Genomic DNA, 71,774 nt, shown 5'->3' on the forward strand with positions numbered 1-71,774 from the left:
CTTATGTGATACACTGACACTTTCAGGAAATGCTTTTCAGACGTGCATGAGCTATGACGCCCATTAATCAACACAAAGGGGGGAGAGAGAGAAAGGTGTCACGGTCGTAGTGAGGTAAGCCTGCAGAAAGTGTGGACTGTACGTCATTGCAGTTTGACATAAACTCTTTGTCAACAGTTGCAGCTGGTCAAAGGCTCGGCCATGCAACGGTTTGACACTAATGAGGCGGTAGACGGTAAAGCTAACGCCTAGACTGTGAAGTGTGCTTCAGTGTGCACGAACTACAAAAGCCAGCAGTGATTCACACTCCTGATTCACACTCCTAACAAAGTGACTCCCAGGAGAGCCAGGTGATCCTGACAGGTTAGAATACGAAGGACGTGAACAAACAGAAAGTATGGTCTGCTGGGAAAACTAACATCTGTTTAGCTGTCAATTGTTTTTGCCTTTTATTTAATGGATAATGGAACCTGCTGCGCAGTACAGTAACATTTATATAATCATAATCTGTTGCTAGACACAAACTTGCGTTAATACATTTGAATTTATTAATTTTTTTTTAATGGCTATAGATTCCAATCCTGAAATTTTATTAGTCATTGTACTAATTTTACAATGATTTATATCAACCAATCACTCTTAAAATAAACTTACCAGATTATTCATATTATATTCATATTACACTTCCATATTAAATGTCGTTTGCTTTAGAAATTAATGCAGTCGGAACGAAAGAACAATATTGTCCCGTCATGAGAGCGGTAGACGTCCCGGTAGTACTCCCAAGCCCAACATTGCTCCCAGGGGTGCCCACTACTAATCCCAGATGTGTCTCAGTTACACTCCTATCGTGTCCACTGGAGCAGCACCGTCACGCTTTGGTGGTCTTTCGATATTACTGCCTGGAAACTCAGTCATTCGTCCCTTGACAGGTACCTCTCGTTGGTAGGAGCTCACAGATAGATACTGCAGCTGACCAACCACTTACATCTGTTTTGGGCGATAGTGAACAGGTTTTGCACAGGACGACCAGTCCAGTCTTTGATGTTCGTAAATCTGCTCTTCCTTTAGCTACTGCGGCGTCGACCACCCTCCAAGGAACCATGAAAAGCATCCTTTAATAAGGTGTCGTGCAGGGTCACATGACCCAGGGCGGAAACAGAGACTGACTCATGTGCTGAAGTCCGTTAAGAGATGGATGTTAGATTGACCAAAGAGGATCCTCTTTGGTTTGACTGTTCATTATTAATTAATATGATTATCAATGTTAGTTGTGGTGTCTATGTTGACCGTGAGGTTGCCGTCTTTGTTCTCCTGTCGCTCCAACTCTTCCTTCTCCTGTTCTTGTCTATCCATCCTATCTTTCTCCGGTGATAGTGGCGCATCCCCTGATGCATCCAAACAGAGGGGTCCGGTCACATCTGTATTGCTGCTTTCTGCAACAAGTTCGTCTACTGTCTGGCCCCCATCATCGACAGAGGTCACCTGGTTGTCACTTTCTTCAAGATCAACGTGGTTGTTGTACTCGACAAGCTCTCGCTTTGCACTGTGGCCGTTCTTAATGCCCCTCAGGCTCTGCTCTGTATCCTTCGCCCCCTCATCGACGACCTCACTCCCGTCTTCCTCTGACTTCTGTCGGACGCGCTTATGGCACAAGATGACGATCTTGTAGATCAGAATGAAGATGACCAGGATGTTTTTGCAAATGAAAAAGATCGTGCTGTGGTTAACAGTCTGGTAGACCACAACGGTGTACAGCCTCAGCGCTAGAAATGGACCGTCCTGGTGTGTAGAAAACATACTTGTAAGATTGGAATCGTCACTAATGTTCAGACAGACAGACAGACAGACAGACAGACAGACAGACAGACAGACAGACAGACAGACAGACAGACAGACAGACAGACAGACAGACAGACAGACAGACAGACAAACAAACAAACAAACAAACAACAATTTTAGAGAGGTTGTGGTGTTACCTGCATGAACAGGGACACGAAGGAGGCGGCCAGCTCCGTGTAAATGATGTTCAAGCGATAGACGGACAAGGTGTCATGGCGGTGTCCGGTCATCTGCAAGCCTCGAGCTCGCCTGGGGCGGTGCGCCGTGTAGAAGGTGAGGGAGAACTGCAGCACGCTCCACGACCACACGGCCAGCAGTGCATACGTCACGCTCATGTCCACACGGATCCTGTCCTCCTCGAACAGCGAGAACAGGTCCTGTGGACGGAGTACCGGACGGTTGCTGAACAGTAAACATCGCAGTAGAAGACAGACAGGCAGGCAGGCAGACAGCCAAACAAAAAGATGGTTTAAGTCAGTGGCTTAAGTTAGTGACTCACTATCATATCCGAGGCCATTCCAAGGAAGGCGAAGAGGAGCTGGGAGAGCTCTTCCCTGCCCACGTGACCTCGCGGCAAAATCCAGCGTCCCAGGATCATCAGGTACAGCAACAGCTCTTCCATCACCAGCACCCATGTATCCGAGCTAAGCCGCAGTGGGATGTCCAGCTGTCGACATCAGCAAAGGTCAGTTATAGGTGATGGTGGTAGTGACGACGACGATGATGATTGTAGCGATAGGGACCTGGTCATTTACAGTAGACAAGTTACAAAGGTGAACATAGATGCCAACAATTGTAGGACAGACGTTAATGGTAACGATAGGCAGACAGATGACAGATGCAGACCCCAGGGATCATGATGTCCTCCAAAGATGTAACGTTGGCACTAAGGTATGTCTTTGTCCTCTTGATCTCCAGCAACCAGATTCCGGGTAGCGTGGCACCCGAGTAGAAGAAGAAGCACAAGGAGAACCTGTGTTCACAAAGATGGGTCTCGCCTTTTGTTAAACAATTCAGCGAAAGTGCACAACATTCAGAGCTTTCTCTTAAAAATATTGTCATTCATTATTATTTAAAGCAGACACTACCACCGCCGCCATTTCTGATGTCGCTTCTTCTCTGCTTAGTGCCATCTCATATGTCAAATAAGTGCAAAGTTAAAGTTCTAAGGAGAGTCTCCCGAAAAGACCGCCATCAAACACAGTTTTCGAAAAGTGAAAAATCTTAAAAGAAAAAGACTACAGTTATGTCCCATTACAAACTATTATGTAAAACTTCTTCATCCACGCCATGTGATTCAGCAACCACTCACCACTTCCATTCTGTCCCTTTGCGTTTGACAATGGTGAAGATGGTCTCGATCAGGAAGGGCGCGATTGCGCATGTCAGGAACCACAGCGTCTTGCCCCAAGCCACGGTGACCCGCCATACGACCAGCAAGAAGTGCAGACAGAGAACCAGTCGCACCAGCAGCGCCTTCAGCTGCGCAGCCGTCACCTGCACCCTTGCTGACGTCATCGGTGACCTACCTAGAGTGACGTCATAGGTGGTGCCTGCTCACCTGAAATTAATGAAACGTGATCCTACGTGACAGTTTGAGGAAAGCATGAATATTCGCAAACTTCGTGGGTTATTGCCCTGACATTAAAATAGATGCAACATGTATGATGGTTGACGAGACTGAGCACGTGACACTGAGAGCTTGACCTGCATATTATCGTGACAGACCAGAAGATTTTATGTTCTTTGGAAAAATACGTTTAAACTTGCATAAAAGTTTTATGGACTGTGAGAAGTACATTAGGGAATTAAGGAATTATGTGTAAAAATGCAAATACGATGTAGGACTAAATCATAAAAATAGTAAATATTCATCTGTGTAACTTATTGTACATTGTAGTAATGGCTGCAGTCTGAAGATGATTCGTGACTCAAATGTTTTTCTGACATCTCTATCACGTACAATGATTGACAACTGTTCAATTGCTGCTGAAGGATGCAGCATCCAGGGAAGCAGATACCAACAATGAGGATATTTCGTTTATTATTTAGCGCATGCGCAGTACGTGATCCTCAGTGGCGGAAGCAGGATTTCAGTCTGTTAGCCACTGACTTGACTGAAACATACGAACATACATGGATGGGTAAAACAATATTACTCTTGTGTTATAAACTGTCACAACAGTAACTTTATATAAAAACAGGGAGGAGACGAGTCAGTATTACCTACTTTTCTTAATGTCTAAAAAATGAAAATTATTGTTGTAAGCGTGTAACGGATAAGTACTTAGTAGAGGGGGTTAGGAGGGAAGATCGACAACCGTGGTTGCTCTGATCTAGCGTAGTGGGCTGGAAGTTGTTTGCCCTTGAGCAAATGACGTAAACTGGGACGTCAAAATAAGGTGACGTAAAAGATAGAGGAAAATAACGTTAGAAATATAACGGAAAGCAGAGAGCAGACGGCGGAACAAAAGTGGAGCTGGTGGATTTTTCTCGGGACTTTCTCGCTACTGCTGCGACAGCGGGAAAAAGTATTACGGGAAGTAATACCGTGGGTAAACTACAGGTGGATGTACTTCACAGGTCGTGAGTCACTGTAGTCCGTGTTCGCACCGTGGGGGAGCTCTGTGGCTTGGGCATCCCGCAGTACAGTTTCTTGGCGGGGTCAAGAAACCAAACACTGGTATCAGCGAGAAAAGAACGGAAAAACTTGGTGCAAGACTGGGGCACCGACCTCTCTCTGTCGCCTGGAAGGGACAGTTCTTAACAGCCGGAGAGTAAGCGCCGGTGGAGGAAAGGTTTCCTCCCGGCCTTCAGCTAATCTAACATCATCCTGCCAAGCACCCAGGAGGCGGCCGCATGCGCAAGACCGAGACGTCTGCTTGTAAACTGTTGGTACTGTAAAAAACCATTTATTTTCAGTAATAAATAGACTTCGTGGAAAGAAGATCAGTGGGACTAATTAGAATAGAGGACTTGGGAGAGACTCAAAGACTTTAATATAAAAGGTTAATGTTTCATCAAGAACGAACATTTTATTCTTCATCAGTGACAATATTTTATGAGAGTCGATTTCATTGTTAACTTTAACAGTACGTGGGATGAATGATAATATATTGGTAATATATCTTGTGTGGCGAATGAAGGAGTGAATCTATGAGTGTTGATACTTTGCCTTTGTTTCATTTGACATTATATTTGAATTGAATAATTATTCGTGCCTCTAAGTAGGTACGCCCACCCTCAAGCGATCAGGATATTTTGGTTTGTGGAAAGAATGCGCGTGTCTGCGGACGGTCCGTGACAAAGCGACACAAAAAGAGAACTTCGTGCTGACATCAAACTCAACAGGATGCAGTCGACATTTTACATCAGGATCTCACATAAATGACCTGTGTTTATCCATCTCACAGCACCACGCATCTCAGACTGTAGGACAGGCAGAGGACAAAGGAAACAAGACTGCCTACTCCACAGCTGTTAAAGGTAATTGCTCGTTCTTCTGTCCGGAGACAAACAAGACGGAGGTTCTACTACGGCGACGTAAATGTCACGATGTTTGACATCCCTGCGCCCTGACGGAGCGTGACGCACCAACCGCTTGACACACGAGTGTCTCCTCGCAACACGTCAACAGACAAGTAAACGAGTCCACAACTTACACAGCAGTTATTAGGCTAGATGTACATGCACTCTGAACTTTCTGTCAGAAACAAATGTTTAGACGTGGAGCGCTGTCTGTGATGCTCACCCTATGACTTTACCTCTGTCTCCTGTTCTAGTAAGGCAAGTCGCGTTGATGTCAAGAGTCTCTGGTCTTTCATCATGCAAGGGAAAAAAGTTAATGTTTTCTAATTCTGTTCGTCAAATTCATTGCACGGAATAGTAATGAGAAATTCATAATGCGAGAAGGGATAAAAACCATATTTTATAAAATAAGCAGAAGAGGAATAAATACATACATTGCCCCAGGCGCAGGTATAGTTTAAAAAAAAAAAGACGGTTTAAGCAGACAGATGCAAAGGAAGTATAAAGCAACTGCACACACACACATCGAGGAAGCACCTAGCTACGGACAAGTAAAGAAAAGGCAACCGTACGTACCTGTCTATTATAATTTTTTAAAAAGTTTTGTGTAGTTTCGTGTTATCTGTTGGCGACATCGTCCTCTGCCATTTCATGTCTGAGTGACTCAGCGAGGTATGCGCCCTAGTACGAGCAAGGGTCCCATAACTTCTCCCGAGACAGCCTTCGATCACCTGTATTCTACCCCGGTGTTGCTGGCTGTCTTCCGGGTATTAAGTGAGCCAGCCAGCTGTTGCGATGGTTTGCCCGTCTCGCCAGACTGGACCTCAAGTCCTTCAGCTTATGACAAAGTTCATATGATCTGCTCGTGTTACTTTATGTGTGTACATGTATTATATATATCTTAAGGCCAGCATCTGGTGCATATATATTTTCAACATTTATACCTCCACAGCATGGATTTTCCATTTATTTTCTGCTAATGTAATTGTAAGTCAGGGAGCGATTAACTTATAGCGTAATTTAATTATGTCTAATTCTCATAATGACTGCCCTATTCTTGTGATATAAATATTGAAAAACAAGTAATACCCGTCACTCCTGAAATTGTACCTCATAAGACCATTAAAATACACAAATTAAAAAAAAATCTTTTGCACTTTGACGAGATACAGACGAGTGTATGATTTTTCTCTTAATTTTGTGCTTGTTTTAAGACTTTATGATGTCAGGAAAGCAGATATTGCCTCGGACACACACAAAAAAAAAAAAAACATTTTATAGCAACATACTGTAATTTAGATAAACAGTACATCAATTAACAAAATCCTTGATGAAGTTTCGAAGCGACGCTGGACGCTTTCTTCAAATCTCCAAAGCAAGCGGCCTGCCGAAGGGATACGAAGCTTGTTTCTTCTATAAAAAATATTTTGCGAGAAAAAAAATGTTTGCGGGACCCATAATTCATGATTAGTTTATAAACAATTCACTCAAGCTGGCGAGTGGCCATGGAAGTGATGTTGAAAAACTGAAAATTGACGCGAAACAATAGACCGCAACAGAAGCCAGACAGGTTTGCAGTGTTGGTCACACTAAACAGGAAGAACAGGCTGTTTCGGAAAAGTTTTGTGTTGTGCCCGCTGCTTAATCTTTCAACCAATGGAAGACTAGCGGAAATTGCTGTTTTCAGGAATGCAGGATTGTAGCTGTACTCAGCGGCCCCTTCTGCATTTCATTAGAATTTGGGGGACCTCATTCATTGCCGTTTCAGGAGGGTAGACTTGCCCCTCAGACTGCCACTTCTCCCTCGGGGAGAAAAGAAAGCACTACGAAGTTTGGAGTACCTCATTCATTGCCGTTTCAGGTGGGTAGACTTGCCCGTTAGACTGTCACTTTTCGCTCGGGGAAAAAAAAAGAAAGCCTTACGAAATTTTGCTTGACACTGGAGAAGACAGGCAAGTTTTCACTGTTGTGATTTCTTCCCCCCAATGTTTCCACAGACTGTGATTAGCATCTTGTCCATGAAACTCACTTTGGACCCTTCTTCGTTTCCACATTTCTTCACCTCTTATCCCCGCCCTCACCGCAAATTGTTGATTCGAATATTTGGCAGCAGACAGTTAACAGGAGGAACTTATCCAAAATTTAGCAAAATTTTGTAATTTAGGGGGTGTGTTGCCAAAAGCCCTCTGACACCCTCCCATATAAATTTATACTGTGATGTCTTCTCAACCCTTTTAACAATCAAGATCAAACGATTTAGGGAGATTTATAGTTCTTACCTTTGTCAGGTTATCTTTTTCCGTTCAGAGAACAGAGGCACGAGTAGGTTGCTCCGCTGTAGTTAGCTTTTGAAACCCCGGCGGCCTCTCTGCAAAAGGCGAGATACTGTCCTCGCACTTAGAGAACCCAGTCAGCACTATTCCAAATACAGTGATAAGTTAACCGTGTATGCCATGTGTCCCTAGTGCTGAATGTTATAATCTAGGTCCTTATTCACCAAATAAATGTCGCTAGACTAAGCGACAGGTAGGCACAGCAACAGCCCCGCAATGCAAGGCACTCATTTCCCTCCCTTTCTTTGTGGCGACTGAATTTCAGTGCGAGGAGTCATTTGAATCCGGAGTCAAGAGTCATGTTTTAGTGGGTAGTGCAGTAATAGACAATTCCGAGATATTATATTTAGTGTCTTGTTTCATATTTCTGATGCATAAGAGTATTTTTAACTCGTCAAAAGACGACACCTGTCAAAGCTAACGCTGACTTCCAAAAAGAAAAAGTGAACACGTGACATCCTAATATCTAGTATCCGGGTCATGAGTCAATAACGTCTGTTGCGAAACGTTCCATTCATCTTTAAAGAGAGAAAGACAGACGATTTGGAGACGCGGTCTATTTTAGGCGTTTTCACGCCTCGCCAAGGGACACAACCTCGATGTTTCAAAGACGTGATCATGAAGGTAGTCTCCCCTTTACGTTGCACAAGTGCTTGACTGCAGAGAAAGGTTGTTATTTCCTCTCTCTCTCTTTGAAGTCGTTGGATGAAGCCGACATAAAATATATATTTGAATGGTTTCTCGCTAACGAGGCAAAGCAAGCATCGAGAAAAAATATATTCCTGGAGCACAAGGAGAGAGGTTGTCAACTGACAAGATTTGATGGACGGGAGGCATCGTAGATGGTTTGTGTGTGTGTGAGACTAGCAGGTCATATGTGTCGTCAACAGATACACTGCCACACCTGCCAATTGTTATTTACATCCGGGCCTTACTCCATCACTAGCACCGCGAGATGAACTTGCGAGCAGTACGTACGTACGTAATCACACGTGCGCGCGCAGTCTTTGCTTAGACACGATGCCGTACGTATAGACAGCGAAAAGCTCTTACTGATCAAAACAATTCAAACGACAACAACAGCACAATATTGTTAATCATAAAATGCAATTGTCTATCTGTCAAAAGAAAAACCAAGCCCAGTACAGTGGCAGAGAGCACGGAACGCAGAAATTGAGAGTAATGTAAAGGACTTCGTGATACCAGCCCAAGGGTGTAGACTTGATTAACAGACATTACACACACACATGGACAGAGAAGCGGACGAGGACAGCCAGTCTGACATACAAAAGTTAAAGTTTTTGGCCGAATGACACTGAAGGAAGCTTACATATACTTATATTTTTCTAGCGATTAAGCCGCACAGAGAGAGAGAAGGTGGATGGGGAGAGTGTCACACTTTTTACCTCCCCTTTTGCACTTTAAAAACTCGTGATCCGAGCAGAACATGAGCTTTATTAGGGGATAAAAGGAGTATAGGTATTTCACCTTGTCCCTACTCGTCTTGAGGCCACACACACATATATATGTATATAAACTTGATCCCAACGAAGCGACAGACGGATAGCTGACAATAGAATCACAGCCAGGAGATTTTGCCACAGAAAGTAGTCCAGACGAAGGATAATAATCTGTGTCGACCAAAAGCCAAGGTTCACCATCATTTCTGATATAAGTTTAGAAAGGTATCATTTAGGACACCATTTTTTTTTATTATTCGTTCTTTGCTCTTCCGAACAAATTTCATACGCGCCATGTAATCTGAGAAGAGGCAGGATTCCTATCTTAAGAACAGCTAGGTAGTTTTATTTACATGCCAACAGGACGTCTAAACGAAGAAACCACAATGTTACACTACACCGCCTACCAGGGACTAGCGACCTCTTTCTCTTTCGGATCAGTACTCGTCTATAACAGACATTCCGAGCAAGTTGTTAGTCTGCACACTGCGCGCATGTGTTCGTGCGTCGGTGCGTGCGGCACCTTGTGTTTCATCGTGCAGCAATGTCCTTTGAAAGTTTTGTGAACTCAATAGTTAATCATATAGAAAAAGGACAATACACAATACCACCTTACTGTTGTCTTCTGGACTAGCGCATCTCGAATGAGGTCACACAGACATACTTTCTCTCTACGATATTGAGTTCCCATGGCTGTCAACGACTTTCGCGAGGCTCTGATTCCTCTTCGTGTGTCGGAGCAGACATTGCTGGTTGCCTGTTGCGCACTAGGAAGTAATTTCCACAAACACGGGTACATGGGTGTACGGGTACAAAGTCGGCTTAAGTTTTCAGACGGGAGGAGCGACCACATTCATCGGCTGACAGTTGGTGGCAAAGCTTGCACGGGGAAGGGGTTGCTCTTGTCACATCAGCCGAGAATATAGAGAAGATTAAGTCTTGTTCGCAGTGGATAAACAGAGTTCGCCAGAAGAGTCCTAGAACTGTCACTCATCAGATGTGATTCAAACTCTGCTGCAATGCTGTGGATTCTCGCCCTGGCTGCTGTCATCGCAGACACTAGTCTTTCGGTAAGATTTGACCACGAATTTGTATACTTATACTTGTATAGGGACACAAGTCCGGGATTCGACCTTTGACGAGACATTCCTTACGAGTTTGTAAGAGATGACAGATTTATTTCTCCCAATGTTTGTCGATTCTTGGTGGTTCGTTGTGATTGTATCTATGCAGGTAACCGGCCCCTATAACATATGCAGACTTAGTCTTCTTTAAAGTAAAATTTATAATTTAATAAGGTAACCATGATATTTATGCGATTGTAAATAACGGATAGTAAACTGTTACAAGTAAGCAGGTAAAATGAACACCTGCTGATAGTGAACATTTTGAGAAACTGTGACGTGTAAAATATCTGTTACTTATTTTGTCTCCATGTTTAAGTCAGAATTATTTAAAATGTTTTACTATTGTTATCTCTCTCTGGTGTCGTTTGACTGAGAAAAAGACACAGGAAGTGAGTCATAAATTAAACTCAACATTTAGGGATAGTACTTCAGCTTACCGCTCCGACATTACATGCTGTTCATATCACTACATGTAGCAGTTTATTTAGCACAAATGCAGGTCTCCCTCCATTCTCCCTCCTTTGTTCCATCATCTCCCCCTCCCCCTATCCGCTAGTTTTCTCTGTCGGGTTCATATTCACTTTTGAGCTTTCTGCTCTATTTGGACCGACGAGAAAGCACTTTCTCTATAAGTGCCGGTCCTCTGTGTTCACAGCACACAACTGACTGAGCGCAGCGAAAGTTTTAAACCTAACCCCCACCCAATGGATGAATAACAATACAGCCATTTTTTTTTTTTCTTTTTTAAAACTCTGCATGACTGGGTCTGTTTTGTCCCCTAAGTGAATCCAAGTTTTCTTTAAATAACGCACACATCGCAGTTACTAGATAGTCTGTTCCGGGTTTTGAAGAGTTATTTAATAACGTGTAAGAAATGTAAGAAATACACAAGTGTTGTTGTAAGTCCCGACCTTCTGATTTAACCCTCTCTCTCACTCATTTCCCCCACCTCTCTCCTCTTTCTCTCGTTCTGTCTTTTTCATTCGCTCATTCACTCTTTCGTTTGGTCCCTTGCTTTCTTGCATACATTTTCAGAATTTCTCCGACAAACTTTTTAAAAAAATGGTTGGGGTAAATGAAAAGAAAGATAATCTTAATCAAACATTCCACCCACACGAATTCAGATAAGAGTAAATCAGACTTGCTCGATGGAGAAATGTGCGAACGCTGGGGTTGTGATGACCTGAGTTGTTCAAGAAGATATGCACGTGTGTTTACCGTCAGTGAAGGAGGAACAAGACATTTTTCATGCAGGTGTAACCTTCATTCTCTGCCTTGTAAACAAGCGCGTGATCTTAATGGATTAAATGCATGTAAGATGCATGATGTTGTAGAGAAAACACACCAAGGCGTGAGGCGATAAAAAATACTTCACGGAACTTACAGCAAGTTGTGACGGAAAACACGTCAGGGCATATTAATGAGACATTAAATAATACTTGTTGTTACCGAGAAGATACACCGCCATGTCTTATTTTACACAACTAATGGCATTGTATATTTGTCCTTTCGCTAAAACACAGTATTTACAGCTGTAAAGCTACATTTAAATCAATCAATCAACACACAATACTGTTGAAATAGAAGCAGTAGTATTTGATATCATTATCTGGACTGATCGTCAATACTTTGCCCTTCATGTTTTAATTGTTCTAAAAGGTTCTCCCTTCATAAACTAACATGAAATTAGACGATGTTTACACCCCTATCTTCATGCAATCATCACTCTTGCCACCCGACTAGAAAAGACCAAGGAGCTATTCAAAATATACGTATTCAAAATCTGTTTGAAGGGTTCTGGAATTTTTAATTGGTTATTTACTGTTCATGTTCTGTGTGCTACTTGTCAAACGAGAAGCTCTGTAGTCCCGTCATTTTCTAGGGGAAAAGGGAGGGTGTGTATGTGGTGGGGGGCGTGTTCATCCGCTTGAAGGATAAAGATGCTTGCACATTCATTTCCTCCTGTCATTGCCACGGAACCGACGAAGATCAAAACACTAGCACACATGATTTTTCAACCAGAAAAAAAGGTGAGGAAAATGGAGGAAAGCAGTAATATGGATTATGGGTTATCCGTTCATTTTGTGTTAATGTGTGTTAATATGGATTATGGGTTATCCCTTCATTTTGTGTTAATGTGTTCACATTTCTGCGTCTGTCTGTCTGTATTTCACCTTTTTTGTTTGCTTATGCATTCATGAAAATAGCAAGTCAGTGAGGGTTTTTAAAGATGCTGAAGCATACGACACATAAGCTGACCTGCAAGGAAAAAACCGGTTTATTTGTTTATTTTGAAAAAATTATATTAACGTTTTTTCCTGATATTGGTTTTCCTGACGATATTCTTTAAGTATTTAAGTTGGGTTTTTTCCTAGAAGTGGTATTCACTGCAAAACTTTAGTGTAGTTTTTTGGCTTTAAGTTGGATAGGGGGATGCAAAGAAAAAACTCAGTCACACCAACCATAATAATATGATTTCTATAGCCACTTAAAACATCAAGGGGCACAAGGAACACGAGCAAGTTTTCGGGGAAAATCCCGGGGGAGAATAAACACACACCTCGTAGAGAGTGCAGTGGACGTCGGGTACACACAGGTCCAGTAGATGAGAACATGTGAAGAGGACATGGACTGTACATCAGAAACAGAAAGTTGAAATTGCAGAGAAATTGTGACAAGCAATCATGGCGTAGAAATGTGAAGTGCGGTCACGTGCTCGGGCTTCCCGCTATGGGAACATATATTATAATTATTAATCTGTCAAGTCAAGAAATTCTCGGTAAGATGGCCGGAAGTACAGGCGGCAGAGACCTTTAGTGGTCTAAAGAGAAAATGATTTGGCGCAGGCATAGAACAACAGAAATATCAAGTGTTACAAAAAGCACAAGCAACAGGAGACATCAAAGTTGACAATCAACCAATCAATCGATCGATCAATCAATCAACCAATCAATCAATCAATCCGTACCTTCAAATTAGAAGCAGTATTTAGCATCTTTATCTTAAATAATATTCAAGAGGTGTATCTTGCATTTCGCCATTTTACTGATTCAGCCTATAATCCTTCTTACTGTACCTTCATTACATACATTTGAGTTATGAATTACCTGATACAGAAGTGCTTCAAATGGTTTTCCTCTTTTACAGGTGAGTTTGCCCAAGGGTCTCGAATGTCAGCCAGGTTTGTTTTCTGAGATCTCATCTTTAGTGTTTGTAAAAATTAAAGCTGTTCTTCCTCCACAACACAGAAATACATGCACACAGTCACTCACGGTATAACTGACACAAACACAAACGGATGAATGAAACTAGTATATACTCTCACTTCTGACTAGAGAAGTACCGATAGTTTAGTTATTGTATTAATGTATCAATGATTATATATGCAATTTATGGTCTTCTCTTTTTGGTGCATCCACAATACACTGATCCTGAAAACTGTCTCACTACAGTTTGTGGTTACATTCCCTTCGCCAACTACTCTGTAAGCTTCTGAAGTCTTACTTTTAGTAAAGACATAGCTTGCAGAGATTCTGTTTGTAGTGGACAACTTAGTAGTTATGTAAAAAAAAAGCTGCTTGTGATTCATGTCAGAACAATAATTTGTCCAAAAATGTCTGGAGAGTTTTGTAAGTCAGTGCTGTTGGTCTGCAGGGTGGACGAACCTGGGTGTGAGCTGCTTTCGCGCATTTACTGCACAACTGCCTTGGGACACTGCAAGTCGAGTGTGCGAATGGTAAGTCTGCAGCAAGGAGAAGAAGGATGAAAGAGGACAGGTTACTCTGTCTAACTATTGTCCTTCTATAGACTTTGGGCTGCGTAACTACAATCATGAGCATTGGTATGAATGAGGACTCGCCGATCAAGGTTGCAAAGGATCAGCATTTATCCCTTATGGACATTTTTCTCACAAAGAAGAACACGTTTAACAAGCGGGAAAACCCTTCAATTTCATTGCATTTTTTGACACAAAATTTTCGGTGGACAAAACTCAGGACAACTCATTAATACTTTAGTATCACTTTTTTTTAAACTACAGCATCTACAACATATTGGTATAAGGTATCTTATGGTCAAGCAATATTATATATTTTCAGAGATTATTTATCCTTATTATTATCTGGAAATCACTTTTTTGTGAAGTAGTGTTTATTTCTTGGTTTATCGTTGAGTGCAACCAGTGAAGGAGATATTCACACAAACATGGAAGCTCATTCTCGTCACAGGTTCACGAGTCAGGGTAAAATGTGAGATGTTACGAGGTCACAGGTCAAGCTACATTCCAAGCCAAACTATGACTCCAAATGATAGGTCACAGCTCATACAAAATGCAAACCTAAGCCCCATAAAGAATGTGAACTCAGAGAGCTCCATGACGAACAACCGAACTTAAAACCACTAACCCTACCCGATAGCAAAATTATTACGGGGCTTTACTAACCTAAGTTTGTTGTTATGGCATTCTATCAGTAACATGTGATCAAATTTGTAGGATTGGCTAGGACCTTCTGTATAACAGTAATTAAAATCAAGATCCCAAAGGCCTTGCATTTTAAATAACAATGACCGGAATAAGATGCCAATGTCCACGGTCGCTTTATCATTACTTTTTAGAATCAAAATATCAGGCTTCGTCAGTAGTTTTAATATTAAACTATTACAGTGTCATGATGGCATGACTGTTAACTGGTGTGTCTCACAGGCACGGATCTCACCTGCTGAAAGTAAAAGAATTAGACGATGACCTTAATGTTACAAGTCTTCTGCCGCCAGACGACAAGCTGAAGGAGTTCTGGATAGGTAACTGACTTTAATGGTTTATTTTGTCCTTTATTCTGCTTATTTTTTATTTCCTTCCGTTACACATTCTTCTAATAGTGTTCCATCCTCCTATTTCCTTGATTTTTTGTTTTTTCTTTCCTTTTTTCTTTCTTTCCACTTTGTTTTTTTTCTTATTTTATGTAAAAATGAACTAACAATGTGGTGCACTCAAGCTCAGTCATCTATTCCAGCTTAAGCCACAGAAGTTGTAGGATCTCGATTTTGTGTGATTGGTTCTTAGCCCCTGTTTATATTCATCCCCCTTTCTTTCCTTCACCCGACTACATTCCCTGCTACATTTCCCCTCCCTCAGCTTTGTCAGGATCTCACCTGACAGCAGACACCGTGACCAACAGCTACGCCGACGAAAACCATGTCGCCGTTGCCGTCAGCAAGTGTGTACTGGCAAGAGCAGGGGACGGTCACGTGATCTGGGCACTGGCCCCATGCGAAAGAAAATCATCTTTTATCTGTACGAGACCTGCTGCACCAGAAGGTAGGTACGGGTACAAATGTACTCACATTAACCTATTTTTGAGTACAGTAGGTTTTTTTTATCTGTTGTGAATTCCCGTTAGTTCATGCCGCTCTGTGTTTGTGACTGTGAGGAGTAGGAGGTGTAGCTAAAGGTGTAGCAAAAGAGCAGGCATAATATAATCTCGGGGACAGCTATCTACTGGAGGCAATGTTACTTTTTACTTGGTTTTAGGGTGTTTCCACTGCACCAATGAGAAGTTCGTGTTGTCCCGCTTTGCTTGTGACGGAGAGGACGACTGCGGAGATGGATCTGATGAAATCGACTGTGGTGAGTGTTTTGTTTTGTTTTTAAATTAAAGACCTACCCAAGTCGAACATTTCTTTTTCAAACGGCAAGGTTTAGCTCATAACAAGATAGTAACCTTTAACTATATAAGCTTCTTAATTTACATATTATGATCTTATTATTCTGAAACACCCATTAACAATGAAGTCCTCCTTCCTCAGCTCACATGAGCTCAGTTGACGGTACTATTCCAAATATAACTTAAAATTATGTGTCAACCGACTCTTCTTTCGCATTTAAGATAACTGATTAACTAGCAAAAGATTTTCAGCAATAAACATCAATACAATGTGGATTATTACGCCGTTATTACAAACCAGAAAGGAAAGCATGAGTCAGCACGACACGATTTTATTTTCCACTACAGAGAAGCACTGCAGTTATCTCTTGCAAGAACCGGAAGGACCGATTTTCTCCCCTGGCTGGCCTGACGTCTACCCACGAAACGCACGGTGCTTCTGGAAGGTGCGACTACAGCTGGGCTCTAACGTGCGTTTACAGGTAAACCTAACGATGCAACTGCTACAACTTATACATACAAGTTAGCCAAAAAAGTTATTCATGAACACGCATGACACTGCGTACAGACATTACAATAAATAAATAAACAAATAAATAAGACGTGAATGTAAAAGGCAAGTAAACATGTCAGCCAACTTGTGATGCAGTTCACAGATTTCTCCACTGAACCGGATGTGGACGTGGTGACGGTGTATGTCGGCGGACCTACGATACAAACATCTCGTCAGGTGGCGCGCTTGTCGGGACAGCTGAACGACACAACTTTACCTACGTTCATCAGCGACAACCACTTCCTCCTCCTCACCTTCGACTCCGACATCACGCAAAGCAGTCGCGGCTTTAGCGCCGTCTTTACGACAGGTACAGTTGACTGCACGTCGTGTGTTTACAGGTAGACACGAGGGGTGGGCGGCGGGGACAGCTGGTCTTTACAGATAGACACCTGCGGACGCAGAAATATACCTGTGTTCATTGATCGAAAAGCTGTATACGAAAACCTAAGGGAACTTGAAAGTCAGTAATCGTAAACGAAAAAGGAGAATCTTAAGGTTCATTATGTATTTTACTCCACAGTCAAGGCAACGGGATTTTCTGCCCAAGGGAAACGCCTGACGGCTACTCCAGAGGTGGCGGATCTGTTTTCACCTTTCTACCCGAGTTACCTGGCCTGGCAGGACTACACCTGGGTCATCACGGCAGACAAGGAGGACAAAACGATAACTCTAGAGGTTTGTGCATTTTTATTTTCTTGGTAGTTGCTTACCTTTCTTTGGCCCAAACCTCTAAAGACATAAGCCAACTCTGGGCTAAATGACATTTTTAAAATATTATGTACTTATGACGGAGAATAGCCAGTGTGTCAGTCGGGGAGGAGGGTGAGCGATAGCGGGCAGCGTTTTATGTATGGAAAATCTTCGTGTACTTCGTGTACTTACTGGAATATAGGTAGTATCATATGATAGTATCATATGAGGAGTGGATATGAAGGATTAACACAGCTGTTCTAGATCGTTATATTTTGTATATATAACTTCAAGGCAAGAACTCACAGAAGAACACTGCATTTAGGTTCTAGAAACTGTCTTATTCCCTCACGCCTGGTGAGACTAAGACCGCCTTTTATGATAATAAAAATACAGTATTGTACTCTTGCATTAGTTTATGATGTGCTTCCATGCTCATTGTCCAGTCTGGTGCATTTTCAGATCGTGGATGTAAATCTGACAGGGCGCGACAAGGTGCTACTTCGAGATGGAGAAACGGCCTATGGTACCCTACTGACGGAAGTGACGTCCTCCACTCGTAACTTCCTGCCCTACGTTCTGACAACTGGTCGACACCTTTACATCACCATGCAGACTCGCGGTCCGGATGTAGGCAAGGGATTCCACTTCCGGTATTGGCAGGGTCAGTGTAAAAACTTTGTTAACTCACAGAAAACCTTCTGATTCAAAAAATAAGCCAGGTTAATGATGTGTTTAACAAAATTTAAAAAACTTTTTATGTGTTTAACGTTTTTTTTTCTTTGTTTCCCCTTTTAGGATGTTCAGTGAAATTGAATGCCATCAATGGTACAGTTCACTCTCCCGGATACCGGAAAGGAAAGGGGCATTACGGACTACGACAATCTTGCATCTTTGATGTTACAATACCACAGCTACAAACAGTAACAATTCAGCTTAATCATGTGGATCTTGATGACAACGACTACCTTCTGGTAATACATCTAAGTGTTTGTTGGTCTTGTGCTGTCTTACAGAAAGTCAACAGAGAGAGTGCGTGTGTTTATGCGCCTATGTTGGTTCGCGCAGTTTTGTGTAGCCCGTGTTCATTATCCGAACAAGTAATTTATAAAATACTTACGAGCCTCCCTCGATATTTTAGGCAGACACACAGGATAACCTGGACTCTTATTTCAGCTGTACGACAGTGACCATCTCCTGCTCAACGTCACAAGGTCGCCATCCCTTGTACCCTTTGACGTCAGCAGCGGCCGGTTCCGCGTGATCTTCGAATCAGACGACAGTTACACGAGCAATGGCTTTTCCCTCACTTTCTCTATCAGTACGTGAGCCCTTGGCACAGAACTGTGCATTCAGTGAAATGATTGACACTTTCCCAAATTTGCATAGATGTGTGTAAGCTGCAGTGAAAAGAAAATTGTTTTGTACTTCGGTAGACAGGAGACCAATGCGTACAGTACATTTATAGATGGGGTGTTCATACAGTACATTTATATATTGCTTGTGTAAATTAATGAATTGTTTTTCGCGCTTATCGTTCTTTGTGGTTTTGTTTAGGTTGTCCCAAGTTGCAGTTGGACTCCCATACACTGAGCAGCCCACAGCTGTATGTGTATCGTTTTGGCGCCAAGGTGGTTGTGTCCTGTGCTGATGGCTACTCCTTTCATGACTCGGACAGTCTTCATGCATCACAAGACACCCCATCAACCGGATCACTAGAGCTGGAGTGTTTAGAGGGAGGCGTCTGGAGCGTCACTGAACTACCTTCTTGTAAATGTAAGTATTATGAAAGATCTGATGATGATGAAAGGTGTTCTTCCCAGCAGTTATGTTTTCCAAAGGGTACTTGCTGAAGAGGTAAATATAAACTTAGAGCGATTTAGGTATTTGCTCTCAACCTTTGTGTTTCTGTCGCTGTTCTCATCAGTGTTTTATTAATCTGTTGTTGCTGTCTCGTAGTACAATGTCCCCCGGGTTCGTATCGAGAGAATGTGTCCCAACAGTGTGAGGAGTGCGACAAAGGCCAGTATCAGCCTTCAGCTGGCGCCACCTCTTGCCAGGAATGCCCCGCCGGAACTACCACTGAGGCATCGGGGAGCCGAGACGCCATGGAATGCAAACGTAAGCCTTACATCAACAGTCGCCTTTTGTATTGTGCATCATACGACGTGATAATATTGATAATAATAATAATGATGTTAAAGCCTCGGTTACCAGACAAATTTAATATATTTAAAAATAAATTCATTTATTGTCCTCTCAAGCAGTCGTTCAAAACTGATAACACAGAAGATATTTCCATCTCGTGTGCGGACGTTTTGCCGACGGACGTTTCGCCGCCGGACGTTTCGGAGCCGGACGTTTTGTCGACTGGACGTTTCGCCTCTGGACGTTTCGGAGTCGGACATTTTGCCGACCGGCGTTTCGATGCCGGACGTTTCGCCGCATTATGTCAGAGAGAGAGAGAGAGTTTACTTACTTCTCAAAGAATGAAAGTAACTACTAGATTACACAATAATTCTTTATTTCAAACAAATTTTACACACAGACTTCACAGACAGTTCACTTTGATTGTCACAGATTATGCGCAACAGCTTTGAGAAAAAACATTGATACAATGTGTGAGCTAACGGTTCACATGAGGAGGGATAGTGAGAGAGAGTTCACTGATACATTGATACAATGGCGAGAGAAATGTGTGAGCTAAGGGGCGTCACACACTTGACTTCGGCTAAAGGTCCCGCGTGAAATGCCGAAATGAAGTGCCCCGCGCCCAAACGTCCGGCGGCGAAACGTCCGTCGGCGAAAAGTCCGTGTACCTTTCCATCTAGCGATATGATTTAATAATACTTGCGTGTATTTCAGTAAAATGCCAGGCGGGATATTTTTACAACCGGTCAGCAGAGGGATGTTCTCCGTGCCCACAGGGCTATTACCAGGACACTTCGGGACATTTCTTTTGCATGCCCTGCCCTCCGCACACGTCCACCGCTCAGCCAGGCTCCAACTCCTCCCGCCTGTGTTTTGGTATGCCGGCTCTTTATTTTTTTACAAAGAAAAGACTTCAATTACTTTATAAGATTCTTCAACTGCTCTGTAAGCTGATGATGTTTCTATTTCTTCGCCATTAATACACACACTCGTATCTCTTTCCTTGACATCCGTTTCTTTACCTTCCTATTTTATTCCTCTAAAATAGAAACAGGCTTACATTATCACACATAAATTATAACACAAAGAACATGAAATAACGAGGAAGAACAAACAAACAAACAAACAAACAAAAAAAGAGACAGGACATTGATTGGATTACGAAAGAGATCCTATTTAAAAAAAACTATTTGCTGAGAACACAAATGTCAGACATTTCACTCACAAGAGAAAGTGCGATCATGAATTTGTCACAGACGATCGCGTGTATGACGGCGACCTGGAGAGCCAAGGACTGGTCATCGTGGACTACCACCACGACACCGTCGTCAAGACGCTGGCTCGCAAAAGCAACGCACCACACCGCCTCTTCTTCCTCAGCGACATCACATCTGCGAGAAGAAACAGGAGCCGAGACCCAGACCATAGTTCTACACACGCTCGGCATGAGAGATCAGTAACTGTGGATGCCGAGGACTTGATAGAAAGCGGGTGTGGCTCAGGAGAAAGTAAGCAATATCTTCAAATACCTGCTCCTTTCTTGGGGGGAAAAATAGTTTGGTCATTGTTTTGTAGAATTTTTGTTGTTGTTGTTGGTGTTGTTGTTGTTGATTTTAAACAACAATTAACTAGCTTTAGAGAAAAAGAGTGCTATAATGAGTCTGTTAATTAAAATGACGGCCATTGTTGATGTCTCGTGGAGGGCACTCATTGCCAGTCTTAACATTTTTTTTCTCTTTTTCAACAGTCTTGCACTGCGACGACATGCAGGCATCGATGTGTAACGATACACAAGATTGTTTGTTATCAGACAGCGGGAGTCCGTATTGCAAGTGCAAACCCATATACTGGGAAACCTCGGATCACCATTGCGTTCGTAAGCTCACGTTCTTCAAACATCTCTTGCTGTTTACATTTTTTGTCATAAATTTTTAATGCTCGAGTAAATCAGATTTGTCACGGAATGTTCACTGCATGTAGGTCTGTGACAGGATCAGATTAAATGTTGGACATGGTATTTATTCATTGTGTTTCATTACGAAGCTGAAGCTCATCGGAGAGTCGTTGTAAGTAGGTGTAAACTCACTGAAGTAATGTTTTAGTTTGTATAGCATTGTGAAGTAAAGTTACGAAAATTAAAACATGTCAGTCAATGAACAGCAAAAGAAGAAACACCTTATTCCTATCACACATCAAAGCTTTGTGTGTCTTGCTATTCTGTATCATGTGTCTTCAGCCTATGAAGATGGCCAGATGCTGTACCTGACTACACCTCTAGGTGTGCCTTTTAACAAAGATCTCAATAATAAGTCTGGAATCAGTTTTAAGACATTTCAACGGGAATGTCAAGACACAGTAAGTACAATTAAAAAAAAAAAAAGTACGACTATCCACGCAAGTTTTCAAATGTCTACCCATCTAAGTGTTCACCTCAACCCAATTTATTAGTTCCATCCCTTTAACCATTAAAAATGATTGTCTCATGTATGTTTGTACATGTGCACATGTTGTGTTTGAGTGAACTTTGTTTGGTTTATCGGTTTTAATAAAATTGATCTTGTTTGTGAAGCTCGGTTCTCCATATTCTGTGTCACGTGTGTCATAAACATGATTGCAATTTTTCGATGAATCTTCCGTTGTGAACTATGGCACCTTTTCGACTTTTTCTTCTTCCGGTTTGCAGTTTGTTGATATCTTTAAGATTGTCGAGGCCTACAAATATCTGGGAGTCCTGGAATTCAGGTACGAGCTTTTTCCATTGTTGTTGTGGAACAATATTTAACAACGTTCTTTGTCAATATTAACTCTTTGCATCTTCTGGAGTAAAAAAAAAACCAGTGCAATGTTATCAACAATATTATTCTGAATGTAAAATTAATAAACCTGTTTTTTCTTTCCTGATAAAGGTCCGCGAATGACAATGCTAAGACTGTGGTGGTCTTCGCCCTCCTGTGTTCTACAAACATCACGAATCAGATCGTGGTGAGGGTAGCGCAGATAGTGCTGAGTTTGGAGAACAACAAGACTGTGATAATCGGAAACCAAACGTTAGGCATTACGTCACATATCGGTATCTTCACCTCCCTGTCGGCCACGAACAGCAGCCATGATGGTGAGCTCATGGTTCCTGTGTCGCGAGGTGTTAATGGCAACAATTGTGGCAGTGTGAATCTGTATTGTATGCCAGCCATCCTTTTGTGCCTCCAGCTTGTCCTTTCGTGCTGTTGTTTGAATATATTTTATGCCAGCCATCTTTCTGTGCTGCCAGCTTGTCCTTTAGTTCTGTTGTCAAGTTTTACTTCATTTGTATGCAGTGTTTGTACTCTCCTTTTTTGTGTCCCTGTTTCTTTCGTTTCTTTTCTACTGCCTTTTTAATTATCTTTTCGTGTCCTCTCTTGCATTTCTTTTTTTTTTTTTGCTTCAATCCGCTTTTTAAAAAGTCATCTTACAACATTCATTTTAAGAAGTGTTATGGAATGTGATTCAACAGCGGTTGACTGGTGTAACGAAGCCCTCTCTCCGTCCTGTCCTCCCGGGGAGCAGTGCGTTGACACGGAACTCCGTTACTTCTGCGCACGTAAGTATTTTGAAAGAAGGGCTAGTCTCTGGAGATGACTTTATGGTTCAAGCCATGAAGTTAAAAAGTGTAGTTATTTTATTTGTAGAAATATTTGTTAGCACAACGTTCCTCCCAGCAGACGACAGTTAACTCCACTGCTTACGCCACGAGCTATCTATAACATAACCGCTAGCCTCCCGTTGAGCAACATTAATGGCCCTGATAGTCTACATTTGCACATTATTATTCTTATTCTTATTGCAGCCGTGTCTTCAGATCCTTACACCAGCAAAACTGGGGCGATCGCAGGCGGCGTCATCGGTGCATTCGTGGCTGTCGTACTCATCTCAGTCCTCGCAGTTTTCATAGTCAAAAAGAGGCATGTTAGATTTTTTTCCACTAGAAGGTACAGTATCTGAATGCAAACATTTCAAGTACCTAGTACACTGCCCTTTGGGTGATGCAGTGATCTGAAACTAAAAGACGGTTGCTGGCTTTGCTTACAGCCAACAGGCCGCCATATTGGTATTCGTGAGGTGATGCAGCCTCAGTACTTGGAATGCCGTAAACTTAACGCTGGTTGTTTGGTTTTTTTTTTTTCTTGAACAGTTTTAATTCCTTAATTTCAGAACTAAACAAGTAGGTATCAATCTTTTCTATGCTGTCATTATTCATCACGTGTAGTAAGACAGTGCGCGAATGTTCCCTTGTACAATTCCTGGTTTTTGCAATTTGCATTCCCACCGACAGCACACTTGAAAAAAATTATTACTTACCACAAACAGAAGAATTTCTGCAATTTTGTACATCCTCCACTTTTTTGGAATAAATTGCGGCTCTGAATTTTTTTTTCCTCGTAACTTTATCGAATATCCCAGGGCTCACGCTTTACAAATTAACCACAGTCCTGTCACAAGTAGATTAAGAAAATCGTTCTCTGAGCCCATAGATATTATTAATATAATAAATATCGTGCAAACTTGTAACAATAACAGAATTTCACTCTATTTCATCTGCAGACGAAAAAGCCAGGAAGAGCGACATGCTTTGCGGAGTGGTCCACGGGAACGACAATTTAATACCTACACGTCCACGGGAGTTCTAGAAATGTAAGTGAACGGGGTCGTCCTTGGCACTGACACTTGAACGAGTCTTTTATGTGTAATGTGCAGAAAAATCGGATCTTTGGGACTAAATCTTCTTTTCTTCAGTCTCCTTTTATTTTCTTCAAACACAAAACTAATGACGGAGTCAGTCTGACCACGAACTTGTATTACTGGACTGTGAGGAGACGATTTTTTCCAGTTAACTACTAAAACGAGGCAGGTGTGTACACAGCTTCCGGTTTAGTCACATTCATTGTTTAAGCTCGCCGAGACTAACAGCGGAGAACTTCAATGAAGCGTTGGTCTCGGCAGACAGACAGCAGTCCACATATACACGTCCGTGGTCTGACGATGACTTGGCAAAGTATGCAAGGCATGCATGCAAAATCGTAAAAACTTTAGTAAAATGATAATAACGTGATCATAATAGGTACGATCACAGTGATGATATTTTGGGACCATTTTCTAAAAAAATTTATGATGATCAATCATTAAGAAACAAAGTCGATGTTTAAACGCTATTCTCGTTTATAATTTGCAACGGTGTCATTAGAAGCTTGTTGCTTGTCACAGAGGAACTGAGAGAGGCGAAAGCAGAGAGGATCTATCGGCCGATGAGCTCAATCCATACGACGTGCTGTTAGAAGGATTCGCCGACGGAAGGAAGAATACAGATAAAGGAAAGACTGAAGAGAATTTGTACTACAACACGGGACCAGGTGCCCAACAGGACCGGCTGGGCGGCGAAGCCAGCGGATTGAGCGTCGGTGATTACGAGCAGCTCGACGCCAAGACACGTGCCTTCTACGGGGAGGACACCCCAGAACATACGTACACGGAGATGGGCGAGGGAGCCGAAGAAACGAGCTTTTACGAGTCGTTAAAGGAAGGCAGCAAGAAGCGGGAGTCGGAGCACGTGTATACTGGTTTAGGGCGACGTGAAGGAACATTTGCGGAAGACAAACCTTACGCCAACTTGCGTTCAGACAGCCAGCGCCCACCCGCGACATCAGCCAGCCACAAGGCCGGCAAAAACTGATCTCACGCAACATCATCAACAGCAAAGTCTTTGCTAGTGTTTCAAGGAAAAGAGCTCTTCTGGTGGTGTGAAAAGGAGATAATTTGTTTTGGTGACCCGCTCGTTAGTTCTGAGGGAAAGGTAGACAATGTAAAAGTGGGCGCTAATTGGATAGCTCACGATGTTCGTTGTGACGAGGAGGGCGAGGAAGAGTGCTTGTTTTGGAGAAGCAAATACAGGTCTAGCCACATCGATAACTGATGACAAAGACAATGAGGTGGATGGGCGGCACTCCTCCTTTGTACTGTGCTGGACATGAAAAGTTAATCATTGAGGTGATGAGGAATCATAAGCTTCAGTCAAAAAATAATTGGTTGTTCTTAGTAGTAGTAACCATCCAAGTCCTTTCAGAAAATGTATATTTTTGCAGTATTCAGACGCTAAGCTCTCTACCAAAAATTACAAAGAAAAATTATTTATTATCGGCTTTTTTGTCTGTTTACCGTTATTGGATGTATATACTTCCAAGAGATGCTCAATTCTTAGATACGTTAATCTGATACACCAGCATTTGGCACAAAAAGAGGTTGAGCTCTCACACAGACACCTACAAACCAACAATATCCCATAACAGAAGCAAAAACTTTTCAAGACCATTTCTTATTCAATAAAATGCTTTATTTTGCAGAAACTGTTGCTCTTTTGCACGGAGACTAAATGATGATAAGTGAAAAGATCACAGAGCGATGGTTATGAAGTTCATGACACTAGGTCTTAACGCATGAATTTAAAAACATTTCCACACGCAGAATAATTCGAAATTCTGTTATTAAAAGAGAAACCTGATAAAGTACTAGTTATTGTAATCTCTCAATTTCTCTTTCTCTCTCCTGCGCCCACCCCCAACACACACACACACACACATGCAGACCGAATAACAAACTTTTAAGAAAGTACATACATCTCAAGTGAAATTTAGGGATATTGCATACAACTACTGAATGTATTTAAGATGTCGTGTATTTCTCCGTACAAGCTACCTTCAGAGATTAACTACTGCCGAAATATGCAGTTTAATATTTTTTAATCAAATGGCAGTCTCAGATAGCCAACAACTTCTACGCTTCAACTCCTATTTATTCGAATGTATCGACTGCTAACGAAAAGCAGGACATAAATTGATTACGACACTGGTATAAAACTTGGGTAAGCAAGATCAGCATGTGTTCGCGTATCTGCCTACTTTTACTCTTGTGCTAGGGGAGGTAAGTAATAATTATTTTGGTTTCCAATGAAACAAAACTCTTCTTATACATTTAAAGTATGAAGAAATAGGGAAATTTTCAAAACGGATGACTAGACAATATGTTTATTCAACTTGGTCACAGTTCAGTCTGCTGTGGGTTTTAACCCACACGCCCTGGAAAGTAAGCACTACAAACAACGGTTTTAAGTTTTTCTGCAGTGTGGGTATCAACAATGGAAAAGAAAAGGTGTCAGTCCAGAGGACAATGCAGTTTATTCTGTGTGCAATTACAACAGTCGCACAGGATCACAAAGGTCCGTTGTTTAGGATTACCCGAAAACAACAGTTGGCCATTCAGCTTGGGTGCGCTAGCAGAAGAATAAAAAATATGGCAGGAATTAAAACCAAAATCGAATACATGACTGACATGTACATCAACAGTTCTCGACTTCAGACTGGCTCCGCAATAATGCCTTTGATCATGTCCTTCAGCTGTTGATAGCGAGTAGGGACTGCGTGCACTTTGGAGGCTTGGTAGTTCTGCTGAAGGGTGTTCAACCGACTGTAGATCTTCAGGCCTCGAGAGGTCAGTCGAGCGATCTCTCTTTTCTTGCGTTCGTTGTCCCGCCGGATGTCATCCTTATCAAGGCAGTGCAAGTCTGGGAAGCGAGAGCAGTTTCAGCATGACTAGTAGCAAACAGATTTCAGCTCTGTTTAAGGATATCAGCTAATAGGAGAAAACCTGGTAGACTTTACAGGCCAACCCGAGTTTAGCATGAATTTATACTATGAGTGACTGAAAACAGAACTGTTTTCATTGTTACCAAAATGCGCAGTGGATGCTTCATTAATTTTTCTTTTGAAAATAGTGTATGAAATTCCGATTTCTGGTTTCACTAAAGGCAGCAGACAATGCCAGAGCTGGGACCACATGGAAATGATGTATCTCTTAACAAGCAAATCTTTCTGTGTGACAAGGCGGGTGACGAAGTCTTGAGCTATCAAAAATCGAGGGAAGAACTGTCGAATCTGGCAAGCGGATCAGGTTTTAACTCTAATTGGTGAATACCTTTCAACAAATAAGGCACCACGATCTAACAATAATTATGGACTCGGGTTAGATTTTAAACTTAGGTGCACATATTGGACGGGTGCTTGTACTAACATAAATGTTTATAATGAGTTCTGAGAGACTTGTGCGCGCGTGCGCAAAGAGACAAAAGAAAGAGACCGACAGACAAATTCTTCCACTGCCTCACCTCCTGGTTGGTCCGAAAATCCAGCAGCATTTTTTATTTTCTTGAAAATGGATGAACCACCGCTGCGTTTCTCTTCCGAAGTCTTTCTATTCACAGCAGGGGCCCCTTCTCCTTCTCCCGCGAATTGCCGCGCCTTCTGCAGCAAGCCCGCCATGCCTCTCTTCGTCTCGTGCGCCTGGGTACACTCGCTCTCCGACAGTGATTTGGCCTGCAGCAGCGACACCCAGGTTCACATCAAATCCTGTTGCTGTCGGTCAGTACAGTCATTCCGGACCACGATTTTTTTTTTTTTTTTTTTTTTTTGAAAAATGTGAAAGGGCACTGGGGATTCGTCAAAGCTGATTGGTTAGTAGGCGTGACTGTGAACCAGAAAACCGTTGGTCCAGAGACTAGAAATCATAGTCGGTCTGAGATTACCATGCATCTGACTAGAAAACACCAGCTGCTCATACAGCAGATCGTAGACTAGGTATGTACACTTTAAAAACGGGTTAGGGTTAGCAACTTCAATTGGGCACTTTACTTTCTTTACCTGTAAATAAGGACTCAAAAAGTCTTGCTACATCTTAAGTGCAAAGTAGAGCCAGCATTTAAACATCAAACTGGTCCGTCGTGCTGTATGATCTTCACACCACAAAGCCAACTGGGAAGCGTGGAAAACGAAAACAGTAGTTTAAAAATTAACAGATCGCGTTGAGACCGAGGACAAATCTGCCCATTTAATCCTCCATGTCTCTAAACCTATTTTTTGTCTAAACTGTTATCCAAACATTATGGGAGACCAAACATTATTATGTAGGGTGCGTGCTAGTCAATAGTCGAGACACTTTGCGTGACAGACCTATATATTAAAATTACGTTTCTTAACGACAGGCCTCCCAGGATATTGACATATGTTTACAAACGACTTCGGCCTTCACTGAGGCGTGTTGATCAATCGAATCCTATATCAAGATATGGAGAGAACAGACAGCAGGCTTTTGTACGACAGACTGAAAACGGGCAACACAATCCAGGATCGATGCCAGGAACGAAACAAAGAAACGACAGATTCCTCCAGCTGTGGGCAGCACAAGAAAACCTACACCAGCAGCAGATTGTGCTGACCATGAAAACACGGGGGTCAAATGCCAGCCGTGATGCTGGATAAAGTGTATCAAATACCATCGCCTGCTAATTTTCAGGCAATGGCAAATTTCTCTCATACTAAAGTAACATAAATAAATAAAAGTAAGTTATGGTGGCACCTTTCTCAGAATGGTGTCGGAAGAGGTGTTCTTGATCATGGTTTTGAGATGGCCATAGCGGGAGACGGAGAAGGTGCCCTTGGATTCGATGTAAGTCTTCTCCAACTGTCGCAGAAGTTGCTGCATCTCTTCCAGACCATATTGCAGTCTCTCCACCTCCGCGCTCAGCGCCTGGTTTTCAGCGATGAGGTCGTCCTTGGACATGTCTGAAAGCAAGGAGCAACACAGTCACAAGACAAGGATGGGACTGAAAAAGTAGGAGGAATTACCGGCAGGCACAGGGAGCCTGATAAGGAGGAAAATAGGTAATAATACACACAGACGACAGGAAGACAGTGCACGCACAGAAGCAAAGGTAGAACCACAGAGAGGAAAAAAAAAACAAAAAACAAAAACAAAACATAAAGCGGAAAAATGCACACAGGTACAATAAATAATGTTGTTATTGTTATTGTTTAATAAACAGTATAGATAGACACAGAAAAAATACAGCGAGAACACTACAGAAAAATACAGAACCACAGAGAATCAAAATTAAATAAATAAATAAATAATACAGAATATACGAAAAGCGCAGAATGCACAGCCATTGAATACAAACAGGAGAAATACAGATAAAAACAATACGAAGACGGAACCAATACTGGAAAAAAATACAGAATACGTATAAATGCAGAATAAAGCGACCATAGCAAAAGAATAGAGACTGATCAAGTACAGAACAAAGAGACGGAGGGACTAACACACACAGGTAGGGTCAGCATGCGCGTACTGTTTGCTGACCTTTACTCGGATGATCCTCCGCCATATTACGTTGCCAAAAAAATTTCACACTTCTTTCCTGGACAAGTCACTCGTGTTCCGCAGTTTTTACGATGGGTTCAAACGTTTATGTCCCGCACCCCTCTTATCACCTTTGATACAAGCGATCGCGAACCACTTCAGAGGTTGATGAAGTGCAACTCGTCTTCTCAGCTCTGATATAAACGATCTACGGGCCGATCAGCGCGACATCTCCTGCGCGGACGCTGCGTCATTTTAGGACGATTTAAGGTGTCATGTATGACGTATTTTAATGACGTCAGCCATTTCAAAGACGTCATCTGGATGACGGAATTACTGACCCGAGACGTCACTTTTGGAATATTTCTCCTCCCCCTCCTAACGTCTGTTCGCTCCGCGGTGCAACAACAGACTGAAGTTAAAATCAGACAACACATTATTTTATATCTGAGAATTTCGATGAAAGAAATTAACTCCGATGCAATAAGCGTTTAAATAAATTACAGTTTAAAAAGGACCAGGCACCCAGAATGCTGAGTGTAAGCTACCTGTCTGTGCCGCACTACGCCAGCGACATGCCTATACACGTGCTGCACGAATGACGCCTTCGTCCTGGTGAAAGGTCGGCGGGGTCAGCTGCGGCTCTGTCTGGTTTGGAGGCAATCAGCTGAAACAATCAAACAGCACAAATAATTACTCGAGAGTATTAATTACAGCGAGTCTGTAACCTTGTGTCAACACAGCGGGTCACGATGCATCTGAGCGCATCAACCAGTCAGACAACCAGCGTTAGAAAAGTTCCAGTGCTAGTTACCTTGACAACAAGGCCATACGATGAACATTACATATATTGCAGCTGATGAGTATGCTTGCCTCAGAAACGATGCTAAGGAAAAACAAGCAGCTAAGAAGGAATCCTAGGGGATAAGGCGTTTCAACAGGAATTGGAAACTTCCGGTAACTGTCTTTGTCTGTGCTGAACCGAAACACGTGCAGACGAGATTTTTAAAAACTTATACAAGTCAGTAAAACAAGGGAGTATGAAACCTACAAAACCAGCATAGACATTTTACATACATGCAGTAAAACATTACGCATGTAGTCACATCAAATATGTCACAAACACAAAATTAGCATTAACTGGCAGGCGATGGTTTTGTGTGTGTGTGTGAATAAAGTTACAATGTTTTAGGTTACTTTTTTGTTTTTCAGTGTTGTCGTTGTTTTCGTTTATGTGTACTCTTTTGTCTAGACTCTAGATCCGCATGACACTTGCGATAAAATCACATCCAGCATCTCTCGCCACACTTTATTTAAGACAAGTTTCTTGTTGCTGGAAAATCAAACGTGACCCACTGTGACAACACTCATCAATATCTCACTACTTCGTTTTTCAGGAATTTTTCTCTCTCCACGCTAATCTTAAATCAACAGGCACAGCTTGTTGCGATGTCTCACTGGGGTGTGATTCCCCTTCCCCCTCTGTCTCCGGTCTTCGATTAACGGGATTCAGCAAGACTGTGGTGTCAGTTGCAGTTTCATAAAAAAAGCAACGTGAGGAAGTTGCGTTCATTTCTAGGTCGGAAAATCGTGGGGTTGTATTGTGTATGGAGTGTTTAGAGAGAGTGTGTGAATGGAGAGGGAAGTTGATATGTGTAATAGGTTCACAGTTTTAAAAATGGAAATAAGTAAAGATAACATGACTACTGTGAGGTTGGCCTACATATGCTATCCTAAAGGTCTTTTTTTTTAACTGCCTGGGAGTTGAGTATCTTCTCAACGAATACACACTGACCATACAACTTGCACATGACATCTATTTGTGGTAATGTATTTTCTTGAGGCCTGAGGCGCAGACACCTGTTCAATAAAAGCCTCAGACAAAACACTTCGAAAGTAAGGAGTCAGATGAAAGTAGGTTATTGTGTTATCTGCATCCCATGTTCCACTTACATTGTCTCAATCTATGTCCCAAGCTATATGTTATTCCGGTCGAGGGCCATAGTCCCTTTACATTGTCTGCAACTGTGAGCGCAGTCTGGCATTTACAGCCTCTGGAGTCTTAAAGATGTTATCAGATTAACCAAACAAGACTGAGATATATCGTTTGAGTTCGATGTTCAAATCACATTTCTGATTTCCTATCAGTGAAAAAAAAAAAAAGAATTGCGGTACACTTACATTAGTAAGGGAGATATGGATGACAGATAAAGAGTTTGTCTCTACAATGAACCCTTAAACTGTCTATGAATGATAATAGTTGTTTTAGTTTTCTAAATAATTTCATGAACAAAGCCTGGTAATGTACAAATTAACATATTCAGTACACATATGCTACTACAAAGTATGAAAGAAATAACGTAAATAATTTTAAAGAGGTTCTTTCTTTCCCGCACCTGCACATACTTCTTACAAACACACTTACACATACTCTATCCCACTCAAACACCCAGTTAATCTTTCAGTCTCTCTCTGACATACACACGCACGTGCACGTCCAGTATAAGTGGTATCGTAAAAACAGTGTCTAATTACAGTCAGCAGGCAAAAACAGGCACATCTGTGACTGAATGTGGAGGGTGTCAACACCTTCTGACCTCTTACCGGCGACAAGGTACACAAGCACCATCTCGCTCCATCAGCTTCCCTCGAGTCAGAGCCTTCCCTTCCGCTCCCTGCCCCCCAAATGTTACCGACAGGCGACATGAACCTCTATAGTTCGTGCCACCATTCTTCCATCTGAATAAAATCCAACACACCCACCCGTCCATCTCCACCACCCGACTTTCATCTGCCCAAACGCTCACCACACACCGAGTCTCCCGAGTTTACAAGGTAAGGTCGCCGAGACCTGCTATAGTTCCTACCATCTTCCACCTACCCCGAAGTGCTTGGCTGGCTGAAGCAACTGAAATGGAAAGTCACCAGAAGTCAGTCTGACGAGACAGCACAGAGAAGATATGGCTGCCACCGGGCGCTCAAACCGCCAACACCCCGAGAGCACACACCTCTCCCGCTAGCCCGCGAGCGCCGCGACACGCGAACTACACGGCCTGGAGCATTCCTACACAGAGCTGCGCGCGCATATTACACGTGCTTCCGCCTTGACTGGTGCTGAGCAGACGACATCGTGCACAGAAGTCATGTCTGAGCTATCGTGTAGCCTGGCCTCAGACTGAACCCCTGTTCTTGTGTTTGTCGTAATGTGTGTGTGTGCGCGAAATTCTATTTCATATGTATTCCATATGCGTTTTTTCGTAACTGTTACCTTATGTTTCTCTTAAGCTGAACTCTAGCCTTTGAAACGCGAAGGGTTATGCGCAGCAACATTATATAAGCACACCTTTATGATAACAAGTACTTTTAAGCGCGAACTTGCGCGCGATCAGGGTTACCCGCGGTCATACTTTCAGCCTTTGGAGATACAGTCGCGAAAAAGGTTGATAAACTCTGATTTAGCGCTCGTTTTGATTGCATTGTATACTGACTGCCCATTGACATGACCTGGGAAGTTAAAGATCACATGGTGTAAAAATTCCGTCAGTGCCCTCAAATGACCTACAGAGAAAGGGCGACGATTAAAGGGAGGCAACTGCTGTTAACGTGCGCTTCCTTCGTCGTTTTTCTTACTTCCCTTGCTTTCAAGTTGCTATTCCGAAATTTGCTAATCCGAGCGAAAATTACTGTAAATTTCGGATCATAAGCCGTGAATTTTCCCCCAGCTTTAAACCCTGTGGCTTGTTTGCGGATGTTTTTTTTTCAGATTCTGATAATTTTTCGATGGGCTCCATGTTAAAGTGAATTTGAAGTCAAAGACCGATACAAAAAAGCATTCAAATCAGTTGCTAAAGCACACACCATTATTATGCCGAAAACGAGACGAAATGCCTATGATGCAGCTTTCAAGTTGTCTACATTTTGCGGCTTATTAAAGTGAAAAAAGAAAAGTTTTTTTTTTAATTAGTGGGTGTGGCTTATATGTAGGTGCCCTCAACAGACCTAAATTTACGGTAGTTCTAATCTCTAATTCTCCGATCTACTGATGTCTGAGTATGGGTGTAAGTTTAAGTGATACTTAAGTTGATTAGTAGCAGAATGTGTGACGCACTTGACACGACATAAGAATCAATACTGACATAATAAAAATCATGACCATGAGCCATTTTCATCATTAATTTTGAGGGGATTATGTTTATATTCATTAATCCATTGGCGGTACCATGTTTACAACGGTTGTGCTGTTCTGTTGACGTTAGTCGGGGCAAACACTTACCTGAATGGGCGTAGCGGCTGACATGAATAAGATAAATTATCATTTTTTTACTTCTAGCTCCCGACCTAACTAGAAGAAATTGAAGTACTACATTATTATCAAACAAATGCATTAAAATCACAAAAGATAAAACTTAGGCTATGTACAAAGGTTGATGTCTGCATTGACAGAGATTAAATTTTTGACTAATGCATAAGCAGCATGTAGGCGATCCAATCGTTTGATATAAATGTTGTAGGAGTCCTGCTTTCAAATTGTACAGACTGGATTCTATTTGTTGGAGGCGCGAAAGAAGTCTGTTCCAAAGAACACTATCAGAATGTTTCAGATAAAGAAAGACAGATAAATAAAGGAAGCAAGGACAGCAAATAGCTAATAGTAAAAGAAAGAGTTGACTTCATTACGCAGTTGTAAAACAATTTTCTTTTGATTAAATAAATATATATCCCTTAAACAGAAAGCAAGTGTTTTACGTGTTACATAAGATGTGAAAACGAATGAAGGACAACAGCAGGATGTAACTGATACTTGTTTGTACAGTGAACTGTAAAGTGTTTTAAAACTTCACACTAATAGAAGGAAGACATGCATGGTTGTTGCAAAGAAAATTAATTTAAATAAAATGTGTTTGGTTGTGTTAGCGGCTGGTGCGTTCCTAAGAAAAACCACAAACAAAAGCATAAAAAATAATCCTCAAAACAACGAAACAAGCAGTAAAGATTTACTTAGAAACTCTAATCGTCCCTTATAGCAGAGCTCTGAAACTCGAACTGACATTGTCAAAATGATGTCGGATTTTTATCGTCCCTGACGAGAATAGTCAAGATTAGTGTGGCAACTGGTCGCAAAAAGCACGAGTCCGTGATCTTGAGATACTTATTAACGATGGCTTTGAGAGGGAACTAGGTACTACAGACTTTGCTACAGCTTTGACTTTCTGCTGATATGGGGTCCGGTGTGATAAACAGCAGTGTGCTTATCGGGATGTGAAAGTCAGAGTGAAAAGACAAGAAAACGAGAGTGGTATAAGGTGTCGGGTGATAGTGATGGCATGGAGAATCAGGACCACTCCTAAAATCTTCTAACCACTCCCATTTGGTCAGAGACTGAGTGCCAAAGATGTCAGCTTGCAACGAAAAAGAGAAGTAATAATTAGTAAAGTTGATCATTTGTCATTGTATTACCCATTTTAATAACATTCCTAATCAAGGCTTGACAAGGTACATCAGTGTTCGCGTGCACATGTGTTTATGTGTTTGTTGGGATGCGGGGGTGGACATGGGTGATTGGACACAAATCTGTGCTAATGTATTTTGATTCCGCTCGCTCTAATGTTAAATACTTTTGTATACTTTTTAATGTTATAAAGCTATTTTTATGTCATGCATATATATCTTTTTATTTTTCATACATTTTTCATGTAATGTGCATTTTCTGACCTACTAACGAACATATCCTGTGAAATAATACAGCTGTAAACAGGTTTTCTGAGGAATCTTAATGGTGCTTAACAACAAAACAGTTCTCTGGCACTGGGCGTTGCCACAGCTTCGCTGCAGTGTGAGAACGGGTGTTGATTGTAAGGTCACGTGACAGTATGGCTGTAAACATTGTCTGAAAAGGATCAGCGCCAACACTTTCATTGATAGCGTGTTCACGTGACACTGACGGCTAATCACGGCTAACGCCTCTCAAGCGATGCGATCAGCAGGGCCGACAACTTAATCATCTTCCACGGCTCCACGAAGCTGGCTGCGCTCCCTTTAACTGCTTAATTGCGACCGTCGAGCGGGCGTCGGTTCCCTCCCAAGTTGCATGGAGATAATGTGAATATACGAGGGGTGGAACATTCCGTGCTAGCCTGCTGAGCTCTTATATTTACTGCAAATTAATCCATCTCTCTCGTCCCTGTACCCAATCTCTCTTGCACGTGAAGGCTTTACAGATTAATCGGAGCATGAACGCGACTCGAGATCTGCACACAATCACAGACATTTTTTGTCCAAGACAAGTACAGGACCTAAAAACAGGTTGGAAGGAATTTCCAAACTGGACAAGATTGATAGCTGGCACTCCGCGGGGATTCCCAAAAAGGGCAAGGAAGGGAGAATAGCTTGGGGATGGGTCAAACATTTAGCAGTGCCACCACGACCATCAAGAAGTAGCTTAGAGATATTTGAGGATGGACTTTCGACAGGGGCGACGCAAGTGGGAAATAAATATTTCCTTCAGTCTTTGTTCATTTTAAGTGTCGTTTTTTCTTCGTTTAATGTCATACTGAGATGTATCTTTAATGCAGTTCACCAACTGTACCTGTTGTTCGCGTGTGTGTGTGTGTGTGTGAAATATGTAACAATATATATATACACACACACACAGTGGAGTAGGAAGATGCTCGGCTTTTGAAGGGTAGCAAACTCCATGGTGACTGTGAACGACGTTCCATTAGCACATTACGAAAAAAGAGGAGTAGGTACATGGGTACACGGTGGTAGCATCACAACATCTGCTGCGTTCAAAAGCAATTAACACTTAAGAGACAAAATTCATGGAAAAATGACTCATCGCAATCACAAGAAATAATGTAATACCCAGAATACGACAAACTTTATAGTCATATTAATCACATTTGTTTGCAAGTCAGTGTACAAAAAAAAAACTATGTCTTCTTTGATTCATGCCTATGTTTTGTAGTAAAGTAGTGTTTATGTTTCCTTTCTTAAATCAAGGGCTGTACAGCATGACTTTTGCTGCCACCCCTGGCTCCTATGCTATAATTCCTTTTGTGGTTTAAAACAGTTGTATTATAGTGTATTGTACACACACATTCTCTCTATCTCCTCTTCTTCTGCGCAGGTAAAAATATGGACCCAAATCTCGGACCTCTGGTGTCTGTCTACCTCCCACGTCACAACGTGATTCACTGGGCGTCAGTCCATCGTTACTTCCGGGACATCCAAGTCATCTCCATGCCTCTACGTCTCTAAAGCATGTCAGCATAGACCATCCGTCCTTCAGATAACAAATAATGTTTACAAAGAGAACAGTAAACATGTTTTACATTTCTGGTTCAAGTTGCGAAATTGCCTTGGACTTCCGGATACACGGCTCCACAAAAAGATTATACCCTCGACTGGAGGGATGTATAGATACAAATATAAATATGAGGAATGTGTGGGAGTGTGGACGACCAGGGCTATAGTTCCTCGATCTCAAGGTCAAGGAGGTGTTGTCCTGTTGTTACGGAGCTGTCTTCCTTTCACCTGTTTCCTCGCACGTCCATGGTCAAGATAACCGGATTTCTATTAATAGGCACTGAGGGGCTTTCTAACGGATTATTAAAGAATCACAGTTTTGCTTCCGATTGGCTGATATACAATTCTGGCAAGTTGTTTGTGTGAAAAACACTTCTATGCTTACATTACATAACAACAGATTACGGTAACGACTTTTCTTGTGAGTGCCTAGTGTATTATTTGTAAATTGTGATAAACAAGCTTCTCAAACTAACTCATTGTTGTAGGTTCCATTTACACATCATGTCAGGCAGTAGTAGCTACTCATAAATATCCTGTCATCATTTGCAGGCACAAATTTTTACTTTTTATTGTCATTTTTAAGCGCAAACGTACCCGTTACTATTTATCAGTGTACATATGCCCCACTGTTACCTTATGTCGGCGCAAAATTGCCTCCTGTGACCATTAGACGGTGTAAATGTGTCCAAAGCATTGTTAACTGTCTTTGCGTCGTTTTTACCTTTCCCTTTGAGCTTCCCATTGTCTGCACTTGTCTGTGTTTCCTTTCTTTTCTTTGGTGAAGCCTGAGTGACATTCGTGACATATTATGCATAATTTCAGTTGTACTTTGCTGCTATTCCTGCTGCTGTTGAGATGAAAAGGTTTCCGGACATTCAGAGCCCGTGGTTTGCTTGCTCCGTGTTTATCTGGAGCTAGAACCCACTAAAAGTTCTGTTGGTCAGAAAGAAAGACTGCGAGGAGGTGTACGAGAGGCAGAGAGAAGGGGGTTGGTTCCAGAAGGATGTCATTTAGATAAACAATGATAAGAAGTACTCCTGTAGAATCATCACCTACTGTTTGCCAACAGAATAGAAAGCGTTTGGTTTCCATTTTCGTGAGAAGTCAGACATTTAACAAATGTGTCAGGTGGTTATTGTAAGGTCGTGGGTGGCAGTTCTAAAATTGTAATACCGGGTCTAATTACAACTTTAAGTGGAAGGGATGGGGTAAGGGTTGGGGTAGATGAAGAGTCATGTCAGTATACGCTAGATCGAGTATAAATATCTACTTCTAAATAATGTTACAACAGTTTCTTTGTCATGTAGCTTTAATGCAAAATTCACTCTATTTCTCTGTGTGTGTGTATATAAATATAAATAAATAAAACTGTCATCAATTGTCTATTATGCAGCATATCCTCATAGCAATTAAAACCAGACAGACAACAAAATCTGCCTAAAATCGTGCTGTATCATTTAATAACAACTTAAATTCACAGCGGACAGAAATCCAATAAACAGACTAAAGTCCAGTAGCTCGATAGTCTTGTAGCCTCGTGTGCCGCCAAACACACACGAGAAGATCTCGTAAAGTCTCTAAGAGCAGACGTGGATTCACAGTCACGATCGCGTTGCCTCCATTTCAAAGCTTAACTGTGTAAGTCCTCAACAGCTCACTGGGACAAGTAAATAGGTCTGTTCTCCTTTCTTTATTCCTTAGCTCTGATATCGTGGAAGAAGTTTTTTTTATATCCTTAAACACAAAGCTATTGACCATCTCATGTCTCGAGCTAAAAGGGTCCCATCATGCCTTCTGTTTTGAAAAGCGTATGCCACTCGATGGACTTTCTTTTTCTGAGCACTGCTCTTTCCTTTGTTCACTCTCTCTTCCTCCCTTTCTCTCTCTCCCGCCCTGTGAGAGCGAGAAAGTGATTTTGGTCGGACATTTTGAGCTTTCCATCACTTCTTTGTGTGAGTGTGATAGAGAGTGTCAGTGATTTTGGTCGAACTTTCACTAAACACCTAACACTATATCACGGCAAGGCAGCCAGACTAGTAAGCAGGTGCCAGTGACACATTCAAAGAAATAACAGAGACGGACGTGAGCTGAATCCAGGACAGCCAAACCTCCCTGTATTGGTGACAGGCGCTAACCATTGCGCCACCGAGCCACCCGTTAGAAAGAATGAAAAAAGAGAAGGAAAATGTGTGACGTGTTTGAAGTAAACGTTCTACGTTCTCTCTCAGCAATATTTGTTTGTCCACCAAGAAGACGTCACTGAGTCCTCCAGCGTCTCCTGGATTCTACCCTCTTAAAGACTTGTTTACTCACGATATCGTTTTCTGCCTCTTCACATGTTTATTCTTTCTTTTATTGTTTGTTTACATTGGATGTGGAGGTAAAATGTGTGCGTATTGGGGTGGGTGGGAGTGGAGTTACATTTATTGCTCCAGCCAGCACATTTCAACAATCTTTTGAAAATTTTAAACTTTTTAAACAGCGGAAATACATTGCGATGTTTTGTCACCATGATCTTGCTTGAGCTGATAAGAAAATAAAATTCTGAACGGGACAGGAAGTGCTTATTGCGCATGCACTGACCTTACACGCTGACCTTGCCCTTGCCCCCGCTGAAGGCCGTCTGCCGCTCTCGTTGGCGGGGACATCCCTGAGTGGCGCCTGTCACAGTCGGCAAACCCTCGTCGGCTCTTTAGTCCTGCTATCAGATCAAAAGGACGGCATATATCTTCTCAGTTTCTCGCCCACCTTTCTCTCGCGCCCAACCCTTCCTGTTTACATGTCCGATTATTTCCTACTCCAGGCGTAGTACCAGCAGCAATGACTCGTCACCGTGGGCGGCTGTCTCCCCCTCTCAGACCTGTAACCCAAGAGTCCACTCCATCTTCAGTGGGAGTGGGATGCTAATTTTCGCTTAGAAACTGGTTGAACTGGAGTGCTAGTCGGCGGTAGATGTGTCGATGTAGAGGAAATGATGGAGCACAAAGTGTCTGATTATCAGTTGAAAGTAAATGTAAAACTCCCTCTTGGGCTTGTCACGTGGCCCTTTCCACAACATGCAACAGGTTAAAGTAAATTGGCTTGAAACCTGAAGAAAGAGCGGAGGTGGCCGTTTAGAAACATATGGTGTTTGCGAACCACTCGTTTTTCCAGGAGAAGGTTACAAAGGTCGAGATAAACATTCGCGACACCTCTAACTGTCTGGAAAGGCCTTGTAACTTTGAAGGAGGCGATACCCAGGGTGTACGCACGAACTAGACTTCAGCCATGCGATATTCTGGCAGGGGAAAAAAACACATGATAACTGCCAGAGTCTGATCTGCCCAGGCTGGTGAACACAGCTAAGGGAGAATGAAAATAAAAGAGGCACACCTTCTCAGCCTCCGCAGGTGCAGGCATCAATTTGATTATCAGCAGCTGTTTGTTTACAGAAGCGATAGTCGCAATGATTCGAAGATCCGAAAACGGGCTCGAATTTTCGACAGGCCCCCGGTACGACAGAGGTAATGCCAGACGTGCGGATCGGGAGAGCGCCGTCACATTACAAAAGCACGACAGGCCGATGATAATGTGGTCAATGATGCTGCACGTGTCGTGCCGGGTCACGCCAGACTTCTCGCACCTGCTGGCAGTTTCGCACAACAGTAGCTGTTCACAGCTCCAACTGAGCGATCTCGCGACGCGAACTTGCCGCGGACAGGTTTGGTAGCTGTTGTGTTTTTTTGTTTTGTTTTTATTTTTGGTTTTGTTGTTGTTGATTTTCTCGGGGGCCATAATCACGAAGTGAATGTAACGTTACTCGTCGAGGAGCAGCTCATACGGAAGGTTTAGTTGATGACCGGAAGCTACAGCGGGATTCTTTAACCACGGATTCGCAAAAACTTGAACTGATGGCAGTCTACCAAGACTTAGTCTTTTACGAAGTGGTTGGTGGTCAGGTCTCGGCAACTTTCCAACAACAGCAAGTCGAGGAAAAACTGCGCCGAAATTCCTTATGTCAACAATATAATTTTTCGAATCATAAGTTTGTTAATCTTATATACTTCATCGATTGATTTATTTGTTTATTCGTTTATGAAATTCTCGATTCCCACTTCTGGTACAAAAACCAGTTCACAAATAATCCTCCATAAACATTTTGTACTTCCACCTGCATGAGAGTTTATTTTGTCTATCTTCCTCTTCGTGTTGACAGCGATGCCGGAAGTCCGTTCGTAAAAAGCCTCGTCCTAGAAATTTGTTACCAGCAGTCTACGATATTTACATTCCTTCTTATAAAAAAGAAGCAGGCCGGGTTTCTCTCCATTACTTTAATAGACACCTGACCTCCTAACAAACATTTATTAGAAATTTAGCAGACTGCTACCAAGGACTTTCACCTGGTGTAAAGAGTACTGCGCGCCCAGCCCCTGAAAGGTCAGCAGGTAAGCGAAATCTTTCTGTCCATATATCTACGACCTTTGAGATGAACAATGAGGTGTGAGGTTAGCAGAACTGTCTTAATTTGGGAATCTGTTCTACATGTTATCCTCGCGGAATCAGCGCAGAACGCGAGCTCGTTGCATCCTCGTAATAGAAACGTACCTGTCATCACGAGACTTAAATAACACGGCACAGCTCCCAGCTGGTCCTACCGGAACTTGGGAAATGTCAGATGCTCCGATTTTTGGCATGGAAAGCATCCACCCCGCTGCAGATATCTTCCACCCGGGGCTGTGTTAACAGCACGAATCGCCGCGCGCACGAACAGCTTCGCTCCGATAATTATCTTCAAGATGTCGTCGTTGTTGTGCGTGCAAGTCGTCTCCGATGTTTCTCATCCTGCCTTGGCCTTGAGCATTCCAGCATGGCTCGGCTATCTTCATTATATCGTTACCTTCGTGGATATATTCATACAGAAAAATCTTCGGAATGTAGCTTATATTACCGACAGGAGCTGTGGATGTCCAAGGTGAAGAGGAAACTCTGTAACCGGTTCTTGTTGTCGAGAGCCATTTCCGTGAGTAGGGGCGATAGGGCCAGCCCCCAGAGAGAAAAGAATGTTAACGGGCTTGTGACACGAAACCTCGCGAGATTGAAACTGTAATGAAATATGATGAAAATCGCGGAATGCCCGCGAACCAATGTCTTTATAAACTTGGGAGGAGAAGTTACATTTCGAGATAAAATAAGCTTATTATTGTTTGTTTGTTTTATAAGGAGGAGCGAAAGGGGATTAGTGGTCATTAAGACCGTGATATAAGAAGAATGAAGTAAAAAAGAATTGAAAAAAAAGTTGAGAAGAATAAGCATTACATTTTAGGTTCTGATTTCTGTCTCGCCAGTGAGACTGTCTGGCTGTTGATCATTTTTTGTTTAGAATCGTCACTAAGACGGGCTGATTGTTGATGATTTACGCCTAGTCGGTAACTGAAGCTGTACCTTAGTCCAGCCCTGTAAACAGGTGCCACATAAATAAAATATTGTGTGTGCTGTTGGGGGCGACATTCGAACCCACCCTGGTATTTGATGTCTGCTACCAATCGCTCTCCTGCAGCGTCGATGAATCTCTCTTTACTGCATCTTGGTTATCGTCAATCTTTCCTCTCAGATGAGACATTGCATGGTATTGTATGGATTGCACATTGTTGTTGGGCGTCACCTAAACAGACTTAGTGGCATAATCTACCACGACTGCGTGTCATAACACTTCAGGATTTTGTCACCTGACTTGACTATCTGCTCTCAAGTTGTCATCCGACTCAACTGCGAGCCATCAAGTTTAGCTGGCTGAGTCATCTAACCTCAGCTGGAAGGATGATGTCATCTAGTTCTACTTTGTGCTATAAAGTGAGGGAGAGCACGATAGTGTCTTAAGCACCTACATTCATTCTCAAGACAGGATGGTCACGTGGTCAGGAAGAAGACTCTAAGAATGGATGTCAATAACAGCAACAGCAGCCACGATGTTTGTGTGAGTTACGACAAACTACATTTCGAAATTCTTGGCTGCTGTCCTCAAACCTTCGTGCAACGCGCGGCACACACACACAGTTGTTAACGAACCATCTCCCACTTCTTTGAAAAAAAAAATTTAAAAAGAAAACTTTCAACAAAGCCTTGAGTTGTAGGCTATGAAGTAGGAGCAGGTACTGCACGTACTCAGGGCGTTTTCGTGGACATTAAAGTAAAATTGTGGAAGCGTCAACGCCATTCTTGTACCTGACCGCTTTGATACAGTAAATATTGACCCAAGGATGCCCATTTCTTCTGTTATGTCTCTCTTTCTCCTTCTCTCGTCCCCTCTTCAGTTGCGTCCATTCACAATGGCACGCCAGAGGTCTGGCCACGCTGCCATGTTGACAGATAACTCTCACGTGGCTTAGCGAGGGCCTTCAAATATTGGCCGAGCTTAGTCACGGGATCAGCGTCTGATTCAGACGTGGTGCACGTCATCGTGTTTTTGCTGCTGTGACGACAGTGAAGTCCCCCGTCAGGTCCCACCAGCGACTGGCTGTCACGGCCACGCTCAAGTACCCGCCATTGGGTCTGAAGGAGCTCTTGGCCTGCTCTCGGCACCAGCTCAACTCTGACTTCCTGCCAGTGGGCCTGATGGATCACCAGCATTGCTCAACCGTTCCTGGTTTTTTGTTTGTTTTTTGCTTGTAATTTATTTGTTTTAGCTTATTTTGTTTGCTTTATGTTTTTTTTGTGTGTGTGTGTGTGAGAGAGAGAGTTAGTTAGGACACGTTTGTGCTTGTCTTTGATTATTGTCTTGCTTTGTTCTTTGTTACTTTTGTTTTATTTTTTTGTTTGTTTTTTGTTTTGTTTTTGTTTTTTGTTGTTGTTGCTTAGGGATTTATTTCGGGAGACGGTTGGTAGAGTGTGCCACTTTGATAAATATATTTTAATATATACAGACTATAACTGTCATATTTTTATAGATACGAGGAGAGCATATTTTTGCTTGTTTATGGATTTATTTTGGGAGTTCGGTAGGGTTTGATTTGAGGATCGCAAGCACAAAAAATACGGAAGTGGACGAGGCCTTTTGTCAGCTTTTTTAACGACATCAGCATTCTTAAAAATAAGAGTTAACTCCGCTTTGAACTATGTTGAAGTTCTGCGCCGGCTTTGCTTTCTAAATGTTGCGACTATTGTCCTCAGACGACCTATTTCTCGTCTTTAGAGGCCATCTGTTTACCTGACATTGTGCCTGCACCAACAATCCCACTCTAGCCTCACAAGCCTCCTTCTAGAGAGCCGTTCGCAGCAGTTCATGACTGGGATGTAAGTAAGGGACACATGGGTAACAGGTGCCTGTCAAGGAGGATTAACCAGCCATCAATCATGAACACTTCAAACGAGCTCAGACAAAAACCGCTCATATATTTTTTTTTGCTCGTTTGAAGCTTATCGTCTGAAGTGGTTCATAAACCATTCCTCTCAAGCAGCTACAATGGTACGCAACATTACCGCCAGCAAGTCCTTGACTGGGGATACAAATCAGCACGGAGGGATGTCTGAAAGGGACGTGTTCCACAGGAGAAGTGTGTGGTCAGTAGACAAATACGCTGTTAAACGTGGGTACGCCACAAACAGTGTCAGGGACCTGATCACCAGTCTGTCGTAGATGTGGCACAGCAGGTGTAGACACCCGAGTGTCGATGACAACTGACGCTGAACTCCTCCTCTGTCACAGATACTCAACTTGAGTAGAGTGTCTAGTAAATACCTCCGCTGCCCTCTTCACAGTACATCGCACTCCTCCAGTTTATGAGGCTGTGAAGACATCTTGCCAACCCGCAAGTGTTTTATCTCTATGGCTTATTTAATATCGTCAGCATATATTTTGTTGTGTATGCACATATCATACTTTTTTTTCAATGTTTAACGACTAAATCGAAAGATACTTTTCACATGTAGGAACATCGGAGTTCGTAAACCGGGTGAGTGACATAATAAATCATCCATCATAAAAGTAAAGTTACAGCAATTTTCATGTATCGTTGGTTAAATCAATTTAAACGAGCACCAAGTGTTTTGAAGCACATAAATATTTGTAACATTTATTTTCATTTTCAAGTGTGTCTCAATAGCATCATTACTCTGTAGCCTAGGTCATTCTCCCCTGGTACCTCAATGAGGATTTGCGAATGTGATTTGTTATGCAATAGCGTATTTGGTGATGTTCTTTATTAGTTATCAAAACACACACGCACGCACGCGCACATACGCACGACTTATTCGTCCAAAATAAAACGAGACCAGCATCACGGTGAAGGTCCCTACGTGTTTGGTTGCGTTTGGCGTGGACGTGCCCTCGTGGTGTTTATGTTCGTTACAGGGTGGTACGGAGGCCCACCCCTGAAGTGATAACAAAGCATCCAGAAGATCTGGGTACCACGTACTCCGTAGCAGCAAACTTTGTACTACTCAATGAATAGACCTAAAGTGAGTACACCTTTGCCTTAGCGAGGATGTTTTCACAGCTGATGCCCTACATCCTCTGTAATGAGGCCGTAACAACGATCTCTTCTCTTCTTTTGGTTGCGTTTAGGTGCGAAAAGGCGCTGCCCCGATAGCCCTGTATGAGTTCCCTTTCTTCAGTTACGTTCACAGATGTATGTTGGAGTGAACAGGGGCGAGCATGCTATTACAGTACTTAAGTCGTAGTCACCCAAATGTTGTTCAACCTGGTGCCACACAGTCCAAATCAAAAGGATGGACATTTTAATAAATTTATGTGAATCTACAGAGGTTTGAAGACATGTTTATAGAACTATTCGAGGCTTTTACATGTTTTTATTATATTAATATTATTTTTATATATAAATACGATGCGGCTTGTCTAAAGAGGGAGATCTCCCTCTCTCTCACATACACAGAGCATACATAGGGAGCTTGGAGAGGGAGAGAGGTTCTTTTCGTCCAAGAAAGCTTCAGGATTAGAATCCACTTATATATTAGATAGCCCTGAACTGATGAAGAGCTAAGAAAACAATCCTTGTCAGAGCACGTGCATGGACAGTCAGGCACGAAACTTGATCCTACAAGCGTGGAATACATTCGAGCCTCCAGCTTTGCACCTAGTGTACCCTTTTTCCCAGCCCCCCTTTACCCCGTACTCTTTATAACGGCCTCTGCCCATCACGCACAGTCGGGAAGATCCTCACGAGGAATTTGTTTTCAATGGTCAGATGAAAGGACCAGCATTCTTTGCTTTGACAGACTTTTCTTATCTGCTCGGATATTCTAGAACATACACTGACCGCCCTTAGACTGACACCGAAGTGAACTGTTTTGCCACGTTTCCGAACGGAGATGTGCTTCAAGGAGTTCCGAGCATGAAAGACGTTAAATTCACGTAAGGACGACGTAAGAAACACGTGACACGTTTAAGAAGCAAACACAGAAGACGTAAGAAATAGTAAATAAGACGTAAGGAAGACGTTAGAAGATTAATAAGCGTCCAACACGCGTGCAAGTATCGCTTTCCTTGTCACCATGCAACGTCTTTGCGCGGCAGTTAGAGGAACCTCGAGTCTGTCACCTTCCATGCCCTTCACATCTCTGCACCGTGACTCATGCGCTGTTCTTTTTTTTTTTTTTTTTTTCTTTTTTTTTTTTTTTTTAATTTTTCAACTACGTCAAACGTCACGCCATGAGAGTCGGGTATCAGATCTGACCCGTATCTTTGACATACCACTGATACACGGTAAGCTGGCGCAGTTTATATTCTTTCTTGGGAAACTATCTGTAATGGTGGAAAACAAATACAGACATCGTCTTTTAGAGTAGTTTTCTATAATTAGATGCATTCCTGGAGGCGAAATGACTGCACGTGCTGCACGAATAGTTTTCCCTGATTCTGTACCCATTTCGGGTCTGTTCGCTCAGCTGTTTGTGCAGTCATGAGTGGTGAAAATGGAGGAGCTACCATGGCCACCTTGGTTGTACCGAGTGCGAGCTATTGTTTTTAGAGAGTAGCTATCCAACAAACTTCGTGATTCCCAGCCGTGGAGGACGAGACCTCGCAAGTTGCACATGATAGGAACTTAAGGGTTTCAAAGTAAAAATATCAAGTACTTGCACCACTTGTGGCAGAGAAGTGGTTAACGAAGGCTTTAAAGACCCTTCTCAAATTTCATGTCTTTGTGTTCCAAAGGCATGTCACATGAATTTCAGTTCCCGTTGGTTTTCAAGCCGGCTGAGTCAAATGACTTTAAAAAAAAAGGCGACTCAAGGGGACCCTAAAAAGCTAGCTCGTTCCTGACCTCCTAACCCCAAATTCCACTTCAGTGCCAAACAGAAGTAAAACTGCAAGTCAGAGCACACTGGAGGGCTACACCATGGCACATTGGGTCCTCATGACACGGACTGAAGAGGCAGCACAGTGGCAATGCCTGCCACACGAGTCCATTGTGAAATAATAAAGTAAATGGGCTTTGTGCCCTAGTTATGGACTCTCCTGTCTTCATTGTGATTGACTAGGGGCTGTCCTTTTTGTGGCTATAGACAGCAGCTGAAGTGGAATTTCAAGGATTTTATACACAATCTACTGGGGCCATTTCAAGGCAATAAAGTGCAAGTTAAATAAGAATATAAAAAAAACTTAAAGAACTACATTAAATTTATAATAAAATCCAACTTCCATTAAAAATTTTATTTCTTTTTTCTCCTTTGAAGTTGTCACATATAAAGTTCATTAGATTCCTCAGCACAGCATTAGGAACATGCGAGTAAAAAAGTAGATATGTCAGTCCTGCAAAAGTTCATGTTTGCTTCCAAATAGAACAAAGTAGTTTTTTAAGTTATCTTTCTGTATCCTTCCGAATAAAATACACTACATGACAACCACACAACCACACCACAGGTGGACTGGTGTCTGCAGAGACCAACGCTTAACCTCTTGCAAAGTTCTTTGCTGTTAGTCTCGGCGAGCCTAAACAATGAACGTGAATAAACCGGAAGCTTTGTCTACACCAGCCTCGTTTTAGCACATGTAGTTAACTGGAAAATAAAAAGTCGTCTGCAAACAGTCCAGTAATAAAAGTTCGTGGATCGACACTACGGGACTAAGCAGGCAAGGGAGAGCAACACGTAGGAAGTAACCCGCAAAAAAGAGAGTGAAATGGTTGGTGATGAGAGCATTTAGAATCAAGTCCGGTGACGCTAGGTCAGGTTATCTGCTGGGATGCGAGCAGACGACACAAGCATCGGGAAACATTTACAGTTGAAGCAGATGATAAATGTGGGAAGCAGTAAGAAGGGCATTCTAGGGGAGTTCACTCCAGCACACTCCTGCTCTCCCAAGAGATATCTTCCGCCTTGTAGCTTTCGACTTTAAAAAAAAAAAATTATAAACAGGTTTAAACAGTTAATCCCAAAAGTGATGGAGGCTGCCAGTGAATGGAGGAGCGTGCGACACAAGCGACTGCAAGAAGATGACCCACCTCGTGTTGATAACCGAGACTTTCAAGCACTCAGCCCTCCCACTTTCTGCATTTAGGAGATTAAAACCTGACTACTAAGCATAACAGACTTCTGCCATCTTCAAAGGCAAGATTTCCATTACAGCATGGAAACTACGCGGGTGGGAAAGAGATTCAATTGCCAACGGACGCAGCAGCGAAGATTTAAACAAACGTCGGGAGGCTTCAGTCACGGTTGCGAGGGCCGGTACCAAACTCTTTCATGTGACAACTTATAAGTGTTGTGAACGCAAGCAGAGTCGGTTGAACGCGGGTCACACATACACACACATTTATTTACAATTTTAGTTATTTCCGGAAATGGAGTGGGTGGGTGGAATCTGTTCCGAAACCTCTGAGGCAGCACTTCACTCTTCCGGCCTAAGGGGTAGGTGGTTGAAGGAGAACCCTGTTTACTAAAGAAGTTTCAAAAAATTGTCTACATGGCCTAAGTGTCTATCAAATAAAATTTTAATTAATGAATTTGAACTGCATTTAGGGATGCACTTTCTGATGCAACAGTAAATTTCAATTTCCTAGTTAATGACAGAAAAATATCGCGCACTGCTTTCCAATTATTTTGGGTCTGTGTGTTGCGTGTAGGATAAAGAGAGAGTAGCAAAGAAAAAATAAACTAGTGCCACACTTGATTGATCATTTTTATAAGTTATGAATGTGCTCTAAGGACATCCTTTGTGCATTCGCGGTTCTTTGAGCTCAGATTTTCTTAGACAAAAACCTGCTTTGGCAGGCCTCTGCTGCTGGTTTCCTCTTTGAAAACTGTCGCCCTTGTTGACCAAATCCACGATTTTTAGACAATAATTATATATCAGCATAAGTATGTAGGTTTATCTTAACAAACGACAGCTTACGAATTTGTCGCACTTTCATGTCAAAGTAAGTTTCGTTCCTAACGTACGTCAGGAGGAACTTTGGTTTTTTAAGTGACACAGATGCCGTTGACGAAAGAAGTACAGCTCTCTTCAACACAGTAGGTGCTAAATAAAACATTCTTGACACACTTGGTCTGACAAGATGACAGAATTATTTCCAGTCGACTTGGGGAAATAAAAACCGGCAGACGAATGTTTTAAACCCACCGCCACCCCGCCACACCATCACCCATGGCAGGCGTCACCATGGAGATCAGTATCTTTTCTCGGCACCTCGCCGTCAGTGAGTGTATAAATCGTGAGTCCAGCCAGCAAGCAGGCATCCCACGCCCATAATGTTGAGTGCACTTTTCACTGATATTGTTTATTAGCAACAAAACTGTGTGTCCGACCCTGGAGTACAAGTTGTGTTCAGGTGACGAAGACCGCTACAGATGGTTTCTTCATATCTGCTCGTAAACTGTTGGTGTCTGTCTGTCCATCCCCCATCTTTCCTCCTTCCCCTTCTCCGTATACCGAGATACATGAAGGTAAATAACACAAACTCTGCACGTTCGAAAACAAACAGGTACAGGTTTATGCAAGAAAGAGTTGGCAGTCTGGTACTGACATGTCAGGCTTCACAGTCTAGTAAACACTTCAAGCTGATGGCATCCAAGCTTCTTGCCGTCTATTATCCTCTCTTCCTTACACATGTTCATCTTATAAGCCGTCGCGATGTTGGGTCTCAAATGAGATTAAAACCTTTTCGTTTAATTGAAAAAAATGGAATTTCATGATATTAAGTGTTGTCAAATCTGCCGACAAGTTTGCCATGGGTGTGTGCGCGTATGTGGTAGGATGACTGGATGGAGTGAAGGAGGCAAGATCGGGAATGGAGATAAAACAAAACAAACCATTGAGTTTTGTACCTGAATTGATATCCGGAAATAATTTATCTTTTCTTTTTTGAAACAAAACACTCTCAAGATGGAAAACAAGAATGTCCAGGTCATGAAGGTCGGTTACATAAGCTAACTCCTTGGAAATGGAGATCATCTTGGTGGCTCAGGCAAGATGGGACTACACTGACTGGCGAGGGTTATAATTTTGCACAGGTGGAGTATCACTTGTAAGAATGCCCACAAGGTGTTTCAGAGCTGGTCTCTCAGTCGTTAAAAAATGTAAACAGGTGACAGCGGAATAAAGTTCGATTATGTTTCAGCTATGGCTATTGATGGACTTCGTGATGGAGGAATTTAGAAACGTAAATTTAGACGCAAAAAGAAGAAGATAAAATATGTGCAACTTCAAATAATTTAGACCGACATCTATCAACTTCTCTGCTCTTGTTTTCCTCCTGACTTATGACCACAAGACAGATGCAGGTATGCATGGAATGTGTGTCAGGTAAAAGGACTGAATGAAAAGTAATTTCAACGTGATGGTGAAAGGAGGAGTTGGAAGACATGTTAATGATGGAACATAGTGTCGAGCATTCTACATTTCATCGTCTCATTTTCTCTCTCTCTAACCAAAGCCATCAAGCGGAGCTCGGTATGTAGCAGCGAAATGCCTCTCAGTCTGTTCCAGTCTGTTGTGTGTAAACCTGTTGTACACTGTTCTATGTAAGTCTGTTTGTAGACTGTCTAGTCTCGGCCTTCTGCAACTGTTGTATGTACATATGTTACAATCTGAGTTTTAACCTGTTTCAGTTTTCTCTAAAACATGATAAAAGACTGCTGTATGGTGTGTGTGTGAACTTGTTGCAGACTAGTTGCGGCGTGGCAAGACATAAAAATGTAAAAAGAAGACTTCAACATTTTTTTCTGTGTCCGTCATCTTTAGGACGCTGGATACGGCATCTTCCTCATGGCCGGATTTTTTTTTTTAAAGGGGGGGAGGAGTGGGGCGATTGGGATCTCACCCCTGCTTTTAAATAAGCCTATCAATCGACTGAGTTTGTAAAGCCCAAACAATTGAAGCAAAACATGCGCACACAGAGTTCGTGACAGGCTTTCCCCACACGTGTCATCACGCTAAAGTCTCGCACAGCCACGGAGCTAAGACCGCACCTTCCTCACTCCTCACGTGTCCACCCTCACCTGATTGACTGGTTCATTGAGCGACTCCATCACGCCCTGTCTAATTAACCGACTGGCAATAAAGCTTGTTGGCTTACCTACTAATTTAATCCGTGCTGCTTTTAGAACTCACACCTCACGTTTCTACTGCAAACAAAGAACATGCTAATCTGGCGGATGCCTTTCTCGAAAGAACCAACTGCAGTAAAGAGAGTTGTAGGCTTTGCGATTGAAGTGGAATGTTCTCAGAACTGACTTTTTCTGTTGCTGCCTTTGTTTTCTGGTTGCATTCTGTGGGCGACAAGATCCTCCACCCTTCTCTCAGCATAGAGGTGGGAGGCTGAGGGGTTGTCATGCTCCTAGACATGGGTTTTCCCTCGAGAGTTGTTGTTCATTCACTCGCCAAAACTAATTTTAGTTCCTGATGCAAGAGAAAGGCGTTCCCCACTCACCCACCTACTCCGGAATTTACTGCTTTTGTAGCCTGGAGGCATCAGGTGCATGTTGTTTGTAGACACAGTTGTTACTTGTCTGCGACAGATACAGGAGATAGCAGGCTGGGAAAATTCGGTGGATGAGAGACACCATTGAATCCACCAGATCCGTTCTAGGTAGCCGAGAGGAAATGTTAGATCACCGAACCATGTTCAGCCAAGCACATCCTTCAAATGCAAACGCTAAACGGATGAACATGAAGTTAGATGTTAGTTCTTGGAAACTCTCTTATCAACTCAGCACCAAGGGTCGTTCTTGGAAAAATGAGTCATTATTCATGCGTAATAATATTATTTACAATGGGCTTTTTTTCCCAAACCTTTTTGTTGAAAATCTTCAGGATTTGTTTGCTGGGGGCGAAGGGTAATTTCCAAAACTGTCGAATTTAGGTGTGGAAGGGTGGGAGCGGTATGGTGAACAACTTAAATGACAAACTGTGCGTAACAAGTCAAAAGGAACAAAAGGCAAGTCTACAGACTAGTGAAACAATACAACTACTACTACTATTGAAAGCATTCAGACCTCAGCAACTGTCCAGCCTCTCTGCACTTTAGATGACTGAAAGAAAGATACTTGGGACAGTTCAAGTTGTTTTTCCGCAATTTCTTTTTCAGCATTGGCGTCGATCCTGATGTTTTTCTCGCCGATCGCGACACAGGAGGTATCTTCTAGGCAAACCCGATCGCAAAACTTGTACTCAAATGAGTGTGTTTGATCACTATAACCTCTTCTCCCACCAAATTTAAGCGAAAAGTCTGGTTTGTTCGTTTCGCCAGATACAAGTCTCTGGACATCACGATTCTAAATGGCTTTTACAAAAGAGATCACAAAACTAGATGCTGGACAATGCCTGAGTGACATCAGAACCCGTAATTCATGTCAATTTATGTTTGCTTTTCCCCAAACAATTAATTAAAAGTTTAAAACACTTTTCATAAACAAACTTGCGAGCTACTTAGAGCTGACTTTTATGTTTGGCTGAGAGAAAAGACAAAGAACAGCCGAGGGCTGGTATTGTAGTACATTTCGGTGGCGAGGTGATTGCACATTGTCTTCATACACCTCCTGCGCCATTCACCCTCGCGGTCGCCGCAGAAAGCAGGGATGTAAACGCCACATGGCAATGGGGGGAATAGACCCCACATGAACTGCCTTCACAATTTTCCAGGACACGACCCCATGTGGGGCTAAACACTATTTCCAGACGCTTGAAGTCAGTGACGCAACACAAACCTATAACATTTCTGTTCGCGAATACAATAATGTCAAAAAACAGCTTTTGTCTACTTCTGCCAATTTTTTTAAGCGCATGATGACGAAAACATGCATGAAGGAATAGGCTCAGACAGCCCTACAGTAGCAAAACAAATAATAACAAAAAACAGTGCAGATAACTGGGATCTGTGCAACACGTCGTACCTGACCTGGAATTTGAGGAAAATTGGATAAATAAAACTATTTCCTCACTTAAAACATTAAGTTTATTTTAGCAACACTAGTATATTGGTAAGGTCGATGTAACTCACCCACAGATAAATTTTTTTTCGAAGTTAATCTGACTGTTATTGTGCTGCTATTGTTTGCTCAGTTCCAAGTAGCCTGCCAATGGGTGATACGGAGGGGAAGGGGTGACTGTGGGACAGTGTCACTGTTTCTGGACACCGACAAAAGGTTGTTGGGTGGGCGGGGAGGTGACAAAAACTGTCGTTATGTGATCGTACAACCCAGTGCAGTAGTTCATGCATGAACGCCCTCGCGACATCCGACTTCCTGTCCCCCCTTTGAATTACAAACGCAGGCAATCAGACAACTTTGGTTCAAGTACGGTAACACTATCTGTCGTCTCCAGCGCTGATTTCGAACTGGCAGGTAAAGAAAGCCAGTGTGTTTAATCTCCATGCTAGCATTCAGGCGTGCAAGTTCTCTTGCTCTGTGAGTTTTTTTTTAAGCATACACACTTTTTTTCAAGCTTAGAATGTAGTTTCTTTCATCTTTCTACCCTGTTTGCAGACTGTCTACAGGTATCGTTTCCAGACAACAACAGCGTAGCAGTCTCCATCCTACCTGGACTGTCCTCGATAAGGTCACATCACAGCGTCCACAAAGTCGCTCCCAACCACTTAAAGGCCAACCCGAGTCAAATGTTTTTCAAATTATTGGACAAGGTGGCAACTCTCGTCACAATTACAGTTTTAGTACAGAGTGTTATGTTTAAACACATCATAATTACAGTGTTAAAACAACAGTGTTTCAGATAAAATATCATCGAAACAACAGTGTTGTCACAGTGCTGGGTTAAGAAAAAGGTCAAGATCCCATTTCCTTGATGATAAAAGAACTCGACGGCGTATTCTAGCAACGCCTGATGTGGTACAAGCTCTCGCATTGGCTGCAGCTGACAATGATGCTGATTGTGAGAAATAATGTGAAAACGAATCGCAATTCCCCAAACACTGTTAATGAAAAAGTCACAACCGCGATAAAAAAAAATTATAATAACGGCGGTGCTATGCACTGCTAACCTCTTGAGTCCGTTCGTATTCGGTACTTCAGTAGGTATTTATGTTCCTGATGATATGGAACGGGAAACTGATGTTTGTGGACACATTCATGACCGGACATCGCACCAAACATCAAACATAAATACGATCTCATGTAATTTTGGAAGACATAAAAGCGGACATTGACTCATAGAGTGCATTTTGATTACATGCTGAGCGCACTCAAGGTACAGATGAACTTAAAGGTAAAAGAACTCCCGTAACTTTTGGTCTCCATCTCCTGCTTTACATAGATATCACGGTGTCGTAATACTCACATAGCAGGACTGAGTATTTACTCACCCAACAACATAACTCTCTCAACAAGGCTCAAAAACTCTTACCGACATGTACAGTCGAGCTGATCGCTTTACAAACAGAACTTCAGATAATCCGACACAGAATGAAGGAGACGACGGACCGATTGTATCTTGTATCTGACTGTCAGAACTCTAGGTCCTCTATAGTTTAGCTTCTGACAGATAATATGAAGCATATGAAGTATGGTCTCTCATAAGAGAGAACCACAGAGGAAATTGTAAAATTAGTTTTTGTCCCTTCTCGTATAGGAATAAAAAGAAACAGACAAGCAGACAGATTAGCTACACTACCAATCATTAACATTATGTGCCTCAACATTCCTATCTCTCCCGCAAAAAGAAAAGTTGAATTAAAGCAACACTAAAAACAATGTGGGAAGAGAAGTATGAAAATAAAAGCAAAGGAACTAGAAAACCGGCGTAGACTTTAAATGTAAACTGCCTAGACAAGAAAAAGTCAGAAAGTTCAAAAGAAATGTATCCTTACACGTAACTTAATAATTATTTCAATCTATCAAAAGAGCTATGGCACAGTTTTTAACTGTAAATGCGGTGGCAAACCATTCAAATTCTAGACTTACAGAAACAAAAACAATACTAAACACTATAAAACAATCAAAATCTTTTTTTATAAAAAAGCTTTGAGCTCAAACGGTAAAAGCTACAAGACAATGTACAATATAAAAGAGGATAATTAAACACATAGCAGTCAGATATTGTCTCCATATAACAATTGCAACTCGCAGCTCATAATCCAACAAGCCGGTTGCTAGAATACGAGAAAAAATACAATTACTTTAAATAATAAACAGTACAGACATAGTATCTACAACCAAACAGACCCCCTAGAATGTTTGGAGCAGAGCAACATAAGGGATTTGGCATCCCAGTGTAGGACACCACCACTGCGAACTTGGCACACTTTCTGGACGGAGCAACTGGAAGGAGGACAACAGCAACACAACAGTAACCAACAACTGCGGCGCCGCACAGCATTGTGGGAGGGTTTCTTCCACCCTGAACCTAGATCGCGATCTAAGATCGAACAGGGGATCGGAGCTGGGTTCAAGTTCAGAAAGAACAGGGGATCGATGATATCCCAACCCAAAAGCGACATTTTCTTTATTTGCAACTGACTTCTGCCACGCACGAGCATGCAGTCTTTTAATTTGTCCTTTCATGATGTTTAATGAAAATGCAATATTTCGGATAGCTTAATTAATGACTGCTTTTAAATTTGTTATAACGTCGTAGATAAAACGGGTAGCTTATCAGTGCGAACGTTGCTGAGTTTTTTTTTTTTTTTTGTATACTTGTTTTCTATTTTTTTATTTTGCTTGTTCTGGAGAGCTTGTGTCCGTATGTATGTGTGTTTATCTTTTTTTTTTTTCGACATCTCTGATTAAAGTAGCTTTGAGGTTTGGGTGGTTAGGGTCGAGGTTAGGGTCTTGGTGTTAGCTTTCGCCTTGACAGAAGGACTGAGCAAACAAAACAATGGAGGTGAAGGTTTGGCGACCGCGTTCGACTGTTCGCGCATGCGTAGAGCCAGGGCCGCCGAGAGCCAGCCCGGGCCCCGGGACAGACCTCTCCGGGCCCCTTGTACTTGTAATCGTAAATTATTTTCCCAGTATATAATGTATGTTTACAATTCGAATCTCAATATCTACACTCAAACTCAACTTCTGCATGTGTAATGCTTGGGTGTTCTGTCCTTAGACCTTTCTTTAAAAGAAAAAGAAAAGGAGAAGAAGAAAAAAAAATCCACTGACCAAGGCCGGGCCCCCTTGACAGCCGCGGGCCCGGGTATACCAGACCCCCCTGTCCCCCCCCCCCTCTCGTCAGGCCTGCGTAGAGCAGGCAGTCGCAAAAAAGTAGTGACCTGGAAGATGCGACCAGTTACAACTCCAATTTACACATGTCTGTAGACCGAACAAACCAGTGTTTACACGTGTCTGCAGCTGTCCTTCCCAGGTAAAGAGACTAGGAACAGGCACGGGGCACAACTTCCTCCGCAGTTAGGAATGTTGTCTTTTTTCGTCAGGCCTGGGGATGAATGGGAAATACCTGTCGGAATGTCAGCTTCCTGCCCCACCTGCTTTGACAGGAAACCAAACAAGTTACTGCGCACGCAAAAGGGAGAGGTAGGGGTAGGTGAAACTGTGATAGAGTGTCCGAGGACAAAGGGCAGCGGGTGGCACTGATACGGGTGCAGTAAAATTCCTACGCAAGCCTGGACTGCATCGCAGCGACTGCACTGCATCACGAGATTATCAGCACATCCTGCTTCTCTTGCCAGGAACAGTTTCTCCTTCTGCTCGTGATTTCACTGCCTGGGAGTAGTTGAGGGAATGGCATTTGCTTTTCCTCCTTTCCTTCGGACACGCGTCACTGGTGTCATGAGAAGGATGATAAATCTGACGATGTGTTCCGGGTGTCAGGCGTATCTGTAACCAAGCCCTCCTCTTCTGATTTTGTTTTTGTGACATTATATTTTGACTTGATTGTTGTCGTGTTGTTAAATGTCGAGACAGTCTCGCTACATCGGTTTTCCGTAAACAAAGATGGCGTGGAGCTTTTTGGCAGCCAGAATGTCTGCTTTCTTTTTGTGATATTTCGTAAGGAAGGAACCTTATCAAAACTATGCTTATGGGTTCATATCTTGTAGGTTTATTTACAACTCAGGTGACAGCTAATAAATTCTACGGGCTACGAGTACGCTTGACGTAATATCTAAATTAAAACTTGTTAGTGTCTCATAAACATGCAGCATGGAGGCCATGGTCTGCTGTATACAGTATTACATATCGGGGATGTTTTTTGATACAAAACACGTGATCGACAAGTCACCGTAAAAAGAGAAATCTTGTCATGTGTATATCTTTTCCCCAATGTTTGATTCTCTTCATTTTAATTTTTCTTTTAAAAATACTAGTAACCAATGATCTCGACACAAAAGACTAGAAGTTTGAAGGACTTTGTACATCTTGGATTAAAGGTGAGCGAAAAAATAGCTTATGTATTTGTCGTACTGGACCTTCAGATGTTTTTCAATAGCTGGATCTTGGGTGGACATTTTTACTGACTTTATTACCTGGTGATAGGCATGGGACCGAACCGAGTGTCCTACAACGTGACAACTGAGCTTTCGTCATGTTTCACCTTCAACTTGTGTTTCCGACATTCCGACTCATCGCAGGGACAAGGGCGCACCTTTTCTTTCATATCTTGTTCATGCACTCTTTTCTCTCCTTAGTCAATGTTAAACGTGGCATGAGGCACGCTCTCACTTCCTCTCTCATATATATATATAGACACACGCACGTGGGTATATATATTTATACACATGCACGTGCGGGGGCCGACATTATACAGATGCAATGTGAACAAAGGGATCTCTTTAATTGTTGCTGTATTGCTGTGTTGCTGTAGCCTTTTGAGCAGTTTTACTTCAATGAATATAATTCACATTTTAACATTTGCTTCCAGTGCAACGTATACTGTCGTCTACATGCCAAGATTAAACTTTTCATTCCTTCATCTTTATTATAGTCGATAGAAAACAGTCACAGGTCTGTGTCAGCCGTTTCCGTAAGGTTTGTCTACAGGGTCGCTGTCCTCCACCATGTCTCTGTACTGGTCAAGCACAATCAGGTGATTTCACACCTTGTTCTCGTCTGATCCTTCCCGGATCATCCCCGATTTAAAAATAGTTACTTGTGGCCCCATATTTCTTGTGCTACAGACGAGCCTACCCTGTATGTCCACCTACGCTAAGCTGAGTAAAAACACCCTGATGACAGTTTTATATTGGTACATCAGTACTTATTCAAATAAACAGGTGAATGCAAGTAATGCAGTTTTATGAGCTACGCATTTTTTATTTTATATTTTCATACTGTTGTGGAAGAAATACCTGAACTGTATGAGCACAAACACAGAAAGTAATGCCACGGAAGTGACGTCAGCGCGCGCGCGCACACACACACTACAGTGGGGGGAAGGGGGAGGCGAGTTACGTAGTGACATCACTCAAAACGTCGTGCTCCCGTAGTCGAACGTGATGTGTCAACTTCAGGTCTCTCTTAACCGGACAATTGTCGAAAATTTCACCAAATTGGCAAAGTTATGTATGAAAGTCACAGAAGAACCAATGGTTTTCTTTTTTTTTTTTTTTTTTTTTTTTTGAGGGGGGAAGCTAACCTTCGGGACACTGAAACGTTGGTCAATCAGGCTGAACTAAGTCCAACAGAATATTTGCCACTACTGTGGAACTTTGAAGCTTTGCCTCTTCTTCATATTGCAGTAAGTACGTCCTTTAGTGAAGGACGAAAGTACAAGTCTTTCAGTGTTTCCTTTTTTTTTTCAATCAAGAGTTGTCTGTGGGCGAGCAAATACCTTCCGTGTAAAGTAGGCGTTAGAATTAACGCATAATTATGTAGAAATAGTGCACGCGCCTTGCTATTTTCAAGCTAGACATCAGAGTAACACAAAATCATTGTACTGAGATCGCTTTCAAACTATCGCTTGCAATTTTGTGTTTTTGAGTTCACGCGGTTCTGTTCTTTCTGTCCGCCAAAACATATAAAAATGCGAAGTTAACGAAAGTGCATTAGGTCGGCTTAAACTTCTCTTGTTTGAAGCTGAGTGCTGACGAACCAGGATGAAACTGTCATCGGTGGTGTTATTGCGAGGTTTGATGTAGGTGTAAACACTCCGTGGGTTTGTCTACAGCTCAAGAAACACCCCGGTTGCGCAGGAGAAACGAGTCCACAAGCTAGGGGTTTTTTTCCTTTTGGTTGTTTTTTTCTTTCTTAGCCGGACAAATTTCCCGAAAAGGACGAGAGGTCAACAGGGGGAACAATCACATGAACTGTACGGGGATTTACAGAGACTGGAGCCAGTGTCATAGCACACTTCTCCTTTGAAACACTTTTAGGCCTTGTATCCGTTTAGATAATCAGTTTTATATATAAAACAGTTTTTTTTTAATCTTTTTAAAAATATTTTAGATAAGATAAAACTATTTCAGCCGGACTTTCGTTTCTGTCAATACAGCTTTTCGTATGCGCTTGTGCAATTTGAGAAATATGCTGTACAGCTAGCCCCTGGAGGAGGATAGTAGCAACCGTGACCTTATGAGGCTAGTCACCCCTCCTCCCCCGCCCTCCCCCGCCCCCACACACATAGAGTCGCATAGTAACCAACGCTTGTCTGCATAGATTTTTCTCTTTCTCTCCATCTCTTACACGCACACACATAAAACCCATCTCTTTAAGAAATATCTTGCATAATTAAGAGTACTGCTCCGCGCACTCCTCTTCATCCCCGCACTTAGTTCATGTTTGCCGTGGTGACATCTGTTTGCTTACCAAAGGAGGTCCTTGAAGAAGCAAAGTAAGACCAACCTCAAAGCAGCTGCCAGTTACAGAAACGGCGAAATATTAGGAGGTGGAAAGGCAGCTAAGGAAAACTATATCGAGGAGAAATGCATTGAGGCAGATGATAGGGTGATAACAAAAAAGGATTTCAGTTACTTTCAACCAATCAAGCAAGGGTATGATGCAAATGATCCCAATCCCGTCAACTCGATGCTGAGGAGCTGTTAGCAGAAGAGCAAGCCGTCTTCGGACCAGACACAGATGAAAAGATTTTTTTCAACTGTCTCATCTTGATAAAAACAATCTGCAACATTGTATAGAACTCTATCAGGACTTCATCGAATTCAGAATTTCATTTGACAGAGCCCGGCACACGGGGCTATGTAATGTGATGCAGAAATTTAAAATTAAAAAGAGTTTCGCTCAAACCATATCATACGAGACACTCTCCACGACCATCTCCCGATGGAAGGTCCTGTGCAACCTGTGATTTGCAGACGATTCGATCTGACGGCAGGCAGCAGAAGGTATTGCAGGAAATCGTAAACTGATTGCCGGACAACGCCTGTGCATACGCGATGGAAATCTTCATGGACAAGATGGTCATGGTCAACATGATGGATACGGCAGTGGGGAGACCTACATGAACGGAGCACCGTTGTTTACTTTGAAGTATCTGGATGTTACGCTTCCCAAAGATTTTCGCATAAAGATGACAACAGTGACCGCAGCTATGGCCATGCTGAACAGTACATCTGGCAGCAAAAGCAGAAGCTTGTTCACCCAGTACAGGCTGTACTAATTCCTCGTCGTTCCTGTCCTGCTGTGAAGCGATCTGTTTCCAGCATTTGGGGAGCACTGTCAACAAGGATGGTGGAGCGAACGATGACATCAAAAGCCGCATAGGCAAGGCCAATGATCCTATTCTCCTCAAGGAATAACAAGGATTAAACTAAGCTGTCCTGCTGAGCAGCTTTCAGACGTGAGGTCTGTTTACTGAGACGGATCCAAGCATTTGAAACCAAAGGTTTCATGAAAATGATCCGAATCTCTACAAAGCCAATGATTAAGTACAGCGTGCGGTAGCCACCCATATGGCACCCTTAAAACCCTGCTCGCAACATTAAAACGGTGCAAAGCGGTCTGGTTCGATCGTGACATCCGGCACAACACCCCGTCTAAAACCCTCCCCAGTGTTTCGTTGAAGCTGGACACTTCCAAGGTAGAGAAAAAAAAAACTAAATGACGAACATGGCGGAGTAGACCTCCAGTTCTATGCAAGATCTGCTCAACACCGCCTAGGAGCGTCACAGGTGGTGCACCTTGACCACTCCTGCGTTCAGTCTGGCTCCACTCCACGACGACCGGCACCGGATGATGATGATGATTGATGATTGATTGATGATGGCTGATGGATGATGATGATGATGATGATGATGATGATGATGATGATGATGATCTACTTTCTGTTTGGTTGCAGTCTTTTGTGTGTATCACACAGAGCTCACATCCGCATGATGAATGTGCTTCACAAAATATTATTACATCTCTTTTTCTCTCACTCACACAAACACACAGCATTATGTACAAGTCCAGACTCTTTATTTTAAATAAAGGTTGACTCAGTTAAAATTATGTTCGAAGTATGAGGCATGCAAACAATCAATACCTCAGAATCGAGCACCAGGACTTCTTTTACGACTGTAAGGTCACAGATTGATCAAATCCCCAGGGTGGAGGATCCCACTTCAGCATAATACGGAAGGGTAAGACAGTCACGAAGTGTCTACAAGCACATGCAAAGTGGGCTTTTGTTCCTATTGAAGTGTTTTACACGTTCTACACTAAATGATCGGCTTGACATCTGGTCAGTGGACACTTTCTCAGTGTGGAAGTCACGATCAGGATGCGCGTTACACAACGCTCACTTTTAGCTGTTCAGCTTTTTTCTAACACGTGTGTCTGTGTGTGTCTGTGTGTGTGTCTGTGTGTGTATTGGAGGGGTAGGATGATGACTCATAAGTCTGCACGTCACACTGTTACTTTATGAGTGCATAGAACTGTTCTGGGTACCCTCTTCCGTCTATGTGCCCAACATTTCCGGCGGTTGACCTATGGCCTGTTGGGGTGGCTCGCAGCACGTTCGCACTTTCGGAAGCGGCGGGGGTAAGGGCAGGGAGAACCTCAAGGTGTAACCCAGCACTGATACAGTGCATGGTGTCCAACCTTCGTGATCCGATCTGTACTTTCAGCTGCTTGTTAAAGTATTTTGAGTACTTTTGCTAGCCAGTGTGTGTGTGGTTGTGTATGTGTGTATAGCATTTGCGTGTGTATGTATCTTGTGTGTGCTAGTGTTACTTTCCTTGAAGCTTTCAAACACATCATACAGGTTTTACACGTCCCATCATAAACCAACGGTTATTACTCGTTGTTTTGGAGGGCTACAGCTCTATTAATATTGTAACAAGCGTTCCTGGGATTTCTTTAATATGTCTTCATTTCCGAGTGCTTTCAGAGTTGCAATAACCATATTTCTGCCGTCAACAGTCACCCCGTTCGCTTCTCTATGGCCTAGCTTTCATAAAAAGTCCTTTTCCATCATAAATTTCGTTTGCAAATGCAAGTCGTTTATAATTCTTCATACTCTTTCTCTTTTTCATCCTCATACTCCTCATCTCTTATTGTTGTCCTTGCCCACCATCATCACCATTATTTTTGAAAATCTTCTACAATGAGCCAAGTCTATGGTGTTGACGGTAGCTGCATTTCCTTGTAACGTGTGTGGCAACAAGTCAACATATCATGCAGGCAACTGTTTTCGAGCGTTGTTGTCGACGGCGAAGAAAAACCCTCCTTAAATCAAATGGTGAGCCCTTTGTATGGGCAACGCGAATTGCTATGAAAAAAGCGCCTCAAGGCTACTGCCTTCCATATTTCTGAAAAAAACGAAAGTGTTCTCTATCGATTCGTTCCTCGGAACATGGTCAGGTGATCCAAAGGCAGTTCTGTTGACTGTGCCATTGTCACTGACTTGTGCATGGAGGATACCAGCCCCTGCTTCGCAGTGAAGAGGATCACAAGGGTCGCCTACTTTATGACCATAAGCGAGAATGATTAATTGCTCTCGAAATCAGGTCCTTCTACCTAGTCTGACATCACAAAAGATGGGATTTTCTCATCGTTGAAAAAGGATTGCCCGTGTTTATCCGTTACTTCTATCCCCTCCACCTGATAAGCAGAACTGGTTATTTTTTAAAAAATAAGATTTGGCCTACGTGTATTAAAATAAATCGGATGGACTTGATAGAATTGATTGCGTGACACGTGTTGGTGATACGTGATCAACGAAACGTATTTAGAGGGAAAGACTGTGGGAACAGCCGGGTGCATGGGCAGATGAGTAGTGTTGACAGCAAGTGTAGGGTATGGCGACGAGGATTACCTCCTTGAAACAATTTCTATTTATAAATCGTCACGTCCTCACGACCGTTACGTCATTTAGGCCTGGGGACGGGGGCGTGCGCGTGCGGCCATACACACATGCATCCCATCGCACAGATTAGCGAAAGCGCTAAGGACGGTTATATAGAGAAAGTAGAATTTAGAAGCAAACAAAGGTGGGTCAAAGTTTGGACTTGTTCTTCCCCCATGTTTTCCCCGAATTGTGTTTTCGCTGTGAAAGGAAGTCAGAGACTGCAAGAGTTATCTTGACATTTTAACCCGGACTAGAACAGAGGGGTATGGGACAAACCAGGAAGTATTGTGTGATATCAGAAAGTGCGAATGTGTGAATATGGAATCGGTTTATCCCTTTTTAATTGTTCTCTTCTCCTTCAGTTACTTCTTGAATGAATTGTGGGAGTATACCGTTACTACGATGAATGATTTTGCAGTAAAATAAACAACAACAATAACAACAATGTGTGGATTACAGAAAAACAGGTTTTTTTTTGGAACCACAAATTTTGAAGTACGGAGGTGGCACAGTGCGAGACAGCAAAGTTTTTAAACAATTAGCACTCCATTATTTACAAAGCTTTGTAAAAGGTGTCTACTCTGTAACACTAAACGTTAGTATAGTTCTCCTTGTCAGTGCTGTACAGTTTGTGTTTGTCTACGCAGGTTTGTGTTACTGAGGCCAGAGTCTAAAGTACTTGCACGTGCCATTCAATTAGAAGTCTATGTAAGTCTTCTCTTGTGTGAATGTGTGTTTGTTTGTCTCCGTGCCAGTTGAGTGAAGGACGGAGCATGCAGACAGATGAACGTATTCAGACATGCCGTGCCTGGCATAAGTAGACTGGATAAAAAGATGAAGATGACGACCCATCGTTCAATTTCGTGAACCGGAGTTAATCGGGCGCTTACGTAACGTACCCCTCACCAACTGCCACCTGTTGACGCATTAGCACCACGTGACGCACATCAGCGCCCTTGACGATGCCCTACAGTCCCACAACATTCTTCACGCTTTGTTACCAGACTACAGAGATGCGCCGGTTAGCATGGAAGTCACTAGAATTTTTGGCTTTCGTTAATGCATGCATGTGTGTTGTGTGTGTGCGTGCATGCGTTAGAGAAAGAAGGGAGTCAGGAATAGAATAGACAAGTAGAGGCTTACAAAAAACATAGTTGGCATGCATGTTAACAAAAAAAGGGGGGATAGTCAGCATTCCCGTATTAACATACATGCGCATGCGCCATGCGCACACACATTCTCTCTGACCTGCGCACGCACGCCCACACACACACACACAGAGAAGAATTAGAAAATGCACAAAAAGTAAGGACACAGACTTTTTAAAAAGTCAGACACTCGCAGACCAAGTGAGCACAGTTTATACAGTAAATCGGTGAGAGAGAAGGTGGAGAACCCACAGAAGACGTAAACAAGTGAGTAAACAGTTTTCTGAGCGGAGAGAGGGGTACAGGTAGACACAGTGCGAGGTTTACCCTGAACAACTCAACGAAAACACAATACCTATCCAATGACACTTTCATGCATCAGTTGTTAGTGCAGGTCTTGTGGGGTGATATGTGAACACCAGTCAATGAAGGGCTTGCAAGGTGCGGGCAGAAACACGTCATCAGCGCTCGACTTTTCATCTCCCACGCTCAACACCCTTACCTACTACAGCGATGAAAAGATGGTTACATCTTCGACCGGGGAGCTATGTATGTGTGGGAGGGGGGAAATCAAGGGTTTCCTTACCTCCTTATCAAATTTCACAACTCGCAGACACTGCTTTACGTTACATTAACCCAGGGCATCTTTTGCCACCGTGGTATGATTACAGCCGCTGCAGGAAAGCAACAGTCGTGGGGTCTGGACACCGCTAGTTAACTACGGATAGGATACGCTTGCCATTGCTAGCCCCATACTGCTCCTGGGCAACGACTTACATTCGCATTCATGATTATGGGTCCCACGACAGTTTGTACACGACAGCCAAGGTGAAGTCGCTAGGAGGCGGTGAAAGGCTTTTTTATTTTTTATTTTTTTAGGGCGCTTGGGCCAAAGTCTGGGCTCGCGAGATCAGGCGGCATGGCTTCTCGCACGTACGCGCCGGTCAACCCCGCGGTGCACCCCGTAACTAATCTCTGGCGTCTGGTCAGGTGACCTTGCGCTCGCGCGTGCGTTTCTTTTCTATCTCACCTTAACAGGGGAGATAACAGCATTTTTTTTTTAAATCTCGCTCCCAGACTTGTTGCGTTGGTTTGTTTTTTTTTAATTCGTCCTTCTCCTCAAGCTGGAGCTTAATTAGGATCCCTTTAACCTAATCGACCTCTCCAGCAAAATCTTGCACCAAGGGGGCATAATTTAGGAACAAACGCAGATTAAAGAAGGCAGAAATATTCCGAAAATATTTGGAGAACTCTCCTTCTATCCTTAAATATAACCTACCTCTTCCCCCTTACAAAACAATTTGTGGAATTTACAAAAAGAGAGGGGCACTCTTCTGACTACACACAGCGGTCATGGATGCGCGCAAAGTTCTTCACACCCAAACGACGTACGCCTTTATCCACCCGATCAACCGATCCAAAAGATTTCTTCTCTTTTCATTTCTAATTTTCTATATATGTATATATTTCCTTTCAACACTCACACGATCTCTTCCACTGTCCGACTCCACTCGTCCAGCACCAGGCTCTAACACCGTACAACCTTTAACCCTTGTGCACCACTCCCTGATCAAATCCTCGTCTTCATTCCGGTGACTGTTTCGTGGCAGCCCCTGCCATTGTATATACATCGTCCCTTCCTGATTCTAAAAAATGTCGTTTCAAAGAAATCTTGCAGCGTATTCTAGTTATCCAGGATGTGGTGATAAAGATAATTTTTACAAAATGGGGCATAACCGTATGCTTTCTAATCTCTTGCAAAACTTTGGGAAAAGTTTGCGTTTGAGTAGCGTTTCTTCATGAAGCGGTATCTTAATGTTTTAAGGCAACTGGCGCAGATATCGCTGTAAAACACCGTCCCCCTCCTTACGTTATCGCCCTCGTTACGGCTCCAATTTAAGGCTAAGGAGAATGAAGCGAAATTAAAAGCGACATGTACTCTTAGAGATGACTCTGAAAATAAAATCTTCATCTCATTTCCACCATGAAGACGTAATTTAGCAGCTAATGCAGGCAAACATTCTCCGAGGAATGATTTGAGCTCGCTCTCTCTGTAAAGATTGTTTAAGACACATTTATCTTCTACTGCAAAATGGACAAACAGAAAAAAAAGAAGGAACAGAAATTTCAAATTTAGAACATATAGAGAAATATACAAATATAAACATATAATGTATACATTCTTTGTCATCGGTCTTTTCCAAAAGGAAGTGATCTGTGATATTTTTTAAAGCTTACTGCGCATACGCAGGTGAGCTTACGGCGACGGGCTTCGTTAAGGTAAGTCTTAAATCTTGACTATCCGTCACGCCAGCCTTTGCTATCTGCAGCTCATAATAAAGATAAGCCTTTAAAGGCGGCTGAAACCTTTGATGCGTCGACGGTGATGTCATCAAAGATACCCTACGTCACAAGGGTCTAAGAGTCCATGACCCGTCTTCTAACGATACGTGGTTGATATCACACACACACACATCTATCTGTTTGTCCATCCACCCCTTTCTACCTATCCTAAATATTCAACAGAGCGAAACACATTGAGACTTATTGTCAGGCTAACAGCAATCCCAACCCTTAACGACTATTCAACTTGTTTGTGACTTTGCAGGAAATGTATTTCTGTGAGTGTCTTATACTATTATACAAAGTGTTCCTGATACATAAACGTCTCTCGAAGTACATGTACCACGCATTTCCTTTCCGATCTGTTCGTCTTGTTACTGCATACAAGGGGAATTTTTCTCCGATACGGGGAGGGCGCCCTACAGTCAGAATACTGCATGAGTTGATAAGAACATTATGTAAGCAGGCACGAACACAGCTTTGTGTATCAAAAAGCTGCTGCGTATCGGGTTGACTTCTGAACCTTGCGTAAGTTTTTTTGAAAAATGAAGCGGGATCGTGGACGGTAATCTCCCTTAAAGTACCCACAGGAGTGATCGCTGGGTTATCACGTGGATTGCTGGTGTTCAGACGGTTGGCTTGTATCTGGCACTAGAAGGTCTTTTGAATGACGATTCGCAGACGATAAAGCGCTTGGACGAGGACCTCGCTAGGGATCGCAGGTAGACGACCTTCAACTCAAAGGTTGCGTTTCCTGTTTCCATTTTCTACTTGGTAGCCTTAGTCACTCTCCTTTGGGTCCAGGTCTATCGATAGCAAGGGGTTTAAAGAAAAGCACATGTGGATTGACCTAACTTATCCACTTGTGACATCATTGAAAGCTGCTACCAACTGCTTTGAGCACATTATATATTGAGGTGTTGAGGGAAATGAAGTCTATGCCTCTTTCCAATAATGTATGTGTTCACGATCTTGATTTTGCGAAGCGCATTCAAATTTGTTGAAATCATTTCCGAAAATAATTTTTCATGTGTGTTAGCCGTTGACATGCTGGCGCCGACATGCTTTGTTCGGTCGATCTGGTGGCAGGTCAAGAACACCCAGTGCCTAGGAGAAGAACGGCAGCAACTCGTAGACAGAACTAATCCAACGATCGGTTACAAAGATTAATCGTCTTCTGTAATTTGACGTATTGGACAAGTCCAGCCGCAAAACAAAACACAAAAAAGCAGTCATTGCCATATTCTTCGGTACAGAGGCCTCAGGTTCCCGACCCTACCCCCAGCTCTTCCTCCTGCCCACAGCGGTGCGCATGGCTAAACGCATCCCTGGATGACGTCATATCCGCAGTTTGTCTTGATCACTATCCGACAGAGTTTAGGAACCATGCAACACCTTCATCAGTCTCGCTCGATCAATGCTAGAAAGAATAACAGAAAAAAATGTTAAAAAAAAAAAGCTAAAGTGATATAAGCTTTGGACCTCTTTGTTCACTGCCGGCAAAATGTTTGTTTTTAGGAATGAGGGTTAGTGAAAAAGGCTTCAATTTTGCCTCTCGATCATTTTTGGCAAGATAATTAAACATGGAGATTAGCATTAATGCGTATTTCTCGTGTACTTCATCCGAGCCATTGCTGTCAAGATAATATTAAAAGAAGAAAAAATCTGTGCTTGGTAACTTTCAGTTTAAAGTAAAAAGAATAAAGTAAATAAATAAAAGAAAGAAACCATCAAAGTTTAACGACGAACAAACGAACATGTTTCTAACATCTTGTACATCTAGCTTGTAAGTCTTCTGCCCCCACCACTCAAAAATAAATAAATAAAAAAACAAAGGGGATGGGAGGATGGGAAAGGGAGAGAAGCTGACCCAGAAGCGACGAAGTGTATATTATTTATTGTCGCAATCCCGAGTACAGCGCTGCAGGTGGCATGGGGGAAATGGAAGGTTTATTGCTTATTAGAGCATGGTATTTAATAAACACGTAATAAATTGTCTGCCTGTCAACAACTTAATCCAAGAGGCAGCAAGCTGTTTACTGTCGGCGGTCCTCCCCACGCGTCAGTTGTCAGTGTTTACAACGGTCGTTGCTCCGCGTTGGTAGGACCACACAGGGGGGCTTCTCATCAAGTCGTCAACCTCCGTGGGTGGAACGTGACAGAGCCAGCGAAAGTGGAAGGGGTCAGTGACGTCATCAAGTCTCACAAAATGTTTTAATTAATGTCGTAATAACGATTTTGCTCCAGGCCGTTGGATAAGAAAATGCGGTAAACAACTGCAGATAGGAAGAAACTACTCTTATATTTTGTAATGATATGCAAAATGATTATTTTAAAACGTTATTACTCTCAACTCCAGTTTGCTAGTGAGAAATTTTGTTGACGATGCCAGTTTGCATAGTCTTTACCCGCAATAATGGTTTGGGAAAAAACTAGTCAGTACCTAGTGGGTATGTCTTGAGCAGAAAAGATAAAATAATAGATTTTAAAATTATCCAAGAATAGAAAAAAGTAAGAAATATGCACTAAACTCTAATAGTTTGAATGGCAAATGATAAAATATTCCTTCCTTCATCGATCCCGTGTGATTCTGTACATTAAATTATGACCTTCTATCACAAAATGAGTCTTGATTCAAAAATATGAGATTTCTTTTTCAAATTTTGATATTTTTTGAATCTTCAGGTTGTAACCTTCTTTTTGAACACTTAATGTTCATTTCCAAATCTTTATCAGGACTGCTGTATCGAGGAATTCATGGAATGTGCTATCTACGTATTCAGAATCAAACTTGTACTGTTCAACGACGCATCTATCCTGTAGTACTCTCTAACTTTTCTTGTTCGTCGTGCAATCGCCACTGATCGTGCTGACCACTTTGTTCTGGTATTAACTCGAAGTAGAAAGTCTCCGACATGTTCATGTTAGTCTTAATTAAACAATGAGACCCATTCGCATGTCACAATGCCCCGTGTTTTGTAACCTGGACAGGTTTTAGGGGTGAGGTGGAATGGGGAATAAACGAGACACACATTATTAAAACCCTCAACATAAAACTGTGTCTCTAGACAGCACATATTCCCCTGGAGCTTTTGCTCTTGGATTACAACACCTGACGTCCTGATGTGTTTTAAATCTTGTGACCACTTATTGTCCGCTGGCTGCACACCTCATCATCATTGTGTGGTGACGTGCTGTAGGTGTCTCACCTTGCTTGCCGACAGACCTCGAGTGACGTGATCAGTGTGATGAAAGGTTTTCTCGACTCACGTGTCTGTCACCACACTGATCCCGTCAGTCAAAAGGAACTGTTCTGCCTGAAATGCTGCAGCAGTCTGGTGCTTCGAGAAAGCGACAACCATAGAAAGCCGTGGCAGCCGCTTACTCAAAAATGGACTGGACTCGAGCTGCCTGTTTGCCGAGACCAACTCTAAGCCTCTTGCCATTTAGCAGGCTGACAAGTCTCGGTGAACCATTTAGCAATTTAATACCCCAAACCGAGATAAAAATCTTAGTCACCAATAGGCTTGTAATAAATTTTCAACTTAATTACTTTTTCTTTTTGTAAAAAAATCCTTATCTCCACTTCCCACGACTTAGAGCCAATAAACTGAAAACACACCAAACCATTACAGTCGACCTTTTGTACCTCCGTCAACACGAGAGTTAGCATCGCCTGTTCTTCTTGATGTTAATAGTCAAGCTGGAAGCGGATTTGTGATTTGGCTAGAAATTAATACGGAAATTTCGTCTGCACGAGTTCAGCACAGACATGCGTCCATACACGCTGCATTTTGTCAAAGTTATGTTTATTTTGAATGGTAATAATCTCTGATATAATGTGGGTAAAGTTCTATCATTCACCGAGTGGAGTAATTGTGTTTAGAGACATTCACCAAATAGTCATCGTCTAGAGGGGACCATGGATTCCAGCCAATGACTGTTGCTCCCTGGAGCAGTTAAATATAAGTCTCTTGTCTGAGTGTTCTATAAATATAAACGCAAACTCGACCAGCCGATTTCCTAATTCCGAGAGATTTACGTGTCTCACCTGCACATTCAGCACATGACAGATGTAAACCCATTATTATTTGATTATCGAGACAACTCATTTTCTTTCGATAATATAACCCCTTATTGAATAACATATGATGACTGATAATGGATAAAACTGCAGCTCACCTCATAGGCTGATACAGCCTAATTCATAATAACTTGACAGTACAGGCTAGCTCTTAATTATTGAGACATTCTCAAACACACTCTGGGTTGAAGGACATTTTGCGATATTAAGAATTGTGTGACTGCTTGTATTGGCGTGCGCTAGAAAACCTTTGTATGTTTGTTTTTGTTTTGTTTTTGTTTTTTGTTTTGTTGTTGTTTGTTTTGTTTGTTTGTTTTTTTTTTTGTTGTTTTTTTTTTTTTGTTGAGTGTAATGAGTTTTGTGTTTTTGCACGAATATTTGCAGATCGTAAATAAATGCACATTTGGCATATTGCAATCCATTAAAAATCTTATTTTCTTCATATGGGGCTACGCGAGTCTATGCAGTTGGTTGGTCGCATGACCTTCTCTAGAACGAATGAAGGATAAAGGTGTTAAAGAAGAAAAAAAATCTGCGTTTGTGTAGGTGAAAGAAAGTCTATACTACAATAAAGGTACATGGGAAAAGAGACAACTAAAAGAAACCTTTGTGATGAAAGGGAAATGGTCTGTACCTAAAAAAAAAGAGACGCTCTCCCGTTCTTGCTAGCACAGCTGGGAAACGAACCTACGGCCGTCGCCAC

At 42.4% G+C, this 71,774-nt stretch overlaps 3 protein-coding genes across 7 annotated transcripts; 1 reads left to right on the top strand and 2 right to left on the bottom strand.

The window, feature by feature from the left end:
* Positions 1-434: 434 nt before the first annotated feature.
* LOC112574089 (transmembrane protein 26-like) lies at positions 435-8,124 on the bottom strand. Of its 5 annotated transcripts, XM_025254949.1 has the most exons (8): positions 7,650-8,124; positions 5,947-6,207; positions 3,806-3,959; positions 3,155-3,403; positions 2,689-2,815; positions 2,342-2,509; positions 1,980-2,219; positions 435-1,782 (listed from the first exon to the last, which is right to left on the bottom strand). In XM_025254949.1, exons 4-8 carry the CDS (start codon positions 3,358-3,360, stop codon positions 1,246-1,248), a joined length of 1,278 nt encoding a protein of 425 aa, XP_025110734.1. In that variant the 5' UTR covers positions 3,361-3,403; positions 3,806-3,959; positions 5,947-6,207; positions 7,650-8,124; the 3' UTR covers positions 435-1,245. The 5 variants fall into 5 exon arrangements, with proteins under 5 accessions (XP_025110734.1, XP_025110759.1, XP_025110743.1 ...); XM_025254974.1 differs by lacking the exon at positions 5,947-6,207; XM_025254958.1 differs by lacking the exon at positions 7,650-8,124 and having other exon boundaries at positions 5,947-6,632.
* Positions 8,125-9,555: 1,431 nt separating this feature from the next.
* LOC112553249 lies at positions 9,556-25,512 on the top strand. The gene is made up of 24 exons (XM_025220385.1): positions 9,556-10,233; positions 13,438-13,471; positions 13,945-14,026; positions 14,993-15,090; positions 15,425-15,607; positions 15,821-15,916; positions 16,302-16,435; positions 16,603-16,816; positions 17,030-17,184; positions 17,662-17,863; positions 17,998-18,173; positions 18,376-18,520; positions 18,757-18,975; positions 19,159-19,320; positions 20,065-20,226; positions 20,607-20,858; positions 21,098-21,226; positions 21,587-21,705; positions 22,034-22,092; positions 22,257-22,462; positions 22,841-22,927; positions 23,174-23,288; positions 23,929-24,018; positions 24,589-25,512. Exons 1-24 carry the CDS (start codon positions 10,183-10,185, stop codon positions 25,052-25,054), a joined length of 3,636 nt encoding a protein of 1,211 aa, XP_025076170.1. The 5' UTR covers positions 9,556-10,182; the 3' UTR covers positions 25,055-25,512.
* Positions 25,513-25,689: 177 nt separating this feature from the next.
* Positions 25,690-32,624, bottom strand: LOC112553325. Its single transcript, XM_025220499.1, has 5 exons — positions 32,450-32,624; positions 30,117-30,235; positions 28,786-28,991; positions 27,539-27,746; positions 25,690-26,938 (listed from the first exon to the last, which is right to left on the bottom strand). Exons 3-5 carry the CDS (start codon positions 28,987-28,989, stop codon positions 26,730-26,732), a joined length of 621 nt encoding a protein of 206 aa, XP_025076284.1. The 5' UTR covers positions 28,990-28,991; positions 30,117-30,235; positions 32,450-32,624; the 3' UTR covers positions 25,690-26,729.
* Between the last annotated feature and the right edge of the window lie 39,150 nt (positions 32,625-71,774).

Source organism: Pomacea canaliculata, linkage group LG1, assembly GCF_003073045.1.
Source record: "Pomacea canaliculata isolate SZHN2017 linkage group LG1, ASM307304v1, whole genome shotgun sequence".
Lineage (NCBI taxonomy): Eukaryota > Metazoa > Mollusca > Gastropoda > Architaenioglossa > Ampullariidae > Pomacea > Pomacea canaliculata.

Bases quoted from the DNA above. Each gene is read 5' to 3' on its own strand.
- LOC112553249 (XM_025220385.1), top strand. From the start codon at position 10,183: ATGCTGTGGATTCTCGCCCTGGCTGCTGTCATCGCAGACACTAGTCTT. The intron at 20,859-21,097 runs GTAAGCAATATC...CTTTTTCAACAG, and splicing joins CGGGTGTGGCTCAGGAGAAA to TCTTGCACTGCGACGACATG. The intron at 22,463-22,840 runs GTGAGCTCATGG...GTGATTCAACAG, and splicing joins CACGAACAGCAGCCATGATG to CGGTTGACTGGTGTAACGAA.
- LOC112553325 (XM_025220499.1), bottom strand. From the start codon at position 28,989: ATGTCCAAGGACGACCTCATCGCTGAAAACCAGGCGCTGAGCGCGGAG. The intron at 27,747-28,785 runs GTGCCACCATAA...TCGCTGCTGCAG, and splicing joins CCGACACCATTCTGAGAAAG to GCCAAATCACTGTCGGAGAG. The intron at 26,939-27,538 runs GTGAGGCAGTGG...CTCGCTTCCCAG, and splicing joins ATTTTCGGACCAACCAGGAG to ACTTGCACTGCCTTGATAAG.
- LOC112574089 (XM_025254974.1), bottom strand. From the start codon at position 3,360: ATGACGTCAGCAAGGGTGCAGGTGACGGCTGCGCAGCTGAAGGCGCTG. The intron at 2,510-2,688 runs GTCTGCATCTGT...TGATGTCGACAG, and splicing joins AGGACATCATGATCCCTGGG to CTGGACATCCCACTGCGGCT. The intron at 2,220-2,341 runs GTGAGTCACTAA...CTCCGTCCACAG, and splicing joins GAATGGCCTCGGATATGATA to GACCTGTTCTCGCTGTTCGA.